This window comes from Gracilinanus agilis, chromosome 3 (genome assembly GCF_016433145.1).
Source record: "Gracilinanus agilis isolate LMUSP501 chromosome 3, AgileGrace, whole genome shotgun sequence".
Classification (NCBI taxonomy): Eukaryota; Metazoa; Chordata; class Mammalia; order Didelphimorphia; family Didelphidae; genus Gracilinanus; species Gracilinanus agilis.
In genome coordinates this window covers 666,992,689-667,064,777 of record NC_058132.1, presented here as the reverse complement: position 1 = coordinate 667,064,777, position 72,089 = coordinate 666,992,689, and the positions used below count along the sequence as shown (strand labels likewise).

Sequence of the window (72,089 nt, the reverse complement as noted above, 5' to 3'; positions counted from 1 at the left end):
GAGGTTATCAAGGCAAAGTAAATGGCATCTGCCTTTATTTTGACACCAGGCACAATGCAAGGCTCTTAATTTCAGAGCACTTTGTCCTCCCAGGAGGAGCTTGGGAAGCTGGCTACTAAGACGGCTGTCCACTCCTCTGGCCCAAGATAAATGATCAAAGAAGAGGCTAAGGGTGGGAGCTGAGGCTCCCTTTGCCTCTGTATCTCTGGTACCTAAAACAATACCTTGCACATAGTAGGTGCATAGGAAATAATGGCTGAATTTGTATAATATGAAAGAGTTGATACAGGTCCATAGCCAGCTTTTACAAGGTGCTCAAAGGCCTGCAAAGAGTTTTTCCTACACTAACCCATTTGTCACTTTAGGATCATGATGGGTTGGGTAAGTGCAAGGCAACCCTGTTAAATTCTAGTTTCAGAAATAGCAACTGTTTCTATGAAAAAAAAATATAGCTGACAGATCTCTGCCAAGTTGCAAAGAAGAGAAGAAGCTTCCTGATACAGTAGAGAAAGAAGTGTGTGCTATGAGCCAAAGACCTGAGATGCTATTAAAAGGAAGTGATTGGAAGAAGGATCACTTTTTGGTCCTGGAAGAGAAAGAAGGAACAACTTCCTTCTTTTTCCTAGAGAGATGGGGAGATGTTGAATACAAAATAAGAAGAGATCAGAGTAGAGGCTAGTTTTATTTAGCTATTTTTCTTTGTTATGAGGGAGGGTACCTTTGTAGCAAATGGGGGTGGGTGGGGTGGGGAGGGGTCTGGGGGGAGGCATATCCAGAAAAGTCTCATGCAAAAATGATAGGAATCCTTAAGACTTTTTTTTTCCCTAAAGTCCCAAATAGAAATCCTACTGGTGGAGTTGGAACAAGTCAATGCCTTATGCTGGGTCTCGGTATCTTTGTTTACAGAAGGAAGGAATTAGTAGAAAGGAAACTTGGCACCCTGAAAAACGTGATTAGAATTGGAGAGAGAGGATCTGAGCTCATCTTCTGGTTCTGAGGCTTATTCTGTGGGATGACCTTGAGTGGGAAGCCTCTTGACATGTCTACATTTTAGTTTCCTCATGTGTAACAGGAAAGGGTTGGACCATATGGCTTCTGAGATCCCTTTTAGTGTGAAATTTGTGGTTCTCTTATTAGATGGCGTCCAAGGTCTCTTCTAACTCCAATCCAAATAACATTTATGATCAGGGGCAGCTAGTTGGCTCAGGCAATTGAGAGTCAGGAGGGGCTTGGGTAGCTTTTTTTTTTTTTTTCTTGAGATTGAGATAGTGGTCTATTCTCTGGACCAAGAGGAATGGTCAAAGAAGCAGCTAGAGATGGGAGAGTCATGTCTAGGCTCACTTTGCCTCTGTATCTCTGCTGCCTAATACAATACTTTACACATAATAGGGAGGTCCTAGCTTCAAATGTAGCCTCGGATACTTCATATCTGTGTGACTTGGGCAAGTCACTTAACCCCTAATGCCTAGCCTTTACCTCTCTTCTGTCTTAGAACCAATACATGGTATTGATTCTAAGATGGAAAGTAAGGGTTTAAAAAAAAAAAAGGAACATATACTAGGCACTATGGTAGGTGAGGAGAACACAAAGGCAAAAAACACCAAAGTTTCTGTCTTCAACAGGGTAGAAAAGAAAGTAGCAAGCATAGAGTATAATTCAAAGTAGAGAATGAAAGACACAAAATGGGGACTCACCAAAAAAGGCTCTAAAATCTGAGGAGAGAGAGAATACTTTGTTGGCTGGGGTGCAATTCAAAGATCCTTCCCAGAAGCAGAGGTCCCTGAGATGAACTTTAAAGTATAGAAGGATTCTTTCTGAATGTTAGAAAGATTACACGTTCTAGGCAGGAGTCAGGGTGATGGTGGTGGTTTGTGGGGTACTTGTGTCAATGCACAAAGGCAGGAGACAGCAGGAGATATTTGGAGAATTGCTCCTAGTCCAAGTAGACTTTAAACTGTCAGGGAAGAGGCATAATATGAAATAGTTAGAAAGTTGGAGCCACAGTGAGGGGGATTCGAATGCCTGGGATAACGAGCTTGTTTTATGTAGTACAGACATAGGAGCCACTAAATGTTTTTTCAGCATAAGAGTGATATAGTCACTAAGTCTTAGGAAGGTTATTTTGGCATTATTTGGGGTGAAGAATGGGCTGAAGCCAGTCTAGTTAAAATGCCATTATATGGATCCAGGCAAGGGATAATGAGGGTTTGAATTAGCATTGACTACCAGAGTGAAGAGATTTGGACCATTTACAAAGTAAACAGAAACAGATTCAGGAAGTGGGGATCATGGAAAGAGAGGGAAAAAGGAAGCCCCAAGGGTGACTAAGTTTCCAGCCTCCCTGACAGGGAAGATGGTGGTCCCTCCAGCAGTACGTATCTACATGTACACAAAGCCTTTGATTGCATTCTATTTCTTTTCCTTCCCTCCCAATTTCTTCCCAATATCCCCCTTTCCAATCTGTTCTTATGGTTAAGGAGAAGGGAATCAAGTACCTAATCTATGCCAGACACTGTGCAAAGAGCTCTGCAACTACTATTTCATTAAATCCTCATAGCAATTGCATGAGGTAGATGCTGTTATTATCCATGATTTACAGTTGAGGAAGCAGGGGCAAACAGAGGTTAAGTGATTTGCCCAGAGGCAGGCAGCAATGAAGTGCCCAAGGCTGCATTTGAACTCTGGTCTTCCAGACTCCACCTAGCAGACTTTCATGGCAGTCAAAATCAACTATAAAGCAAACCTTAAACCCTCTCTAACCTTGGTCTTGGCCCAATAAAAACATGGCTCTTCTCTATTATCCACTAAATTATTCAATTTATATTTGGCTACAATATTAATTCTTGAGGCTCACATTTAGAGCCCTTCCAAACGTGGCTTCAGTCACTATTTACCTCTGCTAACCCAATATTCCTGCCAAACTTACCTACTTGCTGTTCTCTGAAGTTGGCGTTTCTCCGGTGTGTTGGAATTAGGTCCCCTCCTCACTCTGGCCTCTTAGGATCTAAAGCTTCATTCAGGGATCAACAGAGATACTGCGTGTCCTTGGAGGTCTTAAGATTCCGCATTTAGAACTACAAGAGACCAGCTAGCCTCATCTCCTCCTGAGGCTTGTTCATGTCACACAGACGGTCAGCGATCCAGGTGTGATTAGAATTTAGGACTTCCAACTCCAAAGTCAGGGTTGGCTCCAAATCTTCTGTATTATGCCTCTTGCTTGGTCCTTTTGAATTATTTATTAGTCCAATCTTTCTTCTCAATTTATAAAATACTCACTAGACAGTTATACGCTATATTATCCAGCAGGATAGGAGCTCCTTCAGGGTAGGCATAGTTTTTTCGTTTGCTTATGTGTCTAGTACTAAGTCTTCTTGTACATCGTACAACTTAATAAATTCCTATTGACTAAAACTGCAGGTAATTCCTTACTGTATCCTCATCACGTAAACCAAACTGCTAAGTGTGCTTTTGTAGGGGAAGAGGGAAGATGGTAAGGAGGGAAGTTCCTCAAGAAAACTAAAGGTCTGATTCTTTAAGCTAATAGCACTGAGTCAGCAGAATGAAGGCCAGGGAGCTCTCTCATAAAAAAACAAAAAACAAAAAAAACAAAAAAACAAGACTATTAGATAGCACTGGATTTGCAAAGGGGATCCTCTAAGGCCTAGAACACACATAAAGGTAGATGGATTTCTCTTGGCAAGTAGAAGAATCAGTTTCACTGCTTCTATTCACAGATTAAAAAAAAATCAAAAGATGATACCAATAACTTGGCTATTTCATGTAAATACACGAAAAAATCAAGATTATTTTTGAAATTACTTTAAAATGTTTCTGCCAGATTAAGTGTATTGATTTCATTCATAAAAATTTCATTTTTATTCTCTTTTGTCTCATAAGAATGTAAGCTCTTTGAAGGCAGGTTGTTTCTTTTTCTTTTTATATATCCCCAGCATTTAGCACCAAGTATTGCACATAGTAGGTGCTTAATAAATGCTGTTGGGATGCGTGGATATACAAGGCTACATTTGGAGCTAAAAATAAAAGTGGAGACAAGGACAAAAAGGCATCTTTCGGAAAGATTCAAGCAATATTTTGGCAAGCAACATAAGCTCAGCATCATTTACCACTGATTGGCCATCAAAACCCAACTAAAATGGATCTTTACAACATTTGTAAGCAAATTTGTCCTTGGCAGCAGGAACTGCAGGCTATTATCTTCAAAGCAAACAAAAGAAATGGGTAAGATATTTATTTTAAATATTATTAGGTGCTATTTCTTTTGCTAAAAGAACCAGATTCATCACACTACAAAAGAATCTAATTCTTTTGAATTAATTACAATTTGAAAGACATCACTTTTAGCAGCAATGATAAATAGGAGCAGTGTCTAATTATTAATTATCGAACAAAAATCATTTATGTTTATTTTCTAGAAGATCAAATAGAGGGGAAAATGCAACATTCCACATTTGTTTAAATACTTAGCAGCCTGTTGTTCATTTTGTGGTGTGAAATTCATTCTCTCTGCAAGGTTGGAACAACCTATGATTAATGGATATTTAAAAGAGAACAATATTTTAATGTCTTCTAGCATCCATTATTAATCATACCTTTTGATAGGATACTCAAATGGATTTGTGATCTCATCAATTGGGGTACTTTTTTCCAACAAAGCATTCAGTCAATCAGGAACCTTTTATTAAGTACCAACTAGTGCCAGGCAGTAGTCTAGGCAATGAGGATACAAAAGCAAACATGAAATTGCCCCTGCCCTCAAAGAGCTTCCATCTACATCATTCATGCCTGGATATCTGGTGCAGTTATTGTTCCTATCCTCCCAAAAGAGTTCACTGAAAGAGGCCCATTCAACATGATTGGTGCTTTTTCCCTTGATTTCCCCGGTTTTCAAGGAAAACAATGGAGCATGGCAGCTACCATTCTTCATTCTCACTACACAATGAGCCTTTCTTTTTTCCCCCCTTCTTTCTTTCTCTCTCTCTAGCTCTCCCTCCAGCTTGCTCTAATGCCATTTTTTTGCATTCTGTCTCTCTGTCTCTGTCTCTGTCTCTGTCTCTCTCTCCCCCCACCCTTCACACTCTCTCATCTTGCTCTAATGCTATTTTTGCATATTCTCTTTCTTTCTCTGATGCTCATTTTTTTTTAACATTTGCATTCTTTGCATACTTTGCATACCCTTAAGAGATTCCTTATTTATAATGTACTACATGGCCTCATGCCCTCCTTTTCAGTGTCCTTCAGGTGTTACCCAATTTCCTTTCTTTGGAGTTTGTGGCATATCATGATTTGAAATGATACAACCACCAAACACAATGAAGTACTCCTTAAACAGAACATCAAAAAAGTATCCTTGCCAAGAAAAATTATTCCATAGTAAAATGAAAAGAAGCTATTAGTCACCCAAAATGGGTAAGAACTTCTTGGCTGAACCATTGCCCATTCCTGACTCCAGAGTGGCTCAGCTCATAGATTCAGTCTTCTAAACCTGCACCCTGTCCCCCTCCCCATGCAGACTCACAGAGGATCTCATGAGTACCATTGCAAGTGTCTTCTTCTCCATCAAATTCTAGTTCAGCAGGTGCCTGTTGGTCTTGGGAATCCAAGCTGCCCTCTTCACTCCCAGAGCAGTGATCATCTAATGAAAGACCTGCTGCCAGGGGGAGATCTAGAGTATTCATGCCTTACCTGAACCTCACTGGAAGATGGGTGGGGGACTACAGGGAGAGAAAGGAGGAAATCTCCCTTTCCTACCTTGACTGAATGAGAGGACATCTTCCTTTTGCCATGCTTCCCTCTTCTTAGTAAAGCATGCTAATTTGCATAAATAATGTTATTAAATTAATTAAATTTTTATTCAAATCAAAGCATATGCCTGGTACAGTAGAGTATTGGGCTTGATGGGAGTTGGAAAGTTCTGAATTCAAATCTCACTTTTGTCAGTTACTATTTATAGATCGTGGCTTTTAGCCCTCATGCCTGAAGCAACTTCAAGCAAGAGTTATCAACCAAGTCACTAATGGGCTGTGATTTGCACTGGTGGAAGAGAATCACTACAAGGACAAATTGATGTCTTCTAGATGTTTTCATGCATATTAACCAGTAAAATGTGAAGGGTAAAACTGCCCTGGTTAGTTTCTCCAAAAGTTATGTAATGTTCTAAGACTCATCCCCAAATGACTTTTCTACCATTTTGTTTGTGGCTCAGTCATTTCATTTGACTGTGACCCCAATGGGAGTTTTCTTGGCAAAGATACTGGAGTAATTTGTCATTTCCTTCTCCAGATCATTTTATAGATGAATAAACTGAGACAAAACAGGGTTAAAAGGACTTGTCCAGGGTCACACAACTCATAAGTGTCTGACCCAGATCTGAACTCAGGAAGATGCCTCTTCCTGACTCCAAGCCTGGCTCTCTATCCACTGTGCCACTTTGGTTTGCCATTGACTTCTCTAGCCCATTTTACAAATCAGGAAACAAGCAAATGGGCTTAAGTGGCTTGCCCAGGGTCACAGAGCTAGTAAGTGACTGAGGTTAGATTTGAATTCAGATCTTCTTGACTCCAGGCCTAGCATTCCATCCCCTGTACCACCTAGCTGCCCCAAGCAAATACTTGTTGTTAGCAGGCTCCGAGTCCAGCACTTATCTATCCACCATACCTACTCACTGCCTCATTTCTGCCACAAAAAGCTACCAACCTTTCGACTAGCAGAGCCAGATTTTCACATAACTTATTGGCTGATCTCAAAAACACTGTACTCTGTCCATTCACAAAACACTTCTCACAATAGCCTTGTTGATAAGACTTGTTTCACTGTCAGGCTAACAAGATAGTCCTGTGAGTTACTGCCCTCATTTATCAAAGGGACCCAATGACTTAGCTCGACGCTACTGGCTGGGCTTACAACTGGAATTGGGTCTTCTCAATAAAAAGATGCACATTAAATTTTCTCACTAACAGTTTGATCCAATTCAACATATAAAGAGTTCTTTCTGGGTTCTGAGTGCCTGGCTCTTTCTTACATACTCAAGAGGGAGCCGATTACTGCAAAATGAGCAGTGTAAGAATTCTGAGAAAATTTAAGGTTTTGAAAAGGAGAACCTTAATGCCACTACTGTGACTGTATCCCAAAGAGATAATAAAGAAGGGGAAAAGACCTACTTGTACAGAAATATTTATAGCAGCTCTTTTCGTGATGGCAAAGAATTGGAAAATTGAAGGGATGTCCATCAGTTGGGGAATCGCTAGACAAATTGCAGTACACGTTGGTGATGGAATACTATTGTGCTATACTAAATGATAAGATGATTTCAGAAAAAGCTGAAAATATCTGAATGAACTGATACAGAACAAAATAAACAGAACCAGGGGAACATTGTACACATTAACAGCAATATTGGATGATGATCAACTGTGAAAACTTGGCTACTCTCAGCAATGCAAAGATCTGGGACAATCCTGAAAGACTGAGGATGGGGAATACTATTCTACCTCCAGAGAGAGAATTATTGGAGTTGGCTTTCACATCAGTGTATCTTTGGTTTTATTTTGGGGTTTTGATTATATATGACTTTGCTCTTACATTGTCGTAAAACCAATATGGAAGTACATTTTGAATGGCAATGAAAAAATGAAAAGAGAACCTGACTCTCAAAAAGATCCTGAAAAAGGAATTTTATCTAGGAATCATTTTTCTGCTTATTCTCTTTTCCTGCCTGATAAAAATTCAAACTTTCCCTCATCTTCTCAGCTGTGCTTTTCTCTTATTTGGCCAAGCTTTTTTGTTGTTGTTTGTTGTTGTTGTTGTTGTTGTTGTTGTTGTTGTTGTTTTATCAATATCCCCAGGCCTCCTCCATCTTTATCCTTTTCCAAGGCCCATGGGCATAGTGCTATGTAAAGAAAGGAGACTAAAAACTCGGGTTTGAAGAAATATGAAATGGGCAGAGACTCTTCCACCAATTTTCAAAGTCTTTCTGAATTCTATACTTTAGAGCAGGGTTGCTGTCAGTGGGCATCAGACTGCTAAAAGTCAGCAGCACGGTACAGTGGAAGGAACACTGAGCTTGGAATGAGAGGTCGTGTCTTTGAATTCTGACTGCAACTTAATGAGCTGTGTAATATTGGGGAAACTGCTTCACCTATCTTGGCCTCAGTTTCCTTATCTGAAAAATGAACTGTGGACTAGATGGTTTCTAAGACCCCTTTCAATTCTCTATTCATATCCTATTTATAAACTTCTAGAATTCATCTCTGAACTTATAAAATCTCATTAACTGTGTGCTCCTGGGCAAGTCTCTTAACCCCAATTGCCTAGCCCTCACTACAGACTTTAAAAAAAAAACAAAAAACAAAACAAAACAAAAACAAACACCACCACCTCATTAATTACATTTTTGTAAATATTCATTGGACTAGTTTAGATTAATGTCTCAACTTGTCTTCCTATCATTTCTTCTTTAATTATTTTTTAAAATATTCAAACCATCACCACATTGCTTGATTTCCCCCTGTATCTCTCTTAGCCTGGGCAGTGTTACTTGATAAAAGATTCTGTCTTAATATATACCTCTTTCCTTATAGCTGTATAACCAGTACTTATATTTGTATAACTAGCCCGACACATACATAATTATTTATTCATTGATTGATTGGACAGTATTCAACTTGGGAACATCGGACAAAAGCAGAGAATTCTGTGAACCAGACACATTTATATATCCTTTATTCACCTTTAGGTCGAAAGCTTCCAATAAGTCACTTCTAATTCCCACTGCAAGATTTCCCAATCAAGTTAAATATTAAGCCAACTGAGTGACCCTGTGAATCAATAACTCTCATCATTGTATATCTTATCCAGAGCACCCATTTGGGCAGAAAATATAATTTTTAAAGTTTCTTCCTTTCTTTTTTTTTGTTTTGTTTCTTCTATATCCTATCAAGGCTCAGATAACAGCAAGTTCTACTGTCTGAATGAGTACATACCCATGTAACCTTTTCTCTCCTGCTTCCACAACCCATGCCTAGGCAAAAGCTAATGATTTCATGTCAGCAATCTTCTCTTGAAAATGTCATTTTTGGAAGTGCCTCCCCAGGGAAGTCATCTTCTAGAAAATGGCGATTAGAAAGAAAGGACACAAAAATCATTTGTGAGATACATTAATGATAAATAAACATAAAAGGTGCCAGGACTCCTTTCCATCTTATGAGAAGTGGATACTTTCTGGAGGCCCTTCTTGTTGTACCTACCATGAGGGGGTGGGGGTGGGGGAAGAAATAAGCTCTTATTTATTGTTATTCTTGATCCTTTTGTGTTCAATGGATCAGACAATTCTCCTGTTAGAAAGATAAATCCATGCTATGTATTTATTTTTGTTCAGTAAGGTCGATGTTCAGAATTTCAAATGGCAAAAATGAAAAAAAAAATAGGGACTAATCATATTCTCTAGATATAGAAATGGCAACTCTTAAAGGCAATTTCTAAAAGCTATTTGGCAAATATTTATTTTCATTTCTCCACCACTCTCAGATAAATTCATTCTATGCCACTTAAATCAAAAGAAAATGGGTTTGATCTTCCCTGGGGAGAGATTTGCATGAAATTATAATCACAGATTTCCCCCCACCCAATTATTTACCATCCATAATCAATAATGTATTTGGAGTCTTTTGATGATCAGAAACTTAATTTGAACATCCACTTAATATGAGTCAAAAGGTCAAGGGAATTTCTGAATGTAGTATCTTGGCAATCAGATTCAATCATTCACCCAAATTTCTTGCTCTTGCCATGCTTCACACAGTGAAGATGTTTCCTAAGCTTCAACAGAAACACCATCAAAATCCTGACATTCCATATTTCATTTATTCCTGTGTGAAATTCTGGCCATGTTAGCTCAGGGAGGCAGACCAAAGGATATATAAATGTTCCTGAATCACAAAATTCAGTGCTTTTGTCCAATAGCCCCAAATCAAATACTTTGGAACCAATCAATCAACAAGTAATTATGCATCTATCATGTGCCAGGCTTTGGGCTAGTTGCTGAAGATTTAAGTACAAAGAAAGAGGCATGTAATAAGATAGAATCTTTTATCAAGTAAGGCTTCCCAGACTATTTCAGCTATTAGGACAGAGGGAAAAAATAGGGTGGTGGGAACTACCAGCAGATGAAGTAAAAGAACAAAATCATAGATACACCCAGAAACCAAGATGCTAACTCAGAAAGTATGGCTCCACATACCAAAAATAGGCTAAGCATGGAAATTCAGAGAAAATTTGAAGTTTTGATGAGGTGACTCCCAAAGATAGCCAACTAGAAGGAATTTACTGGATAGAACACTTTTCATATTGCTGTAGGGAGATTTCCTCACAAATAAACAGTTTTTAAGCAACATTTCATCCTTGTTCGAACTTTGCCTCCTTTTCTCCATAACTAAAAAAGTATTTTCCCAGGGAGGGAGTCACACTCAGAATGTGGATGGAATGCCTTCTCTGGTGCAGTCAGGGTACAATCTGTAGCAGCAGTATGGGTCAACTGAGATTGTCTCTTCTTCAATCGCTGGGAGAAAATAAAAAAGCTGGTCACGTCCATGGGCACTTACCTGATTGCCTCAGGGACAATCTGAACAGTTTTTTTCCTACCCTTTTCTTTTTATTTATTTGGTGTTGTATATAAATAAGAGTTTCTTGTATATCCTAGAGTCCTTTGGGCTGTCACTTATTACCAATAAATTTCACATGACCAAGGGAATGTCTTTGAGATCATCTTAATATTATAACTTGTTTTTTTTTTTTTAAATATAAGAACAGTAAAAGAGGAAAGCCTAAAGAAGCCAGGAAGAAGCAAGCAGGAAGCCAGCAGGAAACCAATAAAGCAAGCGAATAGAATATAAAACTGTAGCAAATGATCACTAAAGATTGTATTTCAACACGAGACAATTACCATTGCTATCCTATTCTGAGAAGCATCTGTGTAGCACAGGATGCCATCATGATAAACATTGGCAGTAATATACTATTCTGATAAAAAAAAAATGATGCATAATCTATGACTTCCTTTGCTTAAAAAAAATCCCACAAGACAGGCAAATGGCCTTTGGTACTTCCTTGAAAAGACTAGACTGTTATCTTACTGTAACAAAAACTCACCTAGGTCTATGGTACCTTTCATCTCTATCTGGCATGAAAACAGCATCTTAAATTATTCAACTGCATTCAAAGTGAAGTCAGAACAACATAGCTTAAAAGTTTTAACACGGTGAATAGCAACTGACTTCCTCTACTATATAGCTTTTAAGTGTGTCCCATCGGTCCTTAACATCACATTCATTAATCCCTAAACAAACCACAAAATTTAGTACGCCTGTTTTTACATTTATGCAATTTTGAAATGTACAAACATTCACTTGACCCATCCAGTATTGGCAGAGAGCAGAGGTGTACCTAGGAAAGGCAACGAATGGAGAAGACTGATAATGTATGGGAAGATATCAAGCAAGGTTTTTACTCCCACTTAAGAACCAGGCAATAGGAAGCCAATTCTCCTTCATCCTAAACAGCTTTTTCATATGGTCTTTGCTGACCAACGTTATTCCCTTGGTACCCTCCAGCATCCATCATTCGGATTATTCATGCAAGCCTTCCTTTCCTTAATGTTTCTGAAGGAAATCATAGACCTACTTCTCTGGCAGAAAAGGGAAATACACGGATACCGATGAACCAAGGGAAGGGAGAGAGGACCTTGGTCTGAATTTAAAACTTGTTTTCATAATAAAGGAGTTCTTATATAATGCTAAATCTAAAGCCAATATGCCTGTACCCCAATTCAGATCTAATCCACCTAATTCGAAATTAGTCTATTTCAGGCATTCTTGGGGGAGGGGGGCGTTCTGGGGGTATTACGGACCCATTTGAATGTCACAAAATTCCTCAGATATACAAATCATGCTCTTTCTTAGGATGGTTAGAGTGAATCACATCCCCAACTCCCTTTTCTTAAGTATAAAATGTATCTTTCATTGAAAGAGTTTGTAACCTACGTAGGAAAAGAAAATACTTTAAAATCTGCTACAAATACTACCTGGAGGAATTTTCCTGGTAGGCAACTCAGTCAGCTTGGCATGAGAATGCTCTCCAAAAGAGAGCAGGAGGCTTACCTTGACACACTCCTAATGCCACCAGAAGAGATGCTGCTGGTCCGTCTCTAGTGAAGCACACCCAGCCTGACTCCCTCCAGTTCCAGCTCCAGCTCCAGCCAGCGCTGCTACTGTTTCACCAAAGCCTTCTCTTCTTAGGGCTGCGGAAACTCCGCCTCCTCCCGGTGGCAAATTAAGCTGCCACCACAGCTGCAGCTCCTCCTCCTCTCCACACCCCTCCTCCTCCAGGGCCTCCCCAGGTTACTCCAGCTGCAGAAGCTGCAGATATAGCTCGTCCCGCTCCGGCCTCCCTCTCACCTTTCTGGGCAGGATGCTTTGGCTTCCGATGCCTCCCCCTCCCCTGCAGCTCCCCTTCCCTTACTCCGCTCCCTCCTCCTTCTACTACGGCTCCGCTGGTTACTCCAGCTGCGGATGCTGAAGCTGTAGCTCGTCCCCCTCCTGCCTACCTCTCACCTTTCCGGGCAGGGTGCTTTAGCTTCTAATGCCGCTCTCTCCCTTACTGCTTCCCACCCCAACTTTCCCTGCGTCTCCCAGCTCCTGTTTCTATTGTTTCACGGTGCCCCCCCCCCAGCCCCGCAGTTGCTCCCACACCTGCAGCCCCCTTTACTCTAAATTGAGGAGGGAAGAAGTGGATGCTGCTGCCTCTTTCTGCCACCCGGTCCTGTGCCTCCACCTCTCCCTGCTTAGCTTCCCCTGCCCCTCCCGGGAAAGGTGCTGGAGTTGGGCAATAATGACAGCTGCTGTTCGCGCCCGAGCGCCCGCGGCAGCTCTTCCTGCAGGGGCTTGTCGCTCAGAGTGTCCGTGCCTTCCACCTCCACCCCACGCCAGCCCTGGAGCTCCCTCCCAGCACGCGCCTCCCGCAGAGCCCGAAGGCACCCCAGGTTCTACCCAAGGCGTGCACCAGTCTTCTCCTCTCCCTCCCCCTCCCCCGCCGGATCCAAAGCCCGAGTCGACCACGCTCCCTGATTGGGCCAGGTGAGCCTAGACTCCTCCCTTTCTCCGTGCCCCAGCCCTCCCTCTCTTCCTCTCAGCCCCGCCCAGGGGAGCTGAGAAGTCCTAGATGATTGGTCAGCGTCGTCCCCACCCATCTCGTGGAGCCCTGAGCAGGGCCTTCTGGGTGATGTAGTCCTGACTAGGTATAAGGCTGTGGGCAGGGCAGATGGCTAGGACTACAAGCCCCCATCGGCCCGTGCGCGGCTTCGGCTGGGCAGGATTCCGGACAACGCCTGGTTCCTCTCGGCTCCTTCCGGCGTTGCCGGAGTGAATTGATCCGGGAGTTGAAGAGGCTCCGGAGGTGGGAAGTGGAGTCAGTCCCGAAGCCGCTGCCGCCTCTAAGGGAAGGGCTGCCCTGCCGGCCTTGGCCTCGAGGCGTCCCGGCAGGCGAGGGTAGGTGCGCCCGGGCCCGGCGGACGTCGGGAGGTGACTCGACGCGAGCGGCCTCCTGTGGGCTCGTCGAGGCCGCTCGGGCGCGGGCCTCCCTCCCGGCCTCCGGCCTCCTTCTCTCGGGGCCACCGTCCAGGAAGTGGAGGCGGGGGCCGGAGGCGGGCAGGCCTCTGCCGGGAGGGAGCGGATGTGCCCCGGGCGGGGTCCGCTCCAGGTGTGGGAGGAGGAGCCCAGCACAGCGGTGGGGTGACCGGGCCATGCCCTTCGGGGCGGCGGAGGGAGGGCAGAGCAGGGGCCCGCGGCCCAAGGTCGAGGGTCTTTGGGGTCCTCCGTGGGCGGAGGCCTGGAGGTGGTAGAGTAGGGGGGATGAGCCGTTGTGCCTCCCCCGCCCCTGTCAGGCTGTCCATCAGCTGCCCAAACACCCCACATGCACACCTGGATCCGAGTTCCTTCAGCTGGGTGTCAAACTGGAGTGCAAGGCGCTTAGCGTGGTTCCTGCATGCAGCAGGCGCCTAATAAATGCTTGTTCCCTTCTCCTATCTATCAATCAATCTCTCATTTCTTGGAGGAGAGGCTTGCCTCCCTTTGCCCCAGGAGAGAGGGATTTATCATCTGGGACAGCTGTGCCCTCCTTACTTTATGCAGCTGGAAATCCAGACAATTTCGCCCAGCTGGGCAGTTTGGGGCAGCCCCCCACCCCCAGCAGGCTCTTTTTGAGCTGGGGGCTGTGTTCCTCATCCAGGACACCTTGCCCATTCCTTTCCTCCTTTTGGCTGCAGAGAAGCCACCCTTAGATAGTGATTCTTGCCCTAGTGTAGAACTCCGTACAAGTTTGTGCTTTACCAAGCAGGAGCTTGTGAGACTCTGTCATAGCCATCATATCTCACTCTTTAAGCGGATTCTGCTATATGCGAGTTGGAGTGGGAAGATATCCACTATTTTGATTTCTTTTCTTCACGTGGACTTTTGGCCTCCTGAGGTATAGCTTCCTTTAGGAATTATTCTTTCACTGCTGTGAAATGAAAGGCATACAGATCAGATGAGTCTCTGACAATCCATCTATTCAAATATTTTAACTTTAAAGGTACATCTGAATGGCTGTCATCTTCTGGAAAAATTCCTACTCCTCCCTCCTCCTGTACCAACTAAACAAAAAAAAGCAAAATTCATGGGAAAGGAAGAGGGGTCTGATTCAATTTATAAAGTTTTATCCTTCCATTAGAGTTAGTTAAGGTGATGTAAAGAGTATGGAATTGAGTTAGGAAGACCTGGTTTGTAATCTTAGTTATGCTACTTATCACTGGCATGGCCTTGGGCAAGTTTCTTAAGCCTCCAGGGCTTCACTTTCCTAATTTGTAAAGTAACTGAGTTGCACTAGGTTAACTGAGTTTCTCTCTGAATCTAAAATCCAGCGATCCAGGGAATGGCTTTGGTAATTGTTAAGTGACAAGTTATGCTTTTCTAATAAAGGAAAGTCATTTCAAGACATACTAGGCCCCTAATATGCTGCTTCTTCAGGTCTCCCTTAAAAATTGTTGTGTTTTTACAGAAGTAAAGTACTTTGAAGTTGATACTTCTAGAACACTTTGCTCAGACAGTGGGATTTCAGGGGGACTTAGAAAGCAAGTTTAGTGTAGTCAGTACAGAAATGTTACATATCTGATAGGAGTTACTTCAGTGATCTACATTGATTTCCTGCTACCTTCAGAATACATCTAAAATTTAGCTCTAGAAAAGACTGCTATTTAACTATGTTTCTAGATATCACATATGATGGCCTGCAGATCACATGACCCTACCTCCTTTTAATTTTTTTGAAGGATTTTACATTTGAAGACTTCACTATAAAAAAAGGAAATTGAGATAAAGTGCTGTTAGTTTTAGGCTGAAAAGAAAGGGGAAAAAAAAGACATGAATTGCATATGATACCATGTAGTTATCTTTACTAATTATAGGTCTTGTAGTTATTATGATAGTCTTTTTTTTTTTAAACCCTTAACTTCTGTGTATTGACTTATAGGTGGAAGAGTGGTAAGGGTAGGCAATGGGGTTGTCAAGTGACTTGCCCAGGGTCACATAGCTGGGAAGTGTCTGTGGCCGAATTTGAACCTAGGACCTCCCATCTCTAGGCCTGGCTCTCAATCCACTGAGCTACCCAGCTGCCCCTATTATGATAGTCTTTTAACAGAAATTTATTCATTATTAAAGCATTACAAGTTTTCTTCAGGATAAATTTGTCTTTAAGAAATCATATCTAGTTATAGTCACCATGTAATTGTAGTTCATTTCTACATAATTTGTTTTAAAGAAACTCACTCTTTTTATAAATAACAAAAAAAGGACTAAGACTGTATGTATGTGTTCCATGCTAGTTATTTTCTAGCTCACAGGTTAAGTTATTTGATGGTAAAATTTAGAATAGTGGGGAAATTTGAAGGAGCCAAGATCAGAAAAGGATATTATGATACAAAATAAGCTTCAAAATAGAGAAGAGACCTAAAACCAATAGAATGAAGTATAAAAGAGAATACATGTTATAATGTTCCCAAGAAGAAAAAAAAATTTTTTAAGTATTTGAGAATAACAAGATATTTCTTATTTTGGAGGAGTTCTGTGAGATCTAAAACCCTTAGCTAGATGTGATTACCATTTCTTATATCACCCAGACCTTCTCTGGACCAATTTATTATTATTGTTATTATTATTACTATAATTATCATTAAAAGTTAATAAAAACTTATTAAGCACTTACTGTACCAGACTCCATGTTAATCACTGGGTGTGCAAAGAAAGACGATCCCTGTCTTCATGGAGCTTACTATCTAATAGGAAAGACAGTAGACAAAAGGAAGCTACAAAAAGGAGCAGGGTGCCGGAGAATATATCCAGTGCTCATTCAGAACCAAGCAGAGCAGCTGCTGGGAAATGAAGAGATCATTGGAAATTCTTCACCCTCTATTAATGGAGGCATTGAGAGCAGTGTTTTGCTCAGCCCTCCAATCAGGAGAGAGGCAATGAGGATGCTGAGGTGTTATTGATTAGCAAAGCTGAAACAATCCCTATATGAGATTTCTGGAGATGGGTAGCTAGATGACTCAGTGGAGCAGTGAGCTTGGAGTCAGAAAGACTTAGGTTCAAAGGTGACCACAGACATTTACCAGAGCTGTGCCACACTGGCTAAGTCACCTAGCCTCAATTTGCCTCAGTTTCCACAACTGTTAAATGGGGATAATAACTACCTATCTCTCAGGGTTGTGCTGAGAATCAAATGAAATAATATTTGTAAAGTAGGAGAGTATCTGGCACACAGTAGATGTTATATATTGTAAATGGTTATTCCCTTCCCTACCTTTCCCTCCCTACTTATCCTGGGGGAAAAGCATGATATTCTAGGAGTCAAAACCAAGCAGAGTAACTGATGGGAAAGGAAGATTCTGTATTCGTATTCTCTACCAGATTTGTTAGTTCCTTGAGGAGGGCAGATATATACAAAAACTTGGAAAATGGAACCTTTGAGTAAAGAACTCAGATCACATTCACCTGAAAGTAAACACTAAGGGATAACTTCTTGGATGATATATAATGTTTTTTCGAAAGAGAATAGAAACGAACCACTTTCCACCTCTAGTATAGATAATCTGAGATGATCTTTAATTGTCAACCTTGAGGAATTGTAGGTTAACATAAAGATGAATTTCTTGACTGACATTTGTCAGAACACTAGAAATGTGATTAACTATTTTTTTTTTCTGGACTGGAACTTTGACATAATTGGCATAGAAAATTCCTAGTAAAGAAAACCACCTTCCCCAATGCAGAACATCCCCTGCTCTGCAACCTAGTCTTCTGAGAGTTACCTGGAGGATTGAGAGGTTTAAATGTCCGGAGGGATTTGAATAGTCAGCCAGGTCTTTCTGTCTCCAGATCATCAAAACCAAGGATCTGTCTCTGACTTTGAAGGATCATGTAGATCAAAGCCTATTAATACAAACACTACTTTCTGCATAACAAAATATTTCTAAGACCTCAAGTTACTGTCTTTCAAAACAAAGTTTTAATATTACAGAATGGAATATTTCTTGATCTGGGGTCCAGTTGGAACATGGAAAGATAGCCCAAATGATTATTCAGCCATGATTTCTGAAATTAGTGGTGGACACAAATAATTATATATTCATTGTTCAGCAAAATTTGAATAATATTCTAGTAATACACTGGACAAGATTAATTTGCATTTAGATACACATGTTTATCTGAGTAAGAGAGTTCAGTCTTGCAAACAAACAAACACTTAAGGTATGAATTTACATTAGCTGTTGACCTGGGAGGAAAATTCATTCTCTAAACCTTTCTGGTTAACTCAAGGATCAGTCAGTAGGTATTTATTAAAGGCCTTTGTGCCAAAGACTGGGGATACAATAACCTCAATGTATAGAAATAGGAATGTCTAGTACAGTGATGACAAAACTTTTAGAGATGGAGTGCCAGGCCCTGTCCCACAGGCTGAATGCCAGGCCCACCCAGAGACCACCTGCTGCCCTCCCCCTCCATTCTGGGTGTGCCCCCTCACCCCACCCAGGGGAGGAAGAAAGCACTCCCATTGGGCTACTGGACAGAGGGGTGGGTGAAGTGAGGAATGTCCTCAGCCAATGTAGAGAGGAGGGGAGTGGCTTAAGTGCTCAGTTCCATTCCAACTCTGCCAACTGTGAGTTGTCCACCTTACCCTCTGTGTATTCCCATTGGGGTGCTGGGCAGAGGGGCAGGGAATGTGGAAAAATGTCCTCAGGGAAGGTGGAGAAGGGGAAGGGAGCAGCTCCACCTGAGTACTCTACCTTTCTAGTAATGAACTGGGGGCGGGGGGGGGGGGGGGGGTGGAAGCTGCCCATGTGCTCACAGAGAGTGTTCCACATGCCATATTTGGCACCCATGCCATTACTGGTCTAGTATATAGGAGGTAGTAATGTGCATCTATTTCCCACAGTGCCATTATTGCCATTCTTAACACCACAAATTATTGAATGATCTTTCTGTGATATATTTACCAAGAAAATTATTCAGATTTGGCTTTAAAATTATAATGCTACCCATGTGTTATATGTATTTTTAATAGTAAAATATAAATATTCAGAATCCCAGATTTTCAGAATTGAAAGACATTTTAGAGGACATCTAGTCTATTCCATCTCTGGATAGAAATCATGGCTACAACATTCCCAAGGAGTGGATCTGAGGCCAGTTAACTAAGTAAGGTTGGATCTTGTTTTGGAATAGTTGGATCCTTTGAAGTATCTTGTACTCCTAACCAAGTTCCTAAAGAAAGGGTCTGTTTATGCAGGTGTCTCCAAAGTCTTAGAAGTGACATCAGATTTAATAAAAAGATCTTCATTCAAAGGTAGTTACCATGTGGAGAAAATGAAAGCTTCCTATGTTATATGATCTGGGATAAATCATGTCATTAAAATTGCAAATTAATAGTAGATGTTTTTCCCTAGGAGTGAAATAAGTATAAGGAATATCAAGAAAATAAACAGGATACTTTCACAAGTCAAAGTCAGTATTGTTTTGGTGAATTAGGTTATAAGACACTATTTAAAGATAGGAAATTTTTCCTCATTAGATTGTCATGGTCTAATAGAAAAGTTAGAATTTGTATTTTAACGGTTGGAAATGGCTTTTGCATTATGCTGAAAAAATAAGAGTTGCCCTTTTTCGTTTGCATGGAAACCCCAAAAGTTTTTTATAACAATTATTTTTTCTACTTTTAATCCAGCTGGAAATTGATGTCATAGTCTTTCTGTTTCAAGGGTTACTTTTCCTTTCTGCTTTGCCTAAGTCAGTGATTCTCCACTTATATATCATGTTAATTGTTTTTTTTTCCCAAAATCTCTAAATTTTTAAGTAAACATAAACACTGAATAATCATTGGCATTTATGTTTAGATAGATGGTTGGATACTTCTGTGGTTAATAAAAAAAAATATTCCAAAAGTGTTACTAAGTTCATAGCAGCTGTTTCTCATGTATAATTTTACTGGTCAACAAAAACTAATTTTATATTTAATAGCTTATCAAAATTTGAACAGTAAATAGACCTGTTTTTTTCTCAGGTTGTAAATTACTAATCTAATTGAATATATTTCCTCCATATTTTGGGAGTGTAATATTAGTTTTCTTTTAGTATTCTCTGGGTTTTCTGGAATAATTTGTTGGACTTCTTTGCTTTAGTGTGAAGATGGAATTGTCCCTAATAACCATTATTACCACCATTATTGGAATGTTTTGAATGAGAGTCATAACTTTTAGTCAATCTCCCTCCCTTGTTTCATGAATAGGCTTTCCAAATAGACTTCAGTTGCTAGACAGTAAAAAGGAAAAGGTAGGGTAGGAAGGTGGCACAGTGGTTAGACGCCTGGAGTCAGGAGGTCCTGGGTTCAAATTTGAAGTTGTACACTTCCTAGCCATGTGTCCCTGGGCAAGTCACTTATGGCCAATTGCCAGATCCTTACTGTTCTTTTGTGTAGAAACTGATACTTAGTATGATTCTAAGGCAGAAGGTAAGGGTTTATTAAAAAGAAAAGGAAAAGGAAAAAGGAGTGTATCTCATTCCCTTAGTCATTGATTCCCGAAACATGTTGCTCATGTTGGCTACCTTATCATCTTGCTTCCTAATGGAATTGGAAACTCAAAGATGGACAGAGCCCTACGTTGTTACAATATTTCAGTATTCTTTGAATGAAGATATACACAATAGCATGCCATTAGAATTGTTCACTGCCTTTGGATCTGACCTGCAATTGAACATACAGTTATTAAGTTCTTCTTATGTGTGTGTGTGTGTATGTGTGTGTATATAGTCCCCCCCCCAGGAGAATTGTTCTAGACTAGTGATGGGCAAACTTTTTAAAGAGGGGACCAAAGGAAAGTAAATGCTCATCTATCAGTCTGTTTCTAAGGCAACTCTTTCCACGTTTCATCGTATTGTATCCTACTCATTGTATTTGTCAGATTAGGAATAATGTCGCAGGGCCAGATAGAACATTTCAGGGGGCTGCATCTGGCCCGTGGACTGTAGTTTGCCCATCACTGTTCTAGGAGAATTTTATAGGCAAAAGAAAACTTTTAACTGAAGTAATGAGGTGAAGTTTTATGAGGCAGGTGATGCCTGACCAGGGCCTTGAAGAAAGAAAAGGATCTTGATAGGCAGAAATGGAGGAGAGACTGAGTACATCTGGGCCTGAGTGTATATAGACCCAATATATGAACCAATAAGATAACAAGCCAATATTTGTAGCCATGTCATTATCTCCCTATATTTGAAATACCTTACATACTCTTTTGTCTCTCCTGGTAGAAGTAGTAAAGGGGGAAAAAATTCCTTGTCACTTGGGATTGTTTCAGGAAAGATTTCAAACCCTGAAGTGCAAGTAACCAATACTGAAACATCTGTGAATGAATGTCATCTCCTTAGATTGGGCCTCTGAAGAACCTAGAGATTCTTTAGTGCTTCTGGGTTGCTTGTCCCAAGGGCTCTGGGAAAGGGGAAACTTTCCAATTGTGTTAAAATAATTCAAGCTGGAGGTGAAAACAGTTTACCCAAAGGAGATCATAACTATTAGAATGTCAGCTTCTTGAGGTCACGGCCTGTCCTGTGCTCAGCACCTGATGGATGGGAGCTCCATATTCAGCCATTATTGACTGACTATTGTGTGACCTGGAGAATAGCCCCTTGTGGTCTGCATTCACAGCCTTTGGGAATGCTCTCCCTCCTACTGGCATCCTTCAGCTTTCAGTTTTCTTAAGAGGCTTTGTCTTCCAATGGCCTGTTTGTACCACATATGGTGGGTGGGTGTGTATTGAGAGAGACACACACAATACATAAGCATACAGGGTTGTTGAAAGTTTTTTCCTCTCCCATCAGAATGTGAGTCTTTTGAAGGAAAGGATAGTATTTTTGCCTTTCTTTGTGTGGCCAGCACTAAGAGTAGAACCTAGTGCAGAGTAAGTCTGTTTGTTATGTGTGCACCCTTCCCCTCCACTGGCACAGATAATTTCATCCCTGTGGTTAGCAGGATAGGGAGCTAGGGATCTGGGTAACTGTTCACTGTTCTCTATAAGGAGTCTCCATGTTGGAAATGATTCTTTCACACAAATGGATTCTTCAGGTCAAGATTTATTTTACTAGCTGATTGGGATTGCCTATTTCTTTTCCCCCTCCCCATTGCAGACTGACATTCTACTACCAGAGTCCCAACACATCACTCAAGATTGCTTGCTACTATGAACACTTTGTCTTACCCCACACACTCACTCAGCAAAACTCCGGAGGCCCATCTTGATTCCCCCCTCAAGCTTTCCTCAACTTCTAGGCTCAGCTAGATCCCCTGCTGCTTCTGTGGGAGGTAAAATTTCTCAAAAGTAGGAAAGAGTATCTCTTACCATTCCATATGTCAACTACAGTTGACATACAAACTTTTGAATTATAATCCAATTATCATTTGGAAAATGCCAACACTGATAGCTATATTAGGATTGTTATTCTGTTTGCTATGTGAAATTCTGAGGATTTGGAGCATAGTGGAGTCAAACCTGTATAAGATTCCCTTAACTCCTCGCCTTAGTTTCCTCATCTGTACAATAGGAAAAACAATAATAGCACCTACTTCACAGGATTGTTAAAGTAGTTGAGATCATCCAGTATCATTTCTGAATAATATTTTTAATCCATCATGACTAAATGGCAATGTTCTTGTTGGCCATATAATTCTCCATTAAGTTGTTCTTACTCCTGACATCTAGGGTGGGAGGGACTAATCTCAGAAGTTCTCAAAGTCAGCCAGCATCAATATGGATGCTTCTCTACCACCCAGCCCTACAAGCCTTTCCTTAGTACTTGTCTGAAAGCCATGTTTGACAAGGAACTTTACACCTCCTGATTCCATTCTACTTGGAGGCAGCTTGAATTCTAGGAAGTATTTTTTTTTTTTTCCTGGAGCCTTCCTAAATCTGATTCTATGGTGTCTCCATCACTGTTTCTAGAGCTCTCCTCTGGGGCCAGTTGGAACAAATCTAATCCTTCCACATGTGAGAGCTCCTCAAGTAACTGAAGAAAGCCATCATTCATTTTTTCAGCTAAAATGATCCCTTTTCAACCATCCTATTTGTGCCACAGTTGCTTCTTTTTTCAACCTGTTCATAGTCTAGTGTATCGGTGTCAGTTCTAAAATCTGGGCATGTTGAACATAACACTCCAAATGGGGTTTGATCAGGGCAAATTATTCACGATTCCACATCATCCTTTGGAATAAGTGGTAAAGTCTTAAATTAATGTGTTTTTAAAAATACTATCATACCAAGCATGGCTAAGGTCCGTTGGCATGTGATATATAAGGCCAAATGAAAAAATAATTCTAGTTTCCTAGGATCACATCTTACTAGGATATACAACATGTATGAAAATAAATGTCACAGAATTTTAAGAATAAATGGCAGTTTTTCTGTAGCAGGGGGCAGCCCCTTAGTTGAGCTTCTAAAGAATGTGGCAGTGAACCTCTTTCTGAAGACAGTCCTATTTTTCCCTTTGGCATCTCAAAATAACTTGCCCATGCCATGCAATGAGTCAATTTTTCAAAAAGACATAAGAATAATACTTACCATCTTTCACTTAATATGTTATTTCTGGATAATTAGTGTTAGGATAGTCCTGTACTTGGTCAGGTTGTCCTCTGAAGTGTAATGAACTACATAATTAACCCATATGGAGGCCTGTTCTTAAATTATGTGCTGTAAAGAATTCCAATATACACTTTTGGGTGAGTAGATAAAGTCTTGAGAAGTAGGGGAGGCTGCATATAATTCAGAATTTGCATTTTAGAGGGGAAAATTACTGGCTTAAATATTTTGTCAAAGAACTCCTGTACGTCTCAGATGAAACAGGTTGGGAAACAACAGCCTCATAATAGAGCACGTGGACAGAGTTAGATTATTGGTACCTAGAGTGTCCATATACACGTTCTACAAACCCAAGTCTTTGTTGTTGACTCTGGGTATTGTGGGGGATACATTATGTTTTTTTCTAGGTTGGAGGTCTTTTTTTGTTTATTTGAGTACAGTTAATAGTTCACTGAACATTATATACTATGGGTCAGGCACTGTACAGAATTCTGGGAATAAAAATAAAAAGAAAGACTATCTCTTTCCCTAAGGACTTACAGTCTAAAAGGGGTAGAAATAGAAGGGAACTGAAAAAGGGGAGAGCAAGGAGACCATCACAGGGCATGATATTCCATGGAATAGAAACTAGACACAGCTCCTGATAGAAAAATGGACAGTTACCTGGAAAGTTCTGAAAGTTATGAGCCTTGTCTAAAGGATGGGAAGAATTTCTTACACCAGCCTCCTGAGGGGAGGGCCAGCTGAGGGTGTTGGAAGTATTGAGTCAGTCAGCAAGGTAGTGAGGGAGATTTTTAGTGGTCACCTTCTCCTTGAGGAGGGCATGGTGTGCCCCGGGGTAGAAACTAAGCAGCATTGTTGATGGAAAATAATTACCTGGTACTGTTTGAACTCTGTTTAAAGTACATTGTCTTTTAAGTAGGCATGAGTAGATTTCAAGCTCAATCTGGCCACCATTTGTACAATTGTTTCTGTTTTGTTTTTTTTTTTTTTTAATGAGTTGAATATAGCTGATATAAGTGAGTGGAAGACTATATTCACAATATATCTAGATTTCAGGTATGATGAGCACAGAGAAACTAAGCCTCATTCAAAATACTTTCACATTGGAGAATTAGGACAATGGTCCTTGATGTATCGTGGTGTACCCCATCATCAAGAATTCTGTTGACTTTGTCTGCAGACCTACCAGTGATGTGACATGTTCTTGAAAATGTTGCTAGGGGAGTCATACTTGAATAGGATATAAGGGACTGCTTTAGGCTGATGAGCTGGGAGGAAAAAGATGTCCATGTGAGTCTCTGAAATCGTTATTTGTGCTTGACTCCCTTGGAATCCTCAAGAGTTCCCAAAGAAATGGGGAAAATTTCTTCTGGGATACATTTGAACATACTCATGGTGTTTTTTAGTGAGTCCAGTCTGGATAATCCACTGAACTAACTTGTATGAGCAAGAATAATTTTATAAGAATTAGAGCTAGAAGAGACCGCTTTGAAAGTTCCCTTGTCCATTTTCTGAGTAAGGAAACCAAGTCCCAGAAAGATCAAATTCCTCTACTCAGGAGTCAAGTATCAGGACTGAGATGGAAACCCCACTTGAATTCAGTGTACCTTTTACTTCCCGTGTTGACTCTTAACATGTAGGTAGGATCCAGCATGGTATAGTGAAAATAGCCCTACATTTGGTGTCATGAACCCCAGGGTTCCTGTCTCACTACTGTCATTTGTTACCTGTGTAAATTTCCATGAGCAAATATGTACAGCCTCACCAAGCAGCCCCTCTGGGACAATCTCACAGTATTATTGTGAGAGTCAGATGAGATAATGTCTATAAATTGCCACATAAATGTCAATTACTTGTCTTATCTACCTTTAACCAAAAAAAAAACCCCCAAAACAGAAGATGAAATCTTAGTATAGCCTATAGGTAAGAACACTGGACTGAAAGTCATAATCTGTTATCACTCAAAGGAAGCTTTAAATTCACCTATCCTATCTCCTAGGTTTTACAGATGACAAAATCAAGGGCCCCTCAAAATATGAAGTGCATAAGATCCCAAAAATGTAAGCAGCAGAGGCTAGGATTTGAACCTAGGAGATAGGATTTGAACATAGGACCTAAATGTATTTTTCTTGCCATTATAGCTACAAATAAGAAAACTGAGACCTGGGGAGGTAGAGCCAGTCATCCAAACACTTATTATCTGCCATGCTCTATGACATGCTCTTTGAGGTCCTGGAGATAAAAAGAATTGACGCTTCCATTCTCAAGGAGTTTTATTGGGGAGAAACCTCATGTATTCATATAAATTTATAAGATATCAATTCTGCAAGCATTTATGAGGCATTCACTATTGTGCCCAACCCTGTGCTATACTCTAGGTATACACATAGAATCAGAAAGACAGATCTTGCCCTTCAAGCGTTGAGGGGAGAAATAGCAGGTCCATAGCAAGAACTCAATCAGAGGGAGGAGAAAAAAGCCCAGAAAGTCAAAAGTATGAAGAAGGTGTGAACATGGTGGCTGCTGAAGGCCCTTCTTGAAAATGAAGTTCCTGTGAGGAAAGGACCAGTGAGAGGAAGGGGCCTCAGGAGCAACTCTGGGAGTGGTGGCATCTTCTAGGAGGAGAAGACAGCTGGACCACAGTGACAAAGGCAAGGTGTACACTTTATGACTCATGGATAGACTTGGATTCAAAAACCTACTAGTTGTGTGATGCTGAAGAAGTTCCTTACCTCTCCTCAGGAGATATATATATATATTATATCCTGTATAAAATGAGGAAACAAATGGCCTCTAAGGTCCCTTCCAGCTGTGTATTTATGATCCTCAGGAAATAAATAACAAAGAATGTACACTGCCATCAAGGAGAAAGCCCTGACAGCCAGTGAGAAAAGAACAGGTTTTATGCAGGAAGATTCACCATAGATGAACTTTGAAGGAAACTGGAAATTCCAAGAGGCAGAGTGGATGAGGGAGGGCATTGCCAGGAATGGTGCCCTCCATAAATATGGGAAGTAGATTTGTGTCAGGCCAGAAATGGAAGGGGGATGTACTATGGAATAAGTCTAATTGGGAGAATGACAATAAGTTGTCTTTCAATTTGAATAACTTTAGGTTGGTTGTGAAGGACTTAAATGCCAAATAGAGAAGTTTATATTTTTTCCCCAAAGGAAGGTAGGAGGGAGAGAGGGAACAAGCATTTATCTCTACTACATGCCAGGCAATGGGCCAAGTGCTTTACAAATATTTCATTTAATTTTCCCAATATCCTTAAGAGATTGGTGCTGTTATTATCCCCATTTTATGGGTGAGGAAACTGAAGCAGACAGAGCTTAAGTGACTTGCCCAGGGACACACAGCTAATAAGTTGCTGAGACCAAATGACTACAGGCCCTGCACTCTATCCACTGCACCTTCCAGCTGCCTAGAGAGCAGGAATATTGAATCAGAGGAATGATGTAATCAGGCCTGTGTCTTAGGAATTCAGTCTAAATGACAGCTGTATAAATAGAGGAAGAACCTTGAGGCCAGAAGGCTGATTCAAGGAAGGCTTTTGCAGTCAATCAGGCAAGAGGTGATGAGGACCTGAATTAGGGTATGATGGAGAATGAGTGGAGAAAAGGGAGATACAGGAGTTTGGTAGAGGAACAATGAGTAGTACTTGGTCACTGATAGGATAGGAGATGTGAGTGAGAATGAAGAGTAAGATTAACTCCAAAGTGGTAAACCTGGGTACCTAGAAAAGTGGTAGCACATTTGGCAGAAATTGGAGTGACTTGTTCAGGTTCACACAGCTAGCAAGGGTCAAGGCTATAACTAATCTGGACCTTGTGACTAGAGATCCAGTCCTTATCTCACTACATGCTCTACTAGTATTGGTCTTGCTACTTTAAAGTATCTGCACCAAGTTTTCCTCATCTGTCAAATGAAGACTGAGGAAGAGATCTAAGGGTTCTTCCTTCTTCTTTTAACACTGAGTCTCATTACCTTAAGAGAAGAAATCTCTAAGGCAGAGAAATTGCTTTTGATCTATGAATACCTCCATGTCCATATCCTTTCCCCTTGAGGCCCCTTTTCCTTTCCTTTATTTCCTCTGCTGCCTAACCTCTTTTTCACTGTAGTATGAAGAGACTACACAGAATGATGTCAAGTGTGCTGAATTTGGTTTTAAAGGACCTAGGTTCAAATCCTATCTTAGGTGATATTAATTGTGAATTTGGGGAAATATCTCCTAGCTACTTACTTGGCACTTGGTAAAGGATGTGATTGGACTAGATGATATCTAAGGACCCTTCCTTTTCTGGAGTCCTATAAATAGTGGCAGCTGCTTTTTGAAAAAAGCCCAAAAAGGTTTCTTGGGGTAATGGGAAAAGGATAGAGATAAGGATAAGATTCAAGAGAAGTGGAAGGTTGTCTTTAAGGCACATGTTAGGAAATCTAGAGAAAGGATTTAGCAGGCAGGGGCCAGAGGAGGCACAGTATGGAAGGGACAACTGTTAGAGCAAGTGACTCCCTGGAGGAGCAAGAGACTCTTCCTGTCCTGAAGGGAAGAGGAAAGACTGGCTTGCTGGAGCTTGGCTACCTCAGCCTGTCCGTAGAAAAGGAAAAACCCTAAAATCATCTTGGGAGGTTCTCTATGTGATTGGAGACCATCTAGCAAAGGATGTGACTATACCTACTGTGTTTTTATCAACTTTCCAGAAGGTTTTGTCTAAAATCCTGTCAGGTTGGCTTTGAGGTTTTACCTCAGGGGTCAGACCCACCTAGGTTTGACTTAGCCTTTTTGAAAGCAATCATCACAGGTTTTGGAGACAGCTTTTGAGCTCAGTCAAACCAACTACTGAGGGTCATAGATAGGCAGCTTACCCAGCTCTTTTGGGGGAACACCTAGATAGGCAAAGGGAGCTGGTAGGTTATCTTGAAAACTGGACGACTCCCTCTTGCAAGGAACATAGATTATGGTGGGTTGGATAGCAGATCCTTTAAGAGTCAGGGACACCTTGTTCTGATCCTCAATTTGTACTCTCCCTTTGGATAGAGATACTGATTTTATATAACATTGTCTCCAAGAAGTTTTGCGTGACTGGCTCAGTGAGAGAAAGTGATTCTGCTTTACTCTCACTAACAGGGAGCTAGAATATGTGAAGACCATGGCTGGGTATTTAGGGATTTCTCTAAGTGGAAACTACATCTATCCTCTTGAGTTCTTCTATTAGTCTTCTAGGTTTATTAGTACATTCTGTTTTTTTATTGGTGATGACATTGGAAGCCAGCCTGCCCAGATCTTTGCAGCCTAGCAAGTAGGCTCAACATCCCATTACCTTGCTCTGGCTCCAAGAGAAGAAGACCTGGTGAGCTAGCAGAGATTGGGAACCCATCTTGTGTTTCCTTAGGCAGTTAGTGAGGTGGGTATGTCTTAAGGAAAACTATTTGTATGATTCTAGGATAGTCTTAGAAGCACAAGATTACATCGAACTTTAGGACAAGCCGGACTGAATTAATTCACAAAGCTAGCTTGGAGATAAAGTGTGACATTAGTAACCCAAGATCACACAACTGAGAAGACCTCCTTATTAAAAGTCTTAGGTTGGAGGCAGGTAGATGACTCAGTAGATAAAGAGCCAGGCTTAGAAATGGGAGCCCTTAGACACTTCTTAGCTATGTGGCCCTTGCTAGCCCTTACTGCTCTTTTGCCTTGGAACCAGTTTACTAAGTATTGATTCTAAGCTGGAAAGTAAGGGTTTAAAAAAACATGACTTTTTAATAGTTGAGGAACAATACATTTTCATGGACTTGGAAATTTCTTTCTGTGTCTATAGCAGATCGTAAGACTGTAGATAGAGACCAGAAGGGGACCTCCAGGCCACTTTATCCACACCCCACCATCAACCCATCCCCATCTTTTAATAGGAAGGAAGTCAAGTCAGAGAGGAGACATTGTATGAATTGTCCTAGGTCACAGAGGTTTTAGGAAGTGAAAAGAGCAAATCAGTAAGAATAAGAAAGATGAAATTTTACATTTTTAAGAGCCTTGTCAAATCTCCTCACTTTATACATGAAGATATGAAGACATACAAGGTTAGATCTTTGTTGTATAGATTCAGAATTCAACACTTGTTGTCCATGAACCTTTTTTCACTCTGTGCTTAACTTTTTAAAATCCTTCTGCACAAAAGGAGAATTCAACAAAATTTGAAATTTTTGCTGCTTTTGGAAACTTGATACATAAAAACTCACATTGATACATATAAAACTCACAACTACAGTATTTGTTAATTTGAGACAGCCAGGGATGTGTGGGCCTGAACTGAGATGTCTGGTCAGCCTCCCTGCTGTCTGTAGGCTCCTTTAAGGTGAGGAGCCAGGAGCCCCTACTGGAGAGAAAGCATAAACCAACAAGAAATGAAGCTGCCTCACTTCCTGAATAAAATGGATGCCTGGCCAGTACTCCCTTTGGAGACAAGTGGTTGCAATCTTCCCTCTCCACAACCCCTTAGCCCTGGATGATGTTATCAATAACTATAGAAGCTCTCAGTATCAGGCTAAGGGTTTATTTAAACACAAGGGAAAACTGAGGGAAGAGGGTTAGGGTCTAGAGAAGCTGTTGCTAAGGGTGACTGGCCAGTGCTGGCAGAGGGCCTCAGAAGGTAAGATCAGGCTGAGGGAACCAGCCCCTCAGCCAGGGATAATTTCCACTGCCCTGCTGCTAAGTGGTCAACCAGCTAGACCAGTGAGGTTGATGATCTGGTTTAGGTGTGTTCCTGGCTAGGCTAACCTAACTAATTCCTGCCCACGTTCCACAACCCACCAACCAAACCTCCAGGGATCCCAAGGGGAAGTCCAGGGGGTAGCTGGATGTCTAGGTGAGGTCAAGGAAATCAGAACCCCCAGGTTGGCTCTCCAGGGGTATTTATAGTCCCAGCTCCAGTAGTCTGGTCTTGAGACTGGTACTTGCTAGGCCAAAGTTCCATTCTGCTAACTGCCAGGATTGCCTAGGGTGATTTTGCAAATGCAAGAGATCTTGCATGAATCCTGCATTACAGTGGCTATGTCAGATCTTTGGACTCTTTCTTAACATTAAGGGGGGCAGCAACTAAGGTTAGGAGAATTAGAAAAAGGAAATCGTAGAAATCGAAATTGGCTTGTTTACAGAAAGAATTGATAGGATTGTTTTCCCCAGGTTTAATAATCATTGATGTAAACAGCAAATCCTAGCATTATTGTTTTAGTTAAAAAAAAAATAGGACAACATGTTATGTATTACTGATCTTGGTTGAGTATCTGGAACTTGTCACACTTAACAACCAGCCACTATGCAAAGTAAAAAATGGGCTTCTGCCATGAAGTCTGGAAGTAAGCATAGAAGTGCAGGTACAAAAAGAAGAACCATGATAAAGGTCAACCCAGATTTTATCTAGGAGAAAAGCCAGACAGGCCCCTCTGACTAAGACTCAAATGCAAAGTGAACTGAACTGCTTCAGCTCTCCTCTCTTGAGGGAGCCCTATGCAGTCATCTTCTGTCCTGGTACTTACTGAAGGCTAAGGGCAAAGGAATACTTCTCTTCTAGTTATCTCATATTCCACATGGAGGCCAGGAAGGCTGTTTTCCAGAAATGCTGATTATGAGACTTGAAACTGCCCTTCACCAGAGGGCAGAGACATTGGGGCGGAGTAGGGTGGATGACCTCAGGGATTCTTCCCTGAGCTAGTCAGTGACACACCCTCTGTGCCTGTAAAAGGGTTTGTTCTAGGGACTTAGTGAAACTAGGTGAAAAGTATGGTCCTTTTCTGTCATCACTTTACCTTTCTTTATCAGGTATGTAATGGAACTCAATATACTTGGTATGAGAAATCTGAGGAAAATGCCTCATAGAAAATTGTGTTGAAGATCTTAAAGGGGACACTGAAAGCAAAGATTTCTGAGAGCTTGCTGATGATCATGACTTAGGATCTTAAGCATGGTGTTTGTTCTGTTTTCAAAATGTTCCTTTGGGGGGAAATTATTCTCATGGAGATTTTTATATCAATTATGTTAAGATTCAGATTTTGGAGAAAAAATTTAATGCCTTGTTACTTTGCCCTGATAACAATGTAATCAATGATGACAAAGAACCCACCTTGACCTTTCTAAAAGTTCATGAATTTCCTTGGTCTGGAATATAGGCACTGCATGCAGCCTGGAATCAGAGCAGAGCCAGTACCCTACATCTCCTTGGGGACTGGCTTCTTATCTTCTTGACAATCACCTTTTAAGAAGAGCCCTGTAGTAGGAAACTTGCTGTGTATCTCATGGAAGCATATTTTAATTTAGTAAAAACAAAATATACATTAAAAAAACCCTACTAAATAGTCCCAAGAGGTCATCTTCAAATCCAATTTCATTGTCATATGGATGGAACCATCTGGTTCAGATAGTTTCCAGTCCTTGAAAACATTGTAGTCAAAAAGCTTTTTTTATTGGTTTTCGGAATATATTGAATGCATGTGACCTATCAAATTTTGATCAATGTTAGGCTATTTTGAACTCAGATGACGTTTTCTCAGAGAAATGATGTTATAAGTGATGGTTAAGTTTCCAAGCCAGCACACTAATTAACACATAAATAACTGCGTTACTACACATTTACACTGAGACAACCATTTTTGTGGGATCACCTTTTAGTCATCAAAGTATATTTGACCATAAAAATCTAGAAACACTTATTTAAAAGATACAGTTTCCTGCCATTTCAATATTGGTATTTAAAACAAAATCAATAAAACAGAATTAGAAGTACATAGTTGTAAATTTTATATAGAATTCTAAGTGGTTAGGAATAGCAGGTATTAATTAGAAGAGACATTCTAGGCAAAATTAGAAAGGACCTCCAACCTTCTTTCAGAACTCCTTATACTTTTAGATTATTTCAGATGATTTCTTAGCATAGCGCCTGGCAACATAGTAAGTAAGCTTTTAATGTTTTCTCAGTCTTTTCTCTTTTAATTTGCCAAACTTCCAGAAAGTGGAGTGCATGCATATTTTCCCCTATTGACCCCTTGATCCTTTATAGGTTTTCTTTCTGTACCAATTAACTGCAATTATTCTTAGTAAAATCACCACTTGCCTCCTATTTGTCCAGTCAAGTTACTTTTTCTCACTCCAAGTTCTCCTTCACTTCTCTCTAGTATTTGACTGTTGATTCTTTACTGCTTAAAGCTCTAGGTCCTCTACATCTCTGATCCCCTTCTTCCCTTTTCTGTTTTGTTCTGTATTGTTGCCCAAGGTTCTGTCATCTACTTCTCTTGATGATCTCCTCAATTCCTCTGCCTTTGATGATGATTCTTTTAGGAATAACTTGCAAGTTATATCTTAATTTCCAGCTTTTTTTCTGAACTCTGTTCCCAGATCTGGTTAGCACCTTAAAACTCAACAGAACTGAAACCGAACTTCTGACTTCTTTCTCCTCTAGGTTTGTGGCCCCTTTGCTTGTTTTATTAGCTCAGCTTCCTGGTAAAGTTTTGTGTTTGTTAAACATTTCTTCTTAATTGAATTAGAGACAAGATTTCTCACCAAGAATCATATGGTTATCCCAGGTGGTAGAGAGGAAGTGGTGGTCACATAACAGGGGACCTGGCCCTGCAGATCTAGTTGTCCATTCGAGGTAATAAAGGAATGCTTCCCATAATGTCTTAGCTGGTTTCCTAAATGTTTTTCTTCAAGTTGGATTAATCTTACTAAATCATCATATCATATGTTTTTAAAAACACAAATAGTCCCCCTTAGAGAACAAAAGTCAGAATCTACCTGGCATTCAAGGCCTTGTGGACCCAACTTTATTTCTGTCTTTTAACATGTTGCTGTGTACCATATGTTTTCCCACTTCTTTTCTTGCTATGTAATTTCTACCTAGATTATTTCCTTACTACCTCCCAGCTTCTCCCATTTGATCTTGGCCTGTCAAAATCCTTTTCATCTTACAGATTCCCTAGTTCATTTTAGCCCAAAAGTTACCTTTCTCTCCTTTGAATCTTTTTAGCACTTTGTACCCTTGGGGGCATACACATTCCTATATCACTTTGATCTCTGGGAGATTATCCTTAAAACTTAGCTCAGGGGGCAGCTAGGTGGCTCAGTGAATTGAAAACCAAATGCAGAGATGAGAGGTCCATGAGTTCAAATGTGACCTCAGACACTTCCTAGCTGTGTGACCCTAGACAAGTCACACCCCATTGCCTAGCCCTTGCCACTCTTGCCAGGGAACCAATACACAGTATTGATTCTAAGGCAGAAGATAAGGGTTTTAAAAAAAAGATTTAGTTCCTACATAATATTGGTTTCACTAAGTTCATGTCCAGGTGCAGCATAATTGCTGGATGATTCATTCTACTGGGCTAGAGTCCAAAATGTGTGGCTCCCCAAGATCACCTGGAAAGGTACAGTTGTTGCTTCTGGAGCATTGACTGATGCTGTGCTACTTATAAAACAGTCTGGATTTTGACTTCCGGATTCCTTTGGTTTACTCTTTCCCCCAAGCGACTCTCTTGCCTACCTCTAGAATAGAAAAAAATCTAACAAAGTGGCCAAGAGCCTAGGCTTGTTTCTCAGGAGCTGTGTGGTCATCTGGGAGGAACAAGTTAACAAATGAGTATAAGAGAATGTACATATACACTTTTTGGCTTGTATTCTATAGATTGATACACGACTTATCTTTTCTACCAGATCTTAGGTCCCTGGATCATAAAAAGTGACAAGTTCTTCATCTTCATATCTCCCTCTTCTCACCAAATAAACTTTTTTTGAATGAATAAAAACAATGTATGACTTGTGGGTAATTTCAAGAGTGCTAAAAGTTCATGGCAGTGCTTCGTCATAATTTCATTTCAAACATTTAACTTTCCATTTCCTTCTTGTAAGTATCTTTGAAACTAATCATATTTTTACTTAAAGTTCATCTTATATTCAAAAATGAACACTTGTCTTAGAAGGCTACAATATTTCCTCACTCCACTCTTCGTCTTCCCTTCATAACCAAGATTTCTCTGATTGGTCATGAATTCCCTCCTTCTCTCTTTGACTAGAGATTAGGAATAAAATGCTAACCCAATCTCACTGGGGAAGAGTAATGCCTATTGGCAGAAAGGGAAGTGCCTAGTTGGGATTACATTACTGTAGTCTGTAAAAGATACTATAAATCCTTTCATCTGGAAGATATAAAGTTTTGATGTATCTTATCAATGATGATAGACTGTATGTCTTTTTTATTTCTTTTGCAATCAGGTCAGTATATTTGAATCATCCATTCTTGACACAAAAGAAAAGAAAAAGAACTTCAGTGAATGAAGAATCATCTACTTTTTAGCACTGTTTTTCTACTGTAGTTGGTCTTTGAATGAGGATGACAATGGAAGAGATGAAGAATGAAGCTGAGACCACTTCTATGGTTTCTATGCCACTATATGCAGTCATGTACCCTGTGTTTAATGAGGTAAGCTAATAAATGTTTTAAGGTATGACCATACTACAGTTCATGTTAATGTTTTGTCTAGTGATGGCTAATGATAGTGACAAGCTAGCCCAGAAAGAGGACACAGGAAAAATGTACACCAAAACAATGGAAATATAAAATTTTTAGATTTTAGATTCTCTATTCTCTGGACCAAATCATATCAAAATATCCATATATCTTTTTCTTTGATTTAATTCAAGTATATAATTAGAAGTTATTAACTTCACCTTTTTCTATCACTTTAAGGTAGGTAAAACATTTTCCTCATAATGACTGAAATATATTGAGGGAATCATTATCCCTGTTTTACAAATGAAGACTTTGAGGTTGAAGAGTTTGCAAAAGGAACCATGGTCTCTGCACAAAGACTTCTAGAGACAGAGTAGGGACCTCTTTCTCTTAATCTTAAAAGAAGAAAATGCTGCTGGAACACACACTCTTGGATTGTGACCTGGAAGAGATCTAAGAATCCATCTAAGACAGCTCTCTCATTTTATAGGCAAAGAACTCTTGAGACTCAGGATCTTCTGTTGACTTATCCAGGGGTCCAGGACTAGGGCCTAAGTGACAAAAATGAGGTTGGAACAATTTAACATTTCATTGGAAGTAGGGGAAATAGTTCTTTCTCACTTAGAACCAAACATTTATGTGCTCTGAGCCTCAAATTTAGTCTAAAACAGAATGATAATTACCAAATGGTGAATGTTGTTTTACAATTTGGTCTTGGAGTATTTTAGCTGAGTGTGTATTAATTTGGAAAGATATAAAAAGCAAATCAGCATGGCAGAATATTTATGTCTAAAGCTGATAGGGATAGAGTTTACTAATTAAATTTCATAATACATTTTCCTTTTAAGTGTACCACCAATAATTTTCAGTTATATATTATTCAGAAGCATTCAAAACTTTCAGCAAAAATGATGTTGTTTTTTTTTATTTTGATAGAGATAAATTGGATCTACTTTAGAAGTGAAGTAAAAAGTTATTATTGTGCCTTCAGTTATAACAGTTGACTAGAAAGAATCTTGTTCTCACACACCTTATGAACAGAATACCTTTTAATGGATTATACTTACAGTTTTTAAAAGTTAATATTCAGCTACAGTTCATATATGCATTTATATAAATGACTGTATTGAGATGGAAAATAAATGTTCAGTTCATTGTTCAGAGACAAAGGCGTAAAAATAATTGTAGATTTGAACACATGATAGACTCCCACAGCTGTGGAAGGAGGAAACTCATTTGAATCTGAGTCATTCATTAAATGGTTTCTGGGATGTATTGAAAGAATTAAAATTCCCTGGAAGTAGGTGGTCACTTTCATATTAGGGTGAACTCTTGAGTAATGGTGATAATCTACTCTTATTGCCTTCTAAAAATTCCTGGCTAATAGCACACACTGAAGAAAAGTTTTAGAGCTGTTTACTCAGAATCACAAAACAAAACTAGTTATGCCATTATGGAAATCCAACACACATCAAATTCATTAAGCCTATGATAAGGCACTGGAAGAGTAAGCTTGGCTAATTAGATATTGTAAAATACAGAGTTCTAAGCAAATTGCACATATATATTTTATAAAATGGAGCTTGAGCTTGTTACATTATGGAATAAATGAGTTCTTGTGTACTTTATGATTTCATCTTAAGTCAAAATCTTCTTGTCTCTTCCTTGAAGAAGTAACTATTTCCTTTCATCCTAATTAATTCCTTTTCATGAAAGAAGGGAGAAATATGTCAGAGATGTTTTTTCCCCCCAAATAAAAATAATTAATATTTTCTTTCCTGTGCTCTTTGGGAATCTTTATTCAGGCTAGGTAGAGAGTATTTTGAAGTGGTATATTAATGGGATTTTAAGATTGAGATGAAATCTTATTTCATTCACTACCAAGTGTAGTTTTAAAGTGACTAAAATTGATGTCATTTCTTTTTTGGAATGTCCTGGTTACCCACAGATGGCATTTACTTTATAGAAAACCAGCAGAAATACCTAGAATGTCTCATTTCTTCACAAAGGCATTAGAGAATATTGGATATATGCTAACTCTGGCCTTAGAGGTCTGGGTTCTTTGGTGACCTTGGACAAGTGAGTCACTCAGCCTCCCTGGGCCTTAGTTTCTTGGAATGCAAATTGAAAGGGTTGGACTAGATGTTCCATGAGCTTACCGCTAGCCTTAGATCTGTGATCCTGCAGTAAGGGGATTTTCAACTTTTGACTCCTCCAAACAGTGACTTAATGAATAACTAGAGGTTACATCTCTTTTAACTCAATTCTGCTTATATGGCATCATTTTTCGTTTGTTTTCTTCTCAAGAAAACTTTGAGAAAAGTTCATTGGACTTCACTGAATTTAATATTTGATTTTACAAAAAAGATATATTTTGATGAGATTATCCTCAAAAATTTACTAATTAATGATATTTCTTCTCAATATACATATTATCTGAAAAGAAATAGTAAATTCACAGTTTCTCTGCAGTATAAGATTTTTGTTACGTGCAGCTTCTTTCAGAGTATTCTTATTCTGAGTGAACTGTTTATATAGGTCCTGAGTGGTGTTCCAATTTGACCCACTTTCTGCTTGGAAGACAGAAATCTTTGAGTTTCCTTCCTTCTCCTTGTCTATGCCTCCTGATTCCTTTCTGGGTTACTGAGGCTGTCCCATGTGAATCCTCATTGCAGTTTTGCTGAGGTCACTCCTGCCATGCAATTTACCAGAAGAAAGAGCACATGGTTTCTTTGTGGAGAAACTTAGCTTCAAACCAACCAGTTAGCTTCGTAGGTATAAAACCTGGTGGACAGATGAAAGCTTTCAAGATTCTACCTGGATATGGAGATATTTTTATCTTAGATTTCAAACTGATTTAGAGACCAGAAACAAAAAGTAGAGAGATACAGACTTTTCTCTGGGTGGATGAAACAGTGTAAACCAAGTTTTTCTTGGAGATCAGTTTTTCCATGCATAAGCTAGTTAACATTTTGACAAAGGATCTGAAAGAGTTTGGGTGCAGTGAACTTTTCAGGTTTGCAGATATGACAGTGAAGGCTTCTAGGTAGAGAAATGACTTACCAGCAGGGTAAGTAAGAAAGTAAGACCTTTCAGGAAGGTCCCCATAAGTGGGCAGAAGAATATCTGATGATTCTGTTGAATAAAAACCAAAGGTCTAAAGAAGGATATTCAATCAACAAACTTTTTTAATGCATGCTTTGTTCAGAAACTATTGTTAAGCGGTAGGTATACAAGAGCCAAATGGGACTTACTCAGAGTATTTCCAGGCTACTGGCACAGTGACATGTATACATATAAAGAAAGAAGGAAGCAGTCTTTTATTAAGTACTTACTATATGCTGGGCATTTCTGCTGGGAATACAGATACAAGCAAAACAAAACAGTTTCTGTTTAAAATATACATTTATTTAAATTAAAATTTTAAAATATACATTCTAATGGAGAAAGATTACCCACAAAAAGGGAGCAGAAAAGTGAGTAGTAGAGAGGTAATGAAGGTACTCTGTTTAGGATATTGTATTGGAGTGTAGAGGAAGTCAGACCTGGAGCGGAGCACAGGCAGACCAGTATAAACCCTTCTACAAAATGGAAGCTCCAAGAGGAACTATTCAGCAGTGGTCATAGTTTGTTCCAGGGCAAAAAGGCCCCATTCCAGGATGAGGCAGCAGTAGAGCACCATGGTTTTGAAATCAGGAATGGGGCCCAGAAAGGAATGAAAATAAACCTTATAGGAGAGAAATTACAGCATAGAGTACTAACCGTTGCAGAGATTTCCCAGACCAGCAATAGTTCCCAGAGGAGGTCAAGTTGAGCCTTGAGGTCAGGATTCAGAGAGGCTGAGATGAAGAGGTAATAAATTGTGGCAACTAGGTAACAGTGGATAGAGCACCAGACCTGGAGTCGGGGAGACCTGGGTTCGTGTGGTCTCAGATACTTCCTAGCTGTGTGACTCTGGGCAAGTAAGTCATTTAACCACAATTGCCTAGACCTTATTGTTCTTCTGCTTTAGAATATATATTTAGCATTTAGTGGTTCTAAAACAGAAGGTGGTATGGACTTTTTGTTGTTATTGTTGATTTTTAAAAAGGTAATAAATTAGAAACTTGGAGAGGCAGCTTGTTGTGAAAACACTGAGACCAGAGAAAGGAGCGTTGTTGGTTTAAAGTCATTCAGTCTGGCTAGAGCTTATTGTTAGTGAGAGAATTCAGGATACCTTGCTAGGAGCAAGGTTGTAAGGACAGTAAATGCCACTATAAGGCATTTCTATTTTAGCTTAGGTGCTCCATAGTGCATAGCCTTGGCTTTTGAACAGAGAAGTGATGTGGTCATGTCATTGGAAGATTATCTTGGCATATCTGGAAGATGGATTGGAAAGAGAGATAGAATCAGGAAGATGAAGGGAAAGCTATTGCAACAGCATCTATCAGGTGATGAATGCCTGAAATCTGAGGGGTGGCAATGTGTGTGGAGAGAAGGGGATACTTGGGAGAGTTGTGGAAAGTTAAATCAACTACACTTGGCAGCTAATTAGAGGAAAGAGGATGTAAACCTGTATTCCTAAAAGGACAGCTGTCCCCTTAACAAAATAGGGAAGTTGGAAGAGCAGGGTAGCAGGGTAGAAAATGCATTTCATTTGGAGAATGTTCAGCTTTACTTCCTTTTTGGTGTATCAGCAATATCAGCAACTGTGATGAAGCAATGGAGTTTATTAAGGAGATTAGGGATGGATGGCAAGGTTTGGGCCTGGTGCAGCAACTAAAATAAGACCTTTTCTTCAAGGCCTAGCTCAAATACTGACTTAGTCAAAAGACCTTTAACCACATGAACCTACTCCAGGCACATTTTCTTCTTAGAGGATTTATCTCTTCCATCCATTTGAAACTAATCATCATACCTCATGTTTTGTTTTCCAAGAAAGATCTCTAAGCATACAGATGGAGACTATGTCTTCATTCTGTCTCTTCCACAGTACCCTTACCAAATAGTCAGTCAGCAAGCATTTACAAAATACCTACTGCATACTGGGCACCCTGGTAGGCACTGGGGCTACAAAAACAAAATTGGAGCTCCTGCCCTCAAGGAGCTTTCGCTTAATAGTTCTTTGATTATGACTTGATTCATTTTATAAGGACATCACTACTTGCTAGGATGATAAGCTAAATTTTCCAAACTAGGAGGGGGATGATCACTAATTTAAGTTACTTTTGTAAGAATTTTAATATTTAGGTTTTATGCTAATATGAAAGTTCTAAAGTAATATTGTGGTAGCTGATTTAAAAATATTATGGCTTAAGTCAAAATGACTTTATTTACAAAGAGGTGGGAAGAATGAAAGTGGAGAAATGTAAGAAAAGTGTAGAGAAATGTCTAGCCTGTCATCCTAAATGTTGCTCCAGTGTCTAGCTCAGCCCCTGCAGGGCTTGGTAACCTTCAGCCAGAGGACCCGGTGATGTCTTCAGCTAGGGTTCTTACCAACATAGTCTCCTCCAGGAAAGGAAGGCCGCTCCAGAACCAGCCTCTGGAAGCCAGGAAAGGAAGGCCAGCAACTCACTCAGCAAGCCAACACAGGATTCAGGGGAAGAGTCTCCTCCTTCAGTCCAGCTCACCAGCACAGAGTCTCCTAAGATGAACTCTAAAGGAGAAGGCCAAGTCCAGGGCGAAGTCACAAGGTGAAATCCTGAAGGAGAAGCCCAAAGAAGTAGCACCCCGGATAGGAAGTTCAGGACTTTTTATAGTCCTTTTTCAAGTCACTTCCTGTCCCTTCCTCCACTTTACAGGAACCAATTGCAGTCTTTCAATTTGCTTAGCACTGCCCAAGTACAGGGCAGTGGCCTCTGAAGTTGTCACCCATTTTAGCAAGTGACTTTGGAACTCTCTTACTTACTGTTAAATAGGGGTGCTTACGGTTTTTTTTAAAATTTTAAACATTTATTAATATTCATTTTTAACATGGTTACATGATTCATGCTCCTACTTTCCCCTTCACCCCCCACTCTCCCCCCACCCATGGCCGACGCACATTTCCACTGGTTTTAACATGTGTCATCGATCAAGACTTATTTCCAAATTGTTGGTAGTTGCATTGGTGTGGTAGTTTCGAGTCTACATCCTCAATCATGTCCACCTCAACCCATGTGTTCAAGCAATTGTTTTTCTTAAATGTTTCCTCTCCTGCAGTCCTTCCTCTGGATGTGGGTAGCGTCTTTACCATAAATCCCTCAGAATTGTCCTGGGTCATTGCATTGCTGCTGGTACAGAGGTCCATTACATTCAATTTTACCACAGTATATCAGTCTCTGTGTACAATGTTCTTCTGGCTCTGCTCCTTTCGCTCTGCATCACTTCCTGGAGGTCTCTCCAGTTCACCTGGAACTTCTCCAGTTTGTTATTCCTTTTAGCACAATAGTATTCCATCACAAGCATATACCATAATTTGTTCAGCCATTCCCCAATTGAAGGGCATACCCTCCTTTTCCAGTTTTTTGCTACCACAAAAAGCACAGCTATAAATATTTTCATACAAGTCTGTTTATCTATGATCTCTTTGGGGTACAAACCCAACAATGGTATGGCTGGATCAAAGGGCAGGCATTCTTTTATCGCTCTTTGAGCATAGTTCCATATTGCCAGCCAGAATGGTTGGATCAGCTCACAACTCCACCAGCAATGCATTAATGTCCCAATTTTGCCACATCCCCTCCAACATTCATTACTCTCCCCTTCTTTCATTTTAGCCAATCTGCTAGGTGTGAGGTGATACCTCAGAGTTTTTTGATTTGCATTTCTCTAATTATTAGAGATTTAGAGCACTTTCTCATGTGCTTATTGATACTTTTGATTTCTTTACCTGAAAATTGCCTATTCATGTCTCTTGCTCATTTATCAATTGGGGAATGGCTAGATTTTTTATACAATTGATTTAACTCCTTGTATATTTGAGTAATTAGCCCCCTGTCAGAGCTTTTCGTTATAAAGATTTTTTCCCAATTTGTTGTTTCCCTTCTGATTTTGCCTACATTGTTTTTGTTTGTACAAACGCTTTTTAGTTTAATATAATCAAAACCATTTAATTTACATTTTGTAATTTTCTCTAACTCTTGCTTGGTTTTAAAATCTTTTCTTTCCCAGAGATCTGACAGGTATACTATTTTGTGTTCACTTAACTTATTTATAGTTTCCCTCTTTATATTCAAGTCATTCACCCATTCTGAATTTATCTTGGTGTAGGGTGTGAGATGTTGATCTAAACCTAATCTCTCCCATATTGTTTTCCAATTTTCCCAGCAGTTTTTGTCAAATAGTGGATTCATGTCCCAAAAGTTGGGCTCTTTGGGTTTATCATATACTATCTTGCTGATGTCATTTACCCCAAGTCTATTCCACTGATCCTCCCCTCTGTCTCTTAGCCAGTACCATATTGTTTTGATGACTGCTGCTTTATAGTATAGTTTAATATCTGGTACTGCTAGGCCCCCTTCCTTCACATTTTTTTTTTTCATTATTTCCCTTGATATTCTTGATCTTTTGTTATTCCAAATGAAATTTGTTAGTTTTTCCTAATAATATTGACTTATATTCTTGAGCCTCCCCTTTAGACCAAGCCCTTAAACCCAGCTTTATATGTTGCTCTTTATTTACAAGTCTAGACTATCATCTTCAGAACTCTGTCCAAAAACCCAAAGCTGCTTCTTCCTTGATTAATTCTCAGTCAGCTCTATCAATCCCTTGCCTCTCAGCAGTTGGATTTACATCCTACTTGAGTAGATTGAGGCCATCTTTTGTGAACTCCTCTGGCTTTCATTCCTCACACACCCCCATCGTCTGTGAGTCCATTCTTTCATCCTTGCCTCCAGACTCAGAATGAAGTGATATTTTTCTTTTTGTCAGAATTAATTCTTTTCCTGGCAACTTTCATTATCCTTCCAAGTTGTGTTCTGTCATCAATTGATCAGGAGAGAATAAAATAAAAGTCAATTCATTAAATGCTTATTTGCTGGGTATACAAGTATAAAAGTGAAACATTCCTTGCCCTCAAGGTGCTTATACTCTAACTGAGGAGACAACACAAATAGGAAATTTCAGCTGCAGGGCTGTTGGAAAGATCTGGAAGGTGCCAAAGGGGCTATCGAAGGGCAAGTGGCAAAGCTCAAGGGTCTATGCTGCTCAGATGCTAGGATATAGGGGTCTAGAGGTCATAGTGGCAGGGCATTTGAGTTAAGGCCCAGAGTATTTGGGGATGTAGTGGCAGGGTACCTGGTAAGACCTGATAGTTGTCTATATCACTAGTAGTTGATGACTCCCAGCTTACCCAAATGATACTTGGACACCCCAAAACTCTTCTCCTTTATTCAATGACACTGGCCTCCTGGATGTTGCACAAAGAAGTCACTTTATCTCTTGCCTCCGGACATTTTCTCTGGCTCTCCTCCATGCCTAAAATGCTCTCCCTCCTCATCTTTATCTTCTGACCTCTCTAGCTTCCTTAAAATCTCAACTAAAACCCTGCCTTAGACAGCTAGGTGTTGAAGCAGAACCAGTGCTGGGTCTGAAGTCAGACAGATTCATTTGAGTTCAAATTTGACCTCAGAAACTAACTGTGTGACCCTGGGCAAGTCACTTAACCCCCACTGCCTAGCCCTGACTATTCTTCTGCCTTGGAACCAATACACAGTATTGATTCTAAGATGAAAGGTAAGGGTTTGTTGTTGTTGCTTTTAAGAATGCTCTAAAGTTAGGTTATTTAGATTTTAACCAAGCACTTAAAAAATATTTTTTATTCTCTTTGCCAGACAATTGTTGGATGGGTTTGGTAATAGTTGAATGACTGAACTGAAAGAGTATGCTCATTAATGGTTCCATATTAAATTACTTCTATTTAAAATTTTCCACTACCTCGAATAAAGACAGCTGACATTCTTCTCAAATCAGTAGGTAACACAAAACCAACAGGGAGATCTGAGACACTGACTAGAGTAATGATGCACAAAGAATATTGAAAAGTTAGCATATTGGGCCGGACATGACAGACAAAAACACCAGTTGGCTCTTCTTGGCTCAATCCATTGGGCTTTCCTTTGGTCTCATTGTCCTATACCCTTCTAGAGTATTTGACACTATTTGTACCTTCTAGCTTCTTGTAGACTGCTCTGCCCTAATTCTGTTAGTTTTCTAGTTAAGTTCAACTAATAGATTCCCTGATCTCATCCTGCCCTCTTTTATTCATTTCTAGAGACTGGTCATCTTCCCATTGAATTATAAACTCAGTAAAGAAATTACTGTATTCCCTTCATCTCTTCCTATCTTCTTCCTTCCTTTCCTTCTGTACTGTATTACACAACCTCCTATTATTTTTTTTCTGTTTGGAATTTTGTTTCACTTCACAGTATTTGTAGTCTTGAGAGCTTGTAAATGCCAAAATTACAAGGTAAGGATACTGCATTATTTTCAGAGAGATTAATAGTTTATTTCATTTAACTTCAATATACATTTCTTATATTTGGAGTCAATGATGTCTTGTAAAAAGATATTTCTTGGTGTTTCTAACAATCTCATTTGCAAAATAAATTGATTTAAAGTGTTTGGTATCCTCTAGATATATCTATATTAATGTAGTTTGTAAGGAAATAATAACATTTTCTTTGCCTCAAGGGATTAATAGTAATATTCATTGCACAGCATGAGATGTACTCATGGCTTTTGTTGAAATGTTTTACTTTTTAAGATCTATAAAGGTAGCAGTATTTTCCAATACTTAATATTGTTCAATAAAAACAACCACAACCTAGTTTTGTTGACTTAACTAACTTATTCATTGTCCTTACGGGTATGAGAAACCTGCATCCAAATGAAATTGTTGGTTGTTTTGAGGTTGGCAGCTACACTTTCACACAGATGAAATTGTTTTTATAAAAAGGGTAAAGCATATGACTTTGTAAACAAAATGCAAAACAGAATCTATCTTGCTTATTAGTAAGCATAGTTCTCTTGAAATTATGCATTGTATTTGGTAGAATATATTAAAAGCATCAAATTGATTTCAACTGCAGCATTCTTATGTCATTGTTCAGTTCACTAAATATTTATTAAGTTCCTAATATATGTTTGGTTCTGAAGGATATAAAGATAAATAGAATGCTACCTAAATAGTCAATTCTGTTATAACAATATATCTACCCTTAAATATAAACTCTGCAAAATCACAAAATTAAAAAACACAGGGCTAATGGGAAAAATGAGGTCAGGGACAAAATGCCCAAGAACTTAAATCAGTGACATGTTAAAAAAAAAAAAGATAGGAACATAGTCAAAATGGCAATACAGTTTTATTAATGTTTAAGAGATATATGTTATTTTAAAAAGTGCAGTATTGGTAGTCTCAGACTGCTTCTCTCTGCACCCTGGTTCCAACGGGACCCACACTGGCAAAGCTTCACATTACTTGAGCAGGCCTCAACTGAAGACCCTAAGCCATGGCAACAGATAGGAAGGTACTTGGTGAAGGATAGCCCTCCTCTGCCCACAGCTACTTACTGCATCAGAAGATACACTGCAAAGATGGTACTTTAACTTGAAAAAAGACCAAAAGCTTGCTCTTGAAAATAGAGGTTGGAAGAAATATAGCTTATGAGTTATTGTTGAAGTAATACAGTTTTCAACATTCTTGATATTTCTTGATAATGAAATTATGCATAAGCAAACAGGAAATTTGTGTTATGCTTTTTCATTGTTCCCTAATCAGCCACAGAACAATTTCACATTTTCAAAATAGATATTATAACAGAACTAATTTAACTACAATTCAAAATGAAATATAAAAAATTCTTTTTAGAGAAATAACAAATACTGTGATAGAGAACCAAGAAGGGAGTGAAGTTATCTTTCTCATTTACCAGGCTTTTTTGTAAACTAAGATAATGGATTGTTTTGCATTGTACTTCTCTTTTTCTTTACATTGAAAAGCCAAAAAGCAATGCCACAGGAGCAGTTAGGAGGTGAAAGAAGGCAGGAATATCATAGTATTTTTATCCTTTAGTTTAGATCTGTTAAAAAGAGCACTCCATCAAATATTTGGTCAGCAGAGCTATACCAATGGTCCCCAGATACTTCCCAGACTCAATGAGTTATTTAAGTCCAACCTAGGTAGAAGGTAATTTCCCATGAAACAAGGAAAAGTATTAGTTCTACTAAAAGATTTTCCTCTCTGCAGTATGTCAGAAAATATAATTTTTTAACAGAAGTATAGAATACTTGCTGAACATGTTGGTTTTAAATTAAAGGGCAGGGGGCAGCTCAGTGGATTGAGAGCCAGGCCTAGAGACGGGAGGTCCTAGGTTCAAATCCGGCCTCAGACACTTCCCAGCTGTGTGACCCTGGGCAAGTCACTTGACCCCCATTGCCCACCCTTACCACTCTTCCACCAAGGAGCCAATACACAGAAGTTAAGGGTTTAAAATTAAATTAATTAATTAATTAGTTAGTTAATTAAAGGGCAGACTTAAAGCTTTACTAGTTAAAGGCTTATTTCTAATTCATGGTGGTTCTCTAATGAAAATTTTGGGTAGGTAGGATGTTGGTTGAGGGCCCTGTTGATAACTTAAGTGTATTGGCAAGAATTGTTTTTAATTGAATTATGATTACAGCAAAGTGATTACTGTAGAATTAAGATGCAGATAGATCACATATGATTTCTTCTTAAATAAATTGGCATTACTAATGACTTTACACTTTTATTACAGCTAGAACGAGTAAATCTGTCAGCAGCTCAGACATTGAGAGCAGCTTTCATCAAGGTGAGAAGCTCATATTATATTAGAATGATTAAAATAAGTTATTTATGAGTTAAAGCCATTGCATAATCATATCTGACTTTCTTTTAATGAAAAACCTTCAAAGGGGGAGGGATACAGAAGGTAAAAAACAAGGTTAAAGCTTTTCTCTCCATTAGTCTTTTATTATCTTTATTGTGTGTTACCTATTTCTTTAGGTGTTGATTTCTTTTAAATATTTTTCCCTTTAACTATTTTTGGTGTATAAGTGATTATTATCATAATTTCAATCGAAACAACTTCTTTGTAGAATTATATTTCAAAGAACAATGGTCCTTGACAGTGTTTACTAAAAAGCAATGGTTTGTTAAACTCTAAAACTGTGTTTTATTTGGGAAAGATCATTGTTTCATTAGCTTAAGGACACCTTCAGGGTTTGTAGTGAAGAAGCATGAAATCTTTTGCATTTAATAGGTAAAACACAAACAGATACCCAGACTTATTAAAACATGTCAGTTGTGGATATATTTCTTAATATTGGCACTTTGCCAAAAACATATACCTAGAAACTCTGGATTTTTCTATTTTTAAATTTATATTCAGCATTAGTTTTTGTTACACTTTTCAGTTTATTCACATTTTGCATTTCTGTTACAAACATTTCCAGATCACTCCTGCTTTATGTCAGGTCTCTTGTAACTAAGTAAAACAATTAAATAAAACCAGTAATATAGTGATCTCATCTGGAAGTTCATGCAAAATTTCACAATCTGTAACAACCACATACATTCTCTATTTAAAAACATTTTTCCCTCCCTCTCACAACTAAAAAAAAAAGAAAAAAATTTATCAAATATGTATAATTAAGCAAAACAAATTTCTCCAGTGGCCATACATAAAACTACATGTCTTATTCTGCACTCTGAATCCATCACCTTTATCAAGAAGTGGATAGTACATTTCCTTATTATTTCTCTGGAATCCATCTTTCTCATAGCTTTCAACATTGGTTGTTTCATTATTGTTGTCACTGTATAAATAATTATGGCTGTACTCAGTTAATTCTTCATTAATTTATAAAAATCTTCAAAATTGTTCATTTTTATTATATTGAAATTATTGTTTAAATTGTTCTCCTAGTTCTGCTCACTTCAGTCTGCATCAATTCAGACAAGCCTTTTCATCTCTTTTTTGAAATGATCATTTTCCTCTTCGATTACAGCAGATTAGCACTCTAGCTCATTCATATCCCACAATTTATTCTGCCATTCCTCAGTTGTAATGTGTCAAAGATTAAAATTATATTCAAATTTTAGTTTGAATTCCGACGTTTCATACTTCACTAGTAACTATAAATTGATATGGATAGATCTTCATTTACATAATGGTATATCAAATTAAGTTCTTTATATTACTCTGATTATCAAATAGTTCACCTATGTCTTTCAACAAAGTCCATTTAAATTAAATATAATGTTTTAAAATACTATTCTTTTAATATATTTAACATGCCAGAAGGCAAAGATGCAATTTTAAGGCGTCATTAAGTCATACAAATTTTTAGATCTTAGAAAGGATCATAGAAACCAATCAGAGATGCCCATGGTTTGGAGGATGGCTAAACAAATTGTGGTACATAAATAGAATGGAATATTTTTGTGCTATAAGAAATGATGAATGTGATGAATACAAAAAAGCATGATAAGAGGTACACGAAATGATGTAATGAAATCAGTGGAGCCAAGAAAACAATTTACACAACAGCTACAACATCATCAATGGAAAGAACAGCCACACATAAAGAAGTGAAACGTGAATGTAGCAAAGTTATAAAGGTTGAGCATGATTCAAGAAGAGATAGGAAAAGATACCACCAGCCCCTCACACCTTCATGGAGTTGGGAAGGCCACAACTGTTACATGTTTCAAGACTTTTTCAACATATTGATTGACTATGATAATTTGTTTTTCCTTTTTGTTATTTAGAAAGGGATTTAAAAATGCTAGCATGGTTCTTGGGGGGGGGGGGGGGGATACTGGGAAAAATTATGATGGTATAAAAAAGACATCAAGAAAAAGTTATTTTTTAAATATTAAACATATTGCTTCATTATTGCAAGAAAGCAACATAGTATACAGTAATATCTCAGAATGGTGTTTTTCTGCTTTGGGTAGTGAACTATCACTTTTGGATAGCATATTTTCTCTACTGAAGGCCACGACCTTACCTGTGATTTTTTTTTTAAACTTGCATGCCTAGCCCTTTATTTCATATGCATTATAAATTTAGAACTAAAAAATGGTCTTAGAAATCATTTTGACCAGAGATTCCTAACCTGGGATCCATTCATTTTTAAATAATATTTTGATAACTATTTCGATATAAGTGGTTTCCTTTGTAATTCTGGTATTTTATGTATTTAAAAATTTGATTCTGAAAATGGACCCTAGTACCAGGCTGATTTCCCAAGGGATCCAGGACACAAAAAAGGTTTAGAGCTTTTGATCTAGAGACACATTTTAGATGAGGAACCTTCTACCCAGAGAAATTAAGTGATTTATGGCAGTTTATTTCCTCTTAGATATTTTACCTATGAATGGAGTCACTGTTGCCTGGTGCTTAAAGAAAGATATACCAGAATCTTGGCTACTTCAACCTATCCACTAGATGTTACCTAAATGTGGGAAGTGCAATGGTGGATATGGCATTCTTTTGCTATTATGTCACTGTTGAGTAACTGGGTTTTCATGAAACTATTAGGTAGTATTAGCTATAAGAGGAAAATAAGACTATAATCTAAAAAGTAACCTATTACAGTGGTGTCTTGTGAATGTAATGATTCTTTGTAGCTGAATGAATTTGGTAGTAGGAAAAAGCCTTGACCTATATTTCATAGAATCTTATCTCTTTTTTGGAGGTGGGGAGGAGACCAGACCTATGATTTCAGGGAATTACCAGTAAGGAGGTTTCTCCCAATGTAGATAGACATTTGCTTTTTAGCTTAAAATCTTAACCTGTTGTTGGGATACTAAGAAATTAAATGGGTAGCTTAGAATCACCACACCAGTTTTCATGCAGCCCCTGAATGTGGGTCTTCCCAGCTACAGCCTGTAAGCTCTGTGCTCTGACCTGCCCCTCACTGTCTTCATAATCCTAGCCCAGGTTTATATAGAACACTAAGGCTTACAAAGGGTCTAACAAATATCTCATGCGAGTCTCCCAAAGCTTTGTAAAATAGGTACTGTCATCAGAGGAGGAAACGAGGACTCTGGAAAGTTATAGCTCCACTAAGGTTACACACCTAATAAGTCTATGAAATGGGATTTAAGCCCAGGGTTCCTTTTTTTGTGGGAGAAAACCTTATGGGCCATCTAGTTCAACTTGCACATTTAATCCATGAGTAATATAAAGCTTAAAAATATGAAATAGTTTACCATTGGAACACAGCTAGGAAGTATTTACAGTCATCTGATTGTCATGTCTCAAAAAGTGTTAGTACAGTTTTAATCTTTAATAGTTCTAAAGCTACCCTAAGACTTTTGGTGGGATAGCTTCAATATGAAGCGAGAGATAATTGTTTAGGAGTATGTCAGTATACATTCTGTGGTCAATAGAATCCAGTGGAGCCCACTTTTCTGTTGCTTATCATCTATCAAAATAAGTTAGCAAAAGCAGTAGCATTTGACAGCTGTTCATTTCTTGATTGAAACAGATATATAAAATGGGCTTTTCTTATTTCAGTCCACAACCTTGAAGAGTGTCTTTTCTGCAATCTCATAAAAAATTAAGATGTCAAAATGCTATAGGTGCAGGAGGAAATTATGTTCTTGATGACATCAGAACTAAATTGAAGAGGTTAAAGTATACTTGACACAAATGGAAGCAAGAAAAATTACCTTCTGATTAATATCATAAATTTGTGTCTTTCTTGGCCCCTTAATACAAAGATAAGGACATGATCAGTGAGAAGTATTAAATTGGCAGACATCCATGGAAGAAATAGTAAACCTAAGGTGTGACTTCTAAAATAAAAGAACAAAAAATATTATAGAGGAAAGAGGTAGTAGCAAATTTGGATTATATTAGAAGTTTTTACAGTTACATTTGAAATTGCTGGAAGATTTTGTTGCCTTTGGAGGATAAAGAGTAGCATAACCTAAAAGTCTTCAATGAACCATTTTCAGGCAGGTAGTCAGAGATTATAATGATGATCTGAAGGGCAAAAGCAATATGAAAAATAGAAATTAACTCTAGGAAATAATTAAGGATTATATTGCTCCAACAAAACCTATAGGAAATATCCTGTTTGTTTTCTTAAGTTATTAAATAGTAGATGTTGAAATATTGGTAAAGCTGTGGAGATCAATGCCAGCATGATCCTTAGTCCAAAATATGGTTCTTTTCTTTCAAGTACAAAATGGGTGAGCAACTGTATTGAAAAGTTGCACTGCTTTAGAAGCAATGGTAAGACCCCCCAAAAATACTGCCTTCATGAAAAAAGGGCTACACGTGAGTCTTCTGGTTATCTGTGGGGCTTCAGAAAGCCCAACCGTGCACACAAATTGCACATAAAGCCAAAGCTGGCTTCAAAATGTTCATTTGTTTTCTCTGTTTCAATTTTAACTTTCTCCTTGATATAGGCTGAAAAAGAAAACCCAGGTCTCACCCAGGACATCATTATGAAAATTCTGGAGAAAAAAAGTGTAGAAGTTAACTTCACAGAGTCCCTTCTTCGTATGGCAGCTGATGATGTAGAAGGTATCAGAAATTAGAACCTGTGTTGATCATTTTGTTCCTTGCAGTTGCTGGGTAACATTTCCCTAAGAGAAATGAATCTTGAAGAAATGCAATTCTTTGGAAAAGAAGCTACGTGGAATAAAAAACTTACATTTTTTATTTGAGATATTTACCATATTAATGCTTTTTCAATAACTAAGTTATTAGCAAAATTCACTAAAAGATAAACTACATAGATTTTTGTTAGAGTTTAGCTATTTAAATAGAACAGTTAAATTCTGATCCTGCCCTCAATGCTAGAGGATTTCAATATAGATATTGACTCTCAAATAACCTTAATTGTTCATCTCCCCAGCCTACTCATTTCCCATGACCTACTCCTCCATCCCACCTCATCCACCTACAAAGATGGTTTTATGCACTACCTCTTTGTTCAAGAACTCTTAATTCCCTTTTCTAATCATAATCTATTGGCTTTCTATCTCTCCTACTTTCTCTTATGAAATTCCATTCTGTATCTACAGTGTTAGCCAGTATCTCGGCCTCCTGCAGTTATCTCCCATATTAGTATCTCTAGAGTACACAGTCTCTCATTTTTTTCTCTGTCTTGACCCTGTTGTAAATCAGTTCAACTCTATAATGTTCTCTCAAGTCCCTGGCCCCCTTGAATATTATGTCGTACCCTGTCAAATTTCATCCTTGGATCATTCCCACCATCCACTGTCATAGAATACAATGTGTGGGTGTATTTTATGGTCTTTAAAAAACAAAATAACATAATTATCAATGATTGTGACAAATATGAAATTTCATTTGAGCATTCTTAAAAAGTTATCTTCCATTATAAAATTCACTATCCAAAACCTTTAGCCAGGAATATATTGGTCAATTGGCAGTGAAAAGAGGACTAATACTAAAATGACCCCTTTATGGGTCCAGTCCAACACTCTGCTTCAGTTGGCATCTTTATGTTCAGCCAGGCCTGTCTCCTACAGTTCTATTTTGGGGAATCAGCATTGAGGTAGAGTTCATAAATGAGAAATTCTGACCTGGAATTTATAGTAGTTACAGCATAGACTTCCAGCATTTTTTTAATTTAGCCACTGAAACATTGATGAAAAGTTTAGTAGTAATTGCTAATTAAATTCTTGATCTCTCTTATTTGTAGTTTAAATATGTATTTTTATCTTTTAACTAAAATTCTTTAGATTATAAGGCCCCTGGGTATCTCCTTTTATATATTTTACATGTAATGGCTACCTAAAGAAGCCATATATGAGCCACCTTTTATGTGTAGAGTATTATTGTTAGTACTGAGATACAGAGGCAGAGTTCCTGCCTTTGTGGAGGAGCAAATATGCTGATGTGATATGATGCTTATACAAATCATCTAATAAAATAATATATAAGTGCTTCTGATTATTGTGTAGTCAGCAAAGACTTTGAGATGTGGTAGCAATAGAGCTATGGTTTGTGAAAGATAACTTGAGCTTCTTTAGACATAGAAACGAGGGAGGCAACATTACAGGCATCAGTGTTAAAGGACACAAGCCAGCACTAAGGCACGATATCATCTTACTATGCAGGTGATGATAAATAGTTCAGTGTGATAAAAGGGTCATACTAACTGACCAATATATTAAGCCTGGTTGTAGCAGGTCTTAAATGTGGCATTGATTGAATATTTTTGTGCAGAGGTATGTCATGAATAGATTTGTCCATTTAGAAGACTAATCTGGTATCGGTTTAAAGGAGAATTTTAAGGGTGGTTGGGGTGGAAGACAGTAGAGCAATAGATTAAAATGCAAGAAAATTATTTGGTTTAAATAAATGGGGGAGGGGAGTCATTAAAAATCCTGAAGAAGATAACTTCTTAAAAGTCAGAATTGGCCAAATAGTAAAGGAGCTACAAAACCTCAATGAAGAAAATAACTTTTTAAAAATTGGAATGAATTGGACAAGTGGATGCCAATGACTTCATAATAAAGCATCAAGAAACAAAAGCCAAAATGATAAAAAAAAAAGTAAATATGAAATATTTCATAGGAAAAAGAACTGATTTAGAAAATTGGCAATTTAAGAATTATTGATCTTTCTGATAGTCTTTAACAAAAAAAAAAAAGCCTTGACATATTTCAAGAAAGTACAAAAGAAAACTGCTCAGATAACTTAGAAACAGAGGACAAAATAAAAATTGAAACTACAGGTCATCTTCTTAAAGGAAGTTCCCAAAATCATACTTCCGAGAATATTATAGTTAAAATCTAGAACTTACAGGTTAGTCAAGGAAGAATATTCCAACAAGCCAGAAAGAATGAACTCAGAATCTATGGAGCAACAGTCAGATCACACAAGACTTAGCATCTACCTTGATATAGAAGCAGGTGGTTTGGAATAAGATATTCTGGAAAGCAGAGGAGCCAAGATGACAACCAATAATAAATCTGCCAGCCAAACAGTATAATCCTATAGGAGGTAAATGAATATTGAATGAAATAGAGAAGTTTAAGAAATCTTAATGAAAAGACCAAGGCTGAATAGAAAATTTGACAGGCAATTACAAATCTCAGGAGAAATATAACAGTGTAAACGTGAGTGAGAAATCCTAAGGGAGATTAAACTATTAACATTATATGTGAAGATGATATATGTAACTACTAAGAACTTTATCACTATTAGGACTCTTAGAAGGAGTCTACATAGAGGATATGAAGGTGAGTATATTGTTGGGATGATCTCAGAAGAAATGGAAGGGTAAGAAAAAGAGATGTACCAGGAAAAGAGAAAACGGGAAGAAGGAGCTAAATTATCTCACATAAAAGAAGTACAAAAAGAAGACATTTTTACAGCAAGAGGAAAAATTAGGGCAGGAAGTAGACAACTCTTGAACCTCACTTTCATCTGAACTGCTTAAAGGAAAGAAGAAAATATGTATGTGTACACACACTCTACCCCGAGTACAGAAAATTCATTTTATCAAACAGGAAGGAAAAAGTGATAAGAAAAAGTCGGTCAAGGAATTGATAAGAGTAAGGGTAGATTAAGGAAGGCAGGGGTCAGAAGCAAAAACAAACTTTTCAGGAGGGGAACGGGAATAAAAAGGACAATAAATAAAAGATAACAGGATAGGGGAAATCTGCAACACTCCTAAGTAAATGTAAAGGGGATGAACTTTCCTATAAAGTGGAAGCAGGTAGCAGAATTGTTTAAAAAGTAGAATCCAACAATCTTGTTTATGAGAGAGACACTTGAAACAGAGTTGAAGAAGGGATGGAACAGAATTGAGAAAAAGCAGAGTTGTCAGTCAGAAGGATCAAGAGGCCAAATGCATAAGGGAGTCGATATAAAAGTGAGGGAGGGACTCGAGCAGTTCCCAAGGCATGCTGCAGAGCAGTGATCATCAACACAATTGGATACTGGTCAAGAGAGCAATTGGTCAGTGAAATAAACCGGATACCCAGGATACAAAAGCAAATGAACACAGTAGGCACAGGTTTAAGAGAGCCCCAGTGATTCAAGCTTTGGGAGCAAGAACTCAGTACAGTGCAAAAACAACTTGGATAGCTGGCGAGTAGTCTGGCAGAAACTAGGCACAGACCAGCATCTCATACCATATAATAGGCTCTGATCAAAATGTTAAAGGCTTAAGACATATAATGTCATATAAGCAAATTAGAAGAGCATGTAAGAAATTATTTGTGAGCCATGTGGATTTGGAAGAGTTCCTAGTTCATGACCAAACAAGAGAGACATTCACAGAGCTGAAATATATAATTTTGATTACATGAAATTTAAAAGCTTTTGCACAAACAAAACCAATGCAACAAAAATTAGAAAAAATTAAAGAAATACTGGGGAAGTAAATTTCTTTGACAAAAATTTCATTTCTCAAATATATAGGGAATTGAGCCAAATTTACAAAATGGCCCTTTCCCAATTTGATAAATGGTCAAAGAATATCAGTGGACAGTTTTCTGAACAAGAAATTAAAATCTTAAATAATTACATGAAAAAATAAAATATTCTAAATCACTAATATTTAGACAATGGCAGATAAAAACAACTCTGAAGTACCATTTCACATTCATCTGATTAACTAATATAACAGAAAAGGAGAATGACAAATACTAGAGAGGATATGAGAAAACTGGTATACTAATACACTTTTGGTGAACATTCTGAAGAACAATTTGAAACTGTCCAAAGGGCTATAAAAATCTACCTACCCCCTGATCCAGTAAAATCTCTTCTAGGTCTGTAACCTAGAGAAAGGAAAAAAAAAAAAACTCATGTATTTAAATATACATAGCAGCTTTTTGTGTGTGTGTGTGTGTGTGTGTGTGGTGGCAAGGAATTGGAAACTGCGACATCCAAAAATTAGGGAATAGCTGAACAAATTATGATATATAAATGTAATAGAATATTATTGTATTGTAGTAAATGATGAAGGAATGGTTTCAGAAAAACCAGAGAAGAACTGATGAACTCTGTTTGCCAATTGAACATATTTTTTTCTCTTGCTTTTTCCCCCCCCAAAGCATGGCTTGTGTGGAAATATGTTTTGCATGACTTCATACGTATAGTGGATATTGTGTTGCCTTCTCAATAGATGGAAGTGCGGATAGAGAAAGGAAGAGAATTTGGAACCAAAGATAAAAATCTTTATTTATAAATATATACATATATACATATATGTGTTTGTATATGTATGTCTTCCACATTGGAAGAATAAGAAAGAAAAAGGCAGCCATATATATTTTATTCAAGTGCCACTATATGTAAGGAAGGTATTGTACTTGATCTTGAGAATACAGATAAAAACCAGACCATTCCTGCCCCCTAGGAACTTACATTCTTCAAGAGATGATGTCTCTCAAAGAAAATGACATCGGTTTGAGTACAAAGATAATTAATAACTGGAGAAATTGGGGGAATCTTCACTGACAGCATCCAACTCCCACATTTAAAACTTCAGTGTTTACTTTTTATAAAATTTAAGATAAGACAATAGTATTATTTTGTCATATTGATAAATAAGTTTATTAACTTCACCTGCAGGTTTTAGGAAAAAAAAATTGACAAATGTTGCAGAAAGGCCAAGAAGAATGAGAACTAAGAAAATTCCATCAAGGTTTTGGTTAGTGCCTTGTAAAGGCAAATGGTTTCAATAGAATTGCAGGGACAAGAACTGAACGGTTTTTCGAGAAATTTAGTGGTGAAAAAAAAAAGTATTTAAGCATTTTGTAGACCATCTGCATAAGTGAGAGATAAATGTGCAGTTGAGTATTGAAGACGGGTAAGTTGTTTAAAGCAGGCATTTCAGAAAATGATGGGAAAGGATTGTCTCAAAATAGGGAAGGCATAGCTAAAACCATAGGATCATATCTTTCTAGTGCGTTGAATCATGACTTTCTTTAATTATGCTTAAAAACTAGACCAGGACAAAGGATACTAGTGTTCTTTTCCTTGGATTTGGGATCAACAGCAGAAAACAAGGAAGGTGAGGGGTTTTTGCCATATGGCAGCTTGTAGGTTAAGAAGGTGGCAAGCTATAAAATCAAGACCAGCCCTAAGGACAGGTGACAGCAGAGGTGTAATAAGGAGGCTGAGCAGAGATATATAGTGTTTGAGGGAGGGACAGGAGCATGATGAACAAGAGAGGTAGAAGGTTAACAAGTTGTATTCGCAGATGATGGGATGTCCAGTGGGGGGCCTGAAGTTTGCTGTGAAGATGAAGATCAGGAGTTCATTCTGCTGGAATAAGTATGCTTCAGGAGTTAGGAGAAATAAGACGGGATTAAGTGATTGGATTGAATTTTTGATATGCCTTTGAATCCAGATGGAAGGAGCTTCTTTAAAAGCCCAGATACTATGCATCTCTGTGTGCACATATGCCAGATTTTCTCACTGACCACAGGGTTTGGCTTTCTATCCATTATAAAACAGAAAATAAAATCTAACTTGACTTGTTTTTTTAAAAAATAGTTTCAATTAATAAAAATCTACTTTCTAGTGGGTAGAATCACAACATTATTTAATGCTGCTCAGCAGCCCCAGAACAGGAGGGAGGAAATCGGATAGTGGTGAAATTCACTCCTCCACTGGGGGAGGGGCAGAATTCTGGTAATTATTCCTGCAAAGGCAAGACATATTCATTCCCACATTGGCCATTCTGAACAATGTATGTCTCATTTTGCATTCAGCGTCTCTCACCTCTGTGAAGAAGTGGCTAGCATGCTTCGTTAGTCTTCTGGACTCCTGGTTGGTTACTGCATTGACCTTTATGTCTTTGAAAGGATTTTTGTTTGTTTTTTTTGCTTTTTAACTTTGCAGTGTTGTGGTTGTTACCATGTTTTCCCTTCACTGCCTTCTGGTTATCTTTTGCCTTTAAGATTTTGCTTGTTAGTCAGCACAACTTTTAAGCCAGAGAACATAAATTAGACCTGCAGGTACCTGATATTTTATTAATGTTTATTTTGTCAGAATATATGATTGAGAGACCAGAGCCTGAATTCCAGGATTTGAATGAAAAAGCACGAGCTCTTAAACAGATTCTCAGTAAGATCCCTGATGAGATCAATGACCGAGTAAGGTTCCTCCAGACAATCAAGTAAGTGTTTTGTTTGCATTTCATTGGAGCAACGAGTCTCTGAATATTTTCATTTTATTACATGTTAAAAATTGATCATCTTTAAAGATAATTGTCAGACTATTGTTTTATTTCCAAACTACTGTATTTATCTCCAAGTTTGTCGAATGCCCAATTTAAAACCATCCACATGAATTATGACACATGTATAACAGAACCAGAAGCCAAGTGTATGAGTAATGTGTGAGAGATGGGGGACATTTAGTCTAACAAGGAACTTCAAAATAGTTCCTCAGGGGCCAGGAGATCACATGGAAACAGGGCATAGAGCAGAAGAGGGGATTCATGATGCCTTTTTGGATGCCTCCTGTGCATGCAGGGGAAAGGAACCAATAAAAAAAATCTCATGATTGGGCCATAAAGGAAACAAGACTCAGTTTTGGTCAGAGGACCCTGACTGCAGTCTTTGTTCTGCTACTGACTCTTGGGTTGGCTCTGGTCAGACATTCTCTCAAGTTCTTAGTTCCCTGGCACAGCTTAGGTGGTTTCTAGCTTCCTTTCCAATCTGAATCTTATTGGCATGAAATTTGGCCCCAAGTATTAGAAGGCTTTTTTGTGGCAAGGTATAATGGATGCATGTTCCAAAGATAAAAATGTAAGTTTGAGATAAGCAAAAGCTTTCTGACATTTAGTGCTATGCCAAAGCAAAGTTGTCTGCTTATGAGTTCTCTGACATCCCTGGGGCCTCTCCTGGAGCTTAGAGGATGGGGATGAGGAGCAGAGGTGTTAAAGGCAACATCCTAAGAGTTAGAAAGGGAATAATAGTACTTACAGTAGTAGTAAGAGCTTGCATGTACAAAGGGCCATCAGCTCTGAAAAGCCCTGTCCTTGGGTTCCTATTTTATCCTCACCACAACCCTGGGAGGTAAGACTATTGTCATTTTACAGATTAGGAGTTGGAATGAAAGGGTTTAAGTGATGTCCCCAAGATTACATAGCTAGTCCTTGACTGTGGCCAGATATGAATTGACATCTTCAGACTCCAGGGCTGCTATATATTTAGAGCTATGTGGGTTCTTAGAGGTCATTGAGGTTGGGCTTGATTAACATGTCATTGGTGTTAAATGACAAAGCCAGTATTTGATTTGAACCTTAGTCTTCTAAACCAAAATTCAGCATCATTTCCATCACTCCACTCTGGATCCCATTAGGGGAGATGGAGCCTACAGTAGGAATGGATTTATGGTATGCTTTTTGTTTTACGATTTCAAAACTCAAAAACTGTTTTTAGCTTGTGAATCATTTTGAAATTAAATGTTAGAAGATTTGAGATTCAGAGTAAACCATATTTTGTTACCAAGTTTACATTTTGGAGGATTAGAATGGACTTCGTTTGTTTCGTAGGAATTCCTGTTTGCTTAAAAATAGTAATAACCACTGGACTTGTGAATTCTTTGGAACAGAGAATTCCAGAATGAGAAAACCCCTTCTATCAGTATAGGTCAGGACCCTTCCTGGAGGGTGTTGAGGCTAAGTCAAATACCCTGAATCTCCCAGTAAGCAAGTGTCAGATGTGATAATGGAGCCATTCTTTGTGTCTCAGGGCCAATCCTCTATTCACTGTACCCACTGTCTTTCACACCTTAGAAATGCTTCCTTTAATAGAAAGTTTTAGATATGTGTATTTTTTTTCCCATATTGAGGTAGATCTATTCTCAAGGTTTTAAACCTTTTTGGTTTCTGGGGAAGACTGTGAACCCATTCTCAGAATAATGTTTTTAAATGTATAAAATAAAATACAGAAAGAGAATGAGTGAAATATTTCTTTAAAAAAAAAAAAACCCTCTAGATTCTAGACCTCAGATGAAAAACTCCTGTTTTATAATCAGACCACATGTCCCAATACAATTCATAGGTTGTATCATAATGGGGCCTTAGTTCCAAATACTTTCTGAAGATTGACATTTTTGTTATCTTTAGCATAACCGTAATACAAATTTGGTCTATTGGTAAATATTTTTAGTGTTCGGCAGTGGGGGTGGGTTGCCCAAGCACATCACTGGCCAAAGTCAATGGTCTTGGTCTAGGATGTCTTTATTTATATGATGCCCCAACAGAGAAGTGAACATTCAGCCTGACTCCTAAGCCACCTGTTCTGAAGCAGCTGAGGACCCCAGACATTCTTAAGGAGCAGCGGATGTGCACGGAGTTCCCTTTCCTGAGGTTTCATTTAACTCTCAGGCTGGGTGGACAGAATGGGACAAGGTTCTCCTCTCTCTGCCCCAAAGACCTCTCCATGCACCAGTTCTTCTGTTTTCACTTGGAGGATTTTTTTTAGGGGTTCTTTTGTGTGCATGTGTGTTGGGGGATAGTAGAATAAGGGGGAAAATAAGAAACCAGGGTTTTGCAACTTTACAAACTTAGCAAGAGGCATGGTTTTGCAAAAGGGTCTGATCACACGCACAGAACTAAAAGGGCAGTTCCAGAATCTGGGGAAGATATAAAACCAAGAACCAAAGACTGTTGAGGGTCCATTGTTCCTGTTCAGTCAGGAGAGCAGAGAGTCCACTTCCTGTGGCAGGTTATTTATGCCTGGAGGAGGTGACTTGTCTTTCCTCATACCTGGAGGTTCCCCTATTCCTAAGATCCTGTCGATCCTTGTTTCCAGTTACCATCTCTCCCAGATAGCTTGTGAGTTCCTGATTCCCGAGAGGTTTCCTGTCTGAGTGTGAGTGAGAGCCAGACCCTGATAAACTCTTGACTTTGGAACAGAGGCTTGCAGCAATCTTGGCCTCTGAAGAAGTCATTGAGATCAACTAGATTTCAACTGTCTACTCTGACAAACTGTTACTGTTTCTTCAATTTATTTTGAGGACCAGTAGTTAGGGTCGATTATATAGAAGGGGGATTTAGTTATAGAGAGTAGGATTTTAAGGAGCTTGAAGACCTTGAAGATGGTTTCATGAGAAGCCCATAGGAAGGAGGGAGGAATATCTAGATTTTTAGAGTTAGGGACTCCTTTCGTCCCTGGTCCTCCATCATCTCTTTATTTTACTATAAATAAACTACTTTACTGTTTTAAAAGAAGAGTCAGTGTTGTGGCTGGAGAGTTGACACTCAGGCCTACTCAGGCCTGAAGAGTGAGTTCCTCTGAATATATAACAACAACTCTAAAAACCCGTTGAGTCATCTTACTCACTTATTACTTATTTCAGTAGGCAGCACTGAGTCAAGGGACAGGAGCAGGGAGAGCGAGCACATACTATAAGGAGACATAGACCTGCCTGCACAGGGTCAGCTAATGTCTGCAATGTCCACAGTGCACTGGGGGGGCTTGAGCGTATCCCCCGTGGAGAAGAGGGTCCTACCATACAGTACTGTATAATAACATACAATGAACTTTAGTATGACTATACTTAATGTTGGGAGTAGCTTACTGTGTGTTTACATTGTCAATTAAACTTCATCATACACATGTACATACAAGAAAATCGCATTATATCTGGGGTCAGCAGGTATTCACTTACATCCCTGGTTTCAGCCATCCCTGGGAGATTCAGATGTGGGGGCTCTACTGTACTTTTGTTGGGGATTTTGGGTTTCAGAGGCCTGAGAAGTGAAAAAGACATTTAAGAGAAACCAGTCAACTCCTTTCATATTACAAATGAGGAAACAATGAAGGCCCACAGAACCCAAGACTTGATAAAACATAGCATGTACTGAAAACCAGTCAGTATTTTGGAAGGATATTTGTTTCTGTAGATATTTAAACCTTGAATTTTAAATTTCTTTATAGAGAGCCAGTTCCTTGGATTTCATGGAAAAATTCTCTCCTATTTCTTTTTTACTTTGTCCTATTGGTACTTTAGAAACACTGATCTAGTATTTGTTCATATATTCTTATTTTCCCATTTAGAAACATTAATTTTAATCAAAGGCAAAGGATCATGTGGCTTTTGTCCTTTGTGGAATCCTGGATTTATACCTGCATACTTTTCCAGCAGGTTTCTGTTTGCTTTGAAGCAGAAGCCAAAGGAACAGTTGTATAACTTATAACTAGCTTCTCATGTTAAACTGAGAGCATGAGTGACAAATATCACTTCTATAAAAACTCAAATTTGATGTATTGAGCTATTTTAAATCCAGTGTATTGACTATGAGGCAAAGTTTTCATAACAATACAGGTGGGGTCCTTTTTTTTTTTTTTTCCTTTGCCTTAATTTCCGAATAATTCTGCTCCTTAGAATTTTTCCATCTCTCATGTAGGATTATACCTGTTCTAAAGATCTTAAAATGCACTCCTCTGAAAACTGGATATTTTGCCATTTTGAAAAAGTACCATACTACTGTGCCTTAAGACTTGTGATTTTTTGTTAGAAAGGCTGCTTAATAAATGTATTTTTGAAAAAAGCTGCCAGGGGGCAGCTGGGTGCCTCAGTGGATTGAGAGCCAGGTCTCGAGATGGGAGGTCCTGGGTTCAGATCTGGCCTCAGACACTTTTCAGCTGTGTGACCCTGGGCAAGTCACTTAATCCTTATTGCCTAGCCCTTAGCTCTCTTCTGCCTTGGAGCCAATATACAGTATTGATTGTAAAGCGGAAGGTGAGGGTTTAAAAAAAAAAAAAAAGCATCAGATGACCTCAGTATACATCAGGAATCCATGATTTGTTATGGTCAGCATTCCCTTTCCCAGCACAGATGACATCTTCTGCTCTGACTTTATGCATCCATGACCAAAAAACCCAGAATAACCCTAGATTTCTGATAAAGAACTCTAGGTTGTGAATTCCCTTCCACTTTAGAATTGGAGTTTCTTCAAGGCCTTTCTATCCAACACTAGCACTTAGCACAGTGCCTGGCAAAAAGAAGTAGCTTAGTAAATTGGTATTGACTATTGATTGACCCTGAGAGCTTTGCATCACTTCCACAGCATGAGGCATCAGAAAGGACATCAATAGAGTATATTTCTAGTAAACTGTAGAATGGTTGAAAGTTCAGAAGTCTAGAAAACTGATGAATTGTGTCATTTGAAAAGGGCAGACTTGGGTAATCTAAAAATGTAGAGAGGAGCCAAACGCTGCTGAGAGGTAAAGATTCTCATTTTCTTTTTCAGAAATGAGAGAATGGTTTAATAAATGAGACGGTATCACCCAAGTATGGTTACAGGTTGTTCATGGTGGGAAAGGCTAAGGGAAAAACCCCAAAATGGAATGTTTTCTGATATTGTCTCTTAAATAGATATAAAAGTGCTAGACTTACTGCCAGGAAAACCTGGATTCAAATCTGTCCTCAGAAACTGAGTGGCTGTGTGACACTCAGCTTCCGTTTCCCTGTTTTAGAGGTAATAATAGCACCCACCCCCGATGGTTGTGTTAAGACTAATGAAATAATACATGTAAATGCTAGCTATTATCTATTATTTAAGACGAGTTTGCTCAGATAGTGAATAATAGTTGCTAGGTAATGGATGTGAGTTTCTGAGGGAATTGTGGGGGGGCTCCAGAGCGAGATTTCTGTGGAGATGATCTAGGCTTGAATCCCAAATCAGTTAGAGGCAGGCAGAGCAGAGGTGAAGAAGAAAGTTAGAGATTTTTCAGAGAATAAACAAGGGGAGATAAAGTCCTTCAGGCAGCACTGAGTAATGAGAAGACCTCAGGAACTAGGTCTAGGGGAATGGAGAGCCATCCTGCATGTCTGTCTGCTCTTTAAACATCAGATTTGCCAGGAGAAGGAACGTTTCCTGCATAGCCATATTTTTTATCAGAATGACACGATTAGACTGAATTTGGGAAATAAAGAGTGTCCTGGGAAGACATTGAAGATCTTCGTATAAAAAGATCCATTTTTCCCTCTCGTTTTTAGGAGTAAAATCTCTGTATTTAGATGTAACTGATTTCCAAAGCAGCTCCATTTTTCATTTCCCAACAGGGATATCGCCAGTGCAATAAAAGAACTTCTTGACACAGTGAACAACGTCTTCAAGAAATATCAATACCAGAACCGCCGGGTAAGTTGGGCAGAAGCCCTGTCTGCTCCTGCCGTGGTTACTTTGGCCCATCACATGTTAAACCAGAGGCAAAGAGAACTGTTGGAACTGAAGGCCGAAGGCATCCCGATGGCTTGTGAGCCCTTCCTTGGTGAATGGTCGGTCCTGGCCCCAGGCTTGACCTGTTGGCTTCAGGGTACTTCCGGGACTCATGACGTTATCAGTATGGGGTGGCCCCCTCCCATTCACGTCGCTCTCTTGGCCTTAGTGGACGGTCCCAGGTTGTTGCTCCAACTAGACTCTCGGGGTATCTCCCCCCAGTCATAGCTAGGCAGTTCCTTCAGTACCGAACTCCAGAGCTTTCCCAGTTTGGTGCAGGACCTTCCACGTTGGCATTCTGCTGGCCTGACCTTAGAAACCTCCCCCTCCACCACCCCACTCCCGGCAGTCAGGGGGGACCCCCAGGGGATTGGTTGTCTGTTGACTTTTACTGTATCTTACTTCTTGAGTATAATTTATTTTGTGGTGTTGTAGGCTCTTCACTATTTAACTCTTGTTTCTTTAGGCACTTGAACACCAAAAGAAAGAATTTGTAAAATACTCCAAGAGCTTCAGTGACACTCTGAAAACCTATTTTAAAGATGGAAAGTAAGTTCAGTGACAGTGCTGTGCTTTCCTTTGGTCTGCAGGCTTAGTATTCGGTTCTGTGTGAGGACTCTTAAAGCCATTTAAAGAAAACTCCCATAAATATTAAGTTTGCGTTTAAGCAGACTTGTTGGTCAGGAAGTGAGGAGAGTAGAGAGCATTTTGAAATGATACATTTAAGTTGTGGAAGGAATGGAGGGAGGTGGTTGGGGTTGGTTTTCTCCTAACATATCTTGGCATTGGGACATTTCTGTGGTCGCTTTTCATGGCCCCAGGATTGGGGATTCCCGAAAGCCAGGAGAAGTGCCTGGCCCAGAGCTTCTGGCCGTCTTTGTCATCCACAACCATGAGGGATGCCTCTTAGCATCTAGCCACCATGCTTTGACATTTCATTAGACTCTAGCAATGCTCTAGACATGGCAGTGATTCTGCCAGAACTTCTGTCCCTGAATTCTCGAGTGACGGGACGTCACTCACAGAGGCAGCGGCTTCTCCCAGAGTTGTCCACGGGGGGACAGTCACCAAGTGGTTTAGCCATTCAGGGACTTTCTTTCCTTTTTGTTTTCATTTTGGTAAACTGAGAAATAATCCTTGTCCTGCCTGCCTGGAAGGATGGTGAGGAAAGTGCTTCTGCCACCGGGAGATGCCGAGTCGGCTGTGGCAGCCGCTCCCTAAACTCCCCCGTGTGGTCAGTGATGCAGAAACTGTGCCCTTCACAAGTGGCAGCCAGCGTTACTCCACAGGGAGCGTGGCTTCCCCTGGGAAAGGGGGTCGTGTCATTGCCCTCGCTTTGCTAAAGTTCAGCTTTTTGGAATGCGTTTGTTTTTGCTTCTTTAAAACTTTCTAAAATGCTACTATTTATGTTCTTTTGTAACAGGGCAATAAATGTGTTCATAAGTGCCAACCGACTAATTCATCAAACCAACTTGATACTTCAGACCTTCAAGACTGTGGCCTGAAAATTGTATATGTTAAGAGCTGTATGTTTCCGTGGTGGTGTTAAGCTGCTGCCTTTACCTGTAAATTTTAAAGTTTGACTGTATAAATTATCAGTCCCTCCTGAAGGGGCCTAATCCAGGATGTTGAATGGGATTATTGCCATCTTACACCATATTTTTGTAAAACGTAGCTTAATCATAATCTTACACTGAAGATTTTGCATCACTTTTGCTATTATCATTCTTTTAAGAATTATAAGCCAAAAGAATTTACGCCTTAATGTGTCATTATGTAACATTCCTTAAAAGAATTGTAAATATTGGTGTTTGTTTCTGACATTTTAACTTGAAAGCGATATGCTGCAAGATAATGTATTTAACAATATTTGGTGGCAAATATTCAATAAATAGTTTACATCTGTTAAACATTTCTTTACTTGAAAAAAAAATGTGTATAATCAGAAGACCAAGAAGACTTGGTAATGTCTACAGAACTTCTAATGGAAGCTTATTAGCTATTTGTCACATTTTAAAACAAGAAGAGTTCATATATATGTTATATATATAGTCCTTAATCCATTTGAGCAAAAAGCAGTTAGTGAAATTAGTTTTCACTATTTACTGTATTTGAGGTACTGAAATATTTTTCCATTATCTCTAGCCTCTTTCAAAAGACTTATTTGTCCATTTATAGTGTGTTTTCACTATTTTGTCACTTTCCGAACTCAGAGATGTAAAGCTTTTGACTCTGAGAAATAAGTCTTCTGTCAGGCCGGATCCTAATAAGCTTTGCACACCTTTTCATAAAACCATAGCCTAAACTGGTAATAATTTAGGAATATACCAATGCAAATTGGTGTGACATTATCATGAGTGTTTATTTTTACACTCTTTAAATATGTACAGTTTTGTTTCCCAATAGAGAAGTTTTAAGGAAATTATGTATCAAGTGTTCATGTCAAGTAATTTCATTTTCCATTTATGATAAAAAAATAAAGGAAAAAATAATTCAGAATTTGTTGATCGTATATAAAAAAGTTTTAGGTTTTTAAGTAGTTTTCTATAGGAAATTCTCATTACTACTCAAAGAATTTTCTTTTTAAAAAGGGGTCAGAATTTTAGAGACTTGATTAGAATGAGTAAAATGTGTTTATATAGAGAGAAAGTAAGTGTAAGTTTATGTCAAAGTAGAAAGTCACTGGAAAACATTTTATAGCCCATTAATTTATGACCTTTTTTTTAACCATCTTTGTTTCTCCCCTTTGAGATCTAAAGATAATAAAATTAATGAAATCAGTATTCTTTACTATTTATAATGTCATAAATCTCTATTCTGGGAAGTAGATGAATGTTACTAGACTATTTAAGAGAAAGACCAAATTAAGCAAGTCCATTTCTGGACTAGTTCAGCTGCCAACTTTATAGAAGAACCAAAAACCTTCTGTTATACAAATAAAAAAAATCAAAAGACTATCCTTTGCCCCTCAAGAAGCTTATAATTTCATAAAGGAAGACAATACCCAAAAGGAAGCTTGGGGGTGGGGCAGGAGAATGTGGATTTCCCCCCTAACTACGTATCTTTTTGCTATTATTTCTCCACTTGTTCCTTAGTAGCCCCCTCCCTTCCCCCAATTCCTACCACTGAAAAAGATGCAGTAGTTACTGCCCTGATGTTAAGCTTCTAATTGCCTTAATCCTCTTCTAGAAAAATTCTGCTGCCTCCAGTCCTTCACCTAACCCTAACAGCCAAATTAAGTGATTCCTATATATGCCAACGCTGTGCTAAACTAGGCATGATGGATACAAATACCAAAAAATGAAATAATCTCTTCTCAAGGAATTCATGTTTCTACTGGGGCAGATGAGGGGTTAGCATAGTCTCCCTGGCAAAAGTGGCTAAATTGACTCAGCTACACATTTGTGAGAATAAGAAATTGCCTGCACCCTGGGATCCCATCTTGGCCTCCACTGGATGGGCAGTGGCCGAGCTTTGCAAGATGTCTCTTTCCAGACTCCTCTTTCCTTCCAAGCTGTTTATCTGTTCCATCTGCCTTTTTCTTTCTGAGTTTTTCTCTTCTTTAATCACCTTCACACATTTTTCTTTTCTTCACGCTGATAAAATACTTTTTTCATATTTATGGTTTAGTCATATGCTTTAAAATAGGGCAAACCTCCGAAGCCATAAGACAGAAGAGTAAAATACAGTGGCTCTGATTAATGAGACTTCAGGATTCTTATAAGATCCAACAGTTCAGTGGCTTGGTGAAGCCCAGTGAATCTACAAAGCCATAATAAGGGTGCTCAATATTCATTTACCTCAAAGGGAGAACCTGGTCTTCCAGGGAACAATCCTAATGCCTAGTTACCAACCTGATGTCCATCTTGGTCTTTTGTGCTAACTCCTTCAGCTCGACAAACATGCTCACGTTAATTGGCTATAAGCAGAGAGTAGGGGAAGAAAAGTGGACTAGAAAGGCTTCGATTAGACCCTGTAGGATGTGCCAGAGGGGTACCAGGAAGGGGGGATTGTGTTGGGCAGTCATTTCAGCTTCATTCTTCAGAAGGAGGAGGTCCCACTAAAGGACCCCCTCAAGGATGTGTTCCTATGAAGAACAAAGCAGCAAGGACTAGAGAAAGAGTTCAAAGGATAGAAGATGAAAATGTCAGCTACCCATAGGAAACTGGGAAGGGTGCCATTGCACTGGGGGCAGGGGAGGCAGGGGGCGCAATAGAGAATGTGCTCCACCTAGAATCAAGAAATCCAAAATGAAATCCCACCTCCTGACCATTGCCAACTGCGAGAAGCCAGAGATGTCACTTTACCTGTTTCCTGAACTGTAAAAGGGGGATAACAGCACCTCTTTCCTTGAGTTATCATAGAAATAAGATGACATAATATTTGCAAAGCTATTATGGCTTTATTGGAGCAAGAATAAAGGATCCCCCTGCCCCTACACCTTGACTAGGAGGCAGAAAAAACCCCAAAATGAAACGACTTGAGGTAGGAGGAGGATGAAGCCAAGGTCAGATACTGGTCATTCCTGCGAAACGTGTAGAAGGAAGAGAAGAGGAGAGATCCTTAGAGCAAGAGTTCTCACTCGTGAGAGTCCTCCCCTCCCTGTACTGAGCTTCTAGAGCGAAAGGTCAAGCAGACTTGAGTTTGCAGGTTTGATAAGCATTGATCCAAAGAGAGGAGAGGAGAAGACTTCATCATGCTTAGCAGCGACTTGAGGGAGAGTGTTTAGAATGAAATTCCTGTGAGTTAGTAGCTAAATGCCGGCGTTAGCGAAGTGGCAATATTGATCACTAGACTAGAAGGGGTTCCGGAGCCAGCTAGTCCCACTGTCATTCACAAATCAGGAAACTGAAACCTAAGGACCTTATCGGGCAGCTAGGTGGCACCGAGGATGGAGCTCTGGCCCCACAGTCGGGGACTCATCTTCAAATCTGAGTTCAAATCTGGCCTTAGACACTGGCTTGTGAACCTGGGCAAGTCACTTGACCCTATTTGCCTCAATTTCCTCATCTATAAAACAAGTTGGAGAAGGAAATGACAAACTAGTCCAGTATCTTTGCCAAAAAAATTCCCCAAGTGGGGTCATGAAAAGTTGGAAATGACTGAACAAGGACCTTAAGCAACTTGCTCAAGGTTACCCAGCTAGTAAGGGTGAAGATTGAGATTTGAACCCAGATCCTCTAACTAGACCCAGAACCCCTTCACTGCACTATGCTGCTTCTGAAAGAGTATAAAACTTGAGGTAGATCTTTAACTATCGAGATCATAATTCTTTGGAGATAGATTTTCAAGGAAAACAAAAAACAAAGTAGACCTTATAAAAAACAAACAGTGCGAGGCTTAATTGGATCCAAAATGCCATTTCTGTAGTGTCCAAGAGGCAATCAGATGGATGGGCCAAGAAGATGAGAGGTTGTTTTGGGGCCAAGCTCCAACCTGTACTAGTTGGGTGACCCTTGGAAAGGTCCTACTTCTTCCAGCCTCTTGTTCCTCCATGGTGCTAATGCTTTCCCAAGGATGTCAGGCTGGCTGCCACAAAATTTCCCAGTGAAGCAAGAACTAAATTAAAATACAAAAAATACAGTTCAACTTAGATAATAGTAATCTGTGGTTTTCTTAGTCAAGGTGCTCCCTGTGGGTACCCAATTGGAGACTGACATCACTGCTGCCTATCTAATAAGGGTAGAGAGGAAAGGGCTCTGTGAGCCTTAAAGTATTACTCCAACCATCACAAGTCATGCATCCCAAGTAATGCTTTCACATGATGTACACTCTCTGACCTGAACCTCACCATAGTGCTGTGAGGATATAAGTCCTTTCATCCATCCATCCTTCTATCTATCCATCCATCCATCCATCCATCCATCCATCCATCTATCTATCCATCCAACCAACCATCTATCCATCAATCCATCCCTTCAATCAATGGATCAACCATTTTTCAAGGACCTGCTATGTGTCTAGCACTATGCTGGGTGCTGCAGATACAAAGATCAAATTAAAAGGCACCACCCTCAAGAAGATTGCATTCTGACAGAGGAGACAATAGAGATAGGACTGACAGATGCTAGACAGATAGATTTGTAGATGATTGACAGATGAGAGCCAAGAAGATAGATGAAAAATGATTAGATTGTCAGTCGATAAATAAGATGCCAGAAGGATATAGGATAGATGGTTAAGATAAACAGGTAGCTTGCTAAATAATTGATAGATGATGGGCAAAAAGGATTGCTGGATGATAAATAGATTGTAGATAAGATAGATCATAGGAAGAGATAGGGTAGCTATTAAAATAGACAAGGGGTAGATGATAGATGATAAAAAGATAGGATCAATGATAGGTAATTGAAGGAATATAAAAGAATAAACACAAATCATTTGGGGTAAGGGCACTGGCACTTGGGAGACTTTGTGGAGGAGTCCTGGGGCTTTGCTTGAAGGAAGGAGGTGTACCACATAAAACTGTGATATAATAAGGAAGGGAAAGCAGGAGGGCATCAGAAGCAGATTCAGTCAGCTTGGCTGACTCACAGAATGCAAGAGGAAGAGTGATTTCCATTGAGGCTAGAAAGGTAGATTGGGGTCAACTGGTAGAGGACTTTGAAAGTTAAGCAGAGGAGTCTCAATTATCCTAGAGGCAACAGGAAACCCCTGGAATTTGTTAAATAGGAGAGGAACGTGGTCACATATTTCCTTAAGAAAAATAGCCTTAAAAGCTGAATAGAAGCTGTGGAGGAGTGAGAAGTTAGAGGCAGCCCAAATTGCATTTCATACATTATCTCACTGGAATCTTACAGCACAAAGGGAGAGATTTTGCAGATGCTATTACTATTTTACAAATGTGGAAACTGAGGCTCAATAAGAAGTAACTCATCCATTGATTGTCACACAAATAGTACATTTCAGAGGGAAGACTTAAAGTTAGATTTTTCCCTGAGGCAGTTTGGGGCAGTATAAAGAATACACGATTTGGGGTCTGACACAACCTGACTTCAAATTGTGGCTAAGATATTAACTAGCTCCAGGACCTTGGAGGCTCATCATTTAATTTCTTCAGCCCTTAGGTTCTTCTTTTGTAAAAAGAGAAGGTTGGATTCAATGAGCTCTAGGATTCCTTCCATGGGCAGCTTGATAAATTCAGTGACTAGAGCCCTAGGTCTGGAATCAGGAAAATCTGAGTTAAAATATAGCCTCAGACACTTACTAGCTCTGTGACCCTGGGCAAGTCACTTCACCCTGGTTGCCTCAGTTTCCTCATCTGTAAAATGATTTAGAGAAGGAAATGGGAAACTATTCCAATATCTTTGCCAAGAAAATTGCAAAAAGGGTCACAAAGAGTCATTCACAGCTGAAAATACTAAACAACACCAAAGGTCCCTTCTAAGTCTAAATGGATGAATGATCTTTGAATTATTTTTGAATGCTCTCCCTGACATACCAACTACATGTGTGACTTAGAAGGCTAACCCCTTCATCTCCCTGGGAATCAGTTTAGTCAGCAGTCAAGAGATCTTTTAATCTATGATTGAATGGCTCCAGAGTCAGCATTCTACCCATGATGCCCAATTTTTTTCCCCCAAAGAAGAAAGAGAGGAGAAAAGTTTTCACAAGTAAGGATCCAGAAAGGGGTGCAAGCTAGAGCAAATTAGCAGGATGGACTGTCTTACCTGGGAGTAGCTTCTTAGGCAGACACCTAAGTGGACATACTTTTCCACATGAAGTTGACGGTCCAAGTATGGGGATGGAGGACCCTCCAAAATATTCTGGAATCAGTATAAATGACTTCAAGATGGTTCCAGAAAAAAAGAAACAAGGGAAAGGGTTGTTGTTGTTTTTCCCCTTAAGCACAAAACCACAGCAGGGCTTGGAGGAATATTTTAAGCACCATTACTTCAGAAATGTGCTAAATGTTTCACTCAGCATGAAATAATTAGGAGATATTTTGATTTTCATTATGAAAAAATAAGAGAGAGAATAATAAAACTAAACAGGGAAGCAAACAGTCCTTCAGAAAGAATGACACTCCACCGGGCACCTTGCCTCTGAAGTTATAAATAATAGACAGGAAAGCTCTCGATAAATGCTGGCCACTGGAATGTGAGGAATGAAGAGAAAGCCCAGAAAGTACATGTTAATTGGACTCCAATTTCTGTGAAGAGAGAATAGAGTAAGCAACAGAAATGGTCTTG

General features: G+C 39.0%; 1 protein-coding gene across 1 annotated transcript; it reads left to right on the top strand.

Annotated features, from left to right (window-relative positions):
* The first annotated feature begins 13,394 nt into the window (after positions 1-13,394).
* Positions 13,395-65,807, top strand: PDCD10 (programmed cell death 10). The gene is made up of 8 exons (XM_044670929.1): positions 13,395-13,556; positions 34,482-34,689; positions 46,458-46,511; positions 51,128-51,245; positions 57,708-57,834; positions 63,741-63,819; positions 64,364-64,446; positions 65,321-65,807. Exons 2-8 carry the CDS (start codon positions 34,594-34,596, stop codon positions 65,400-65,402), a joined length of 639 nt encoding a protein of 212 aa, XP_044526864.1. The 5' UTR covers positions 13,395-13,556; positions 34,482-34,593; the 3' UTR covers positions 65,403-65,807.
* The last annotated feature ends 6,282 nt before the right edge of the window (positions 65,808-72,089 follow it).

What these genes read in the sequence shown, in the direction of transcription:
- PDCD10 (XM_044670929.1), top strand. Translation starts at nt 34,594, where the DNA reads ATGAGGATGACAATGGAAGAGATGAAGAATGAAGCTGAGACCACTTCT. An exon ending in GGCAGCTGATGATGTAGAAG is followed by an intron (nt 51,246 to 57,707) that starts GTATCAGAAATT and finishes TTATTTTGTCAG; the next exon opens with AATATATGATTGAGAGACCA. An exon ending in ATCAATACCAGAACCGCCGG is followed by an intron (nt 63,820 to 64,363) that starts GTAAGTTGGGCA and finishes TTGTTTCTTTAG; the next exon opens with GCACTTGAACACCAAAAGAA.